Source organism: Solanum dulcamara, chromosome 4 (genome assembly GCF_947179165.1).
Source record: "Solanum dulcamara chromosome 4, daSolDulc1.2, whole genome shotgun sequence".
Lineage (NCBI taxonomy): Eukaryota > Viridiplantae > Streptophyta > Magnoliopsida > Solanales > Solanaceae > Solanum > Solanum dulcamara.
In genome coordinates, this window is record NC_077240.1 from 39,322,585 (window position 1) to 39,394,673 (window position 72,089).

A 72,089-nucleotide genomic window follows, 5' to 3' on the forward strand; every position below is an offset into this window, starting at 1 on the left:
TTGTGTAGTTGATACATACATAAGTACTGATACATATATGTAAAGTTTAATTATTATATATATGTGATACAAAAGTATATGTATCAGATTCATTAAAAATGGTAAATGTTATTGTGATACATAAGCAAGATGCCCCAGACAGTCAAGTTTGATATATTAGAATATGATACCTAAGCTTTAATTTTATAATCGAATTTGACAGATGAGAAAAACATATAAATCTTTTCAATTGATATATGGAAAGATTATTACATTTCAGTTGCTTACTGATTCTGATACATTACAGTTAATGTATCAGATACATTAAAACAGCAGATACATCTAAAATGTTTACTATTACAAAAAAATGGTTATAATCTTCTTGATGACGTACTTCATTCCCTGCATTGACATGAAAAATGGTTAAATACAACTTGAACTTTATACATAAATACGATATATCAGATGCATTAAAATATTTGATACATGAGAATCTAATACATAGAGAAGATGTATCAGAAGTAGTAAGGCTTCCTAAATTATAATCTAATACATAAATGTAGATGTATCAGAATCATTAAAACTTGATACAATAGAAACTGACATTTAAACACGATGTATCAGAAGTAGTGTAGATAAGGAAAAACTTAAATATACCTTAGTTAGAACCTTGAAATTGAGTAACAGATGTACTCATAAATTCAAAATCTCAAAAACTGATAAAGAGGAGCGAATTTAGGCGAGGATTTAGGGAGGAAGAGTGATGTATCAGTGAGAGAGAGAAAGATAAAGAAAAAAGAGGGATTTTGGATATTTTTTAATATAATGAGGAATACAAGTAAATAGGTATTAGAATATGTGTAAAATAGTAATTTTTTCTTTTTTTTTGTTCGTAGCATCACAATGCTTTTAACTTCTTGAAGTTATCAACATTGATATGATTCACTATAATTAATTGACATATTTTCCTAATTTTATGTATAGATTTTGCAAGAAATAAAGATATGCACATGCTCATCAAAATTCACAAAAGTGTGTACAAGGATCGTTTCTTTTTTTCTTCAAAGGTGAATTTAAGTTAGTAAATACTCCCTCCGTCTATTTTTACTTATTCATTATACTATTTTGGGATATTTAATAATATTTATTCAGTTTATAAAATCAATAAACAATTTATCATGATGTGTCTATTTTACTATTACTATTAAATACTATTCATTTTCAATGTTTAGATGACTTGTATTTTATAAAGATAATTTGAAAAAAGGGAATTTTCGCATATAACCACTTAAAAATATCTTAATTATGCTCTATAGCTATAGTTTGCTAATTACAATTCGTAGCTATAGTTATAGCAGCATTTGTATAATTCATGCAATATTTGTATAATTCGTTATACAATTCACAATTTTTGTATAACGTTTGTATATTTCACTATATAATTCATGCACAACAAGTATAATTCGCTATACAATTTGTAGTGTTTATATAATTCGCTATACAATTCGATCTGTGCATAGCGTTTGTATAAATCGCACGAATTATACTAAACTCAACTGTATAATCGCGCGAATTATACAAAACTCAAACTGTAATTACTACTAGATGTTTGCCGCGAGCTATAATTAATTCAAACTATATCTATGTTAGCTAATTAACTAATATATATTTTCTTATCCGCGTAATTTTTTCAGAAAAAATTACCTCTATTATTTACTATTTCTTAATCCATGTGTCAAGTCAATAGTGAACAACTATTACTGGATAGAGAAAGTAGCTTAAAGTCCCGGAGTGAGAGTCTATTTGAATGAGCTTATAATTTATTACTGTTAGCTTATTTTTGTTATTAATTAGGCTTAAAAGTAAGTTGTTAATTAAAGTACTTTTTTATTTATCAAATACTATTTAATTATTTAAAAATTATTTTAATTTTAAAATACCTAAAACAAGTCAATTCCAACCCGCTCTGAGCATCCTATTCTGTACAAAGGATCTGCTTTCTTTTATTTAAATAATTTTCTATCTTCTATTATATATACTAGAACATGCAGGTGGATAAGACATGAAATATGTCAATTCACTATTTAGGGGATTACAAAGAAATTTCGCGAGAAGAATGTCGAGAATATCATGCCTACTTATTACTCTCACTTTTCCAGATCCATTGAAGCATGTTTCGGTTGAAAGAAATACTTTTCAGGAAACTAACATGTTGAATTAAAGTACTTGGTATGCAAGAAAAAATCCGAAAACTATTTCTCAAAAATAATAAAATTTATTACAAAAGTTTAAAGTAATAAGCTAATAAAAATCAATATTAACAATCTAATAATTTTAAATAGTGAACAATGTAATAAAAAAATATAGCACGCTAAAAATTCTAATTCAGATCAGATCAGGAAAGCCCAAAAAAGAAGTAAAGTCTGCAGAAAACATGAATTTTACAGACATCATTTATGACTCGTAAAAGTAACCACAGACCGTTGATGGGCTCGTGGAATCAGACTTCTGAGAATTTGAGTTGACTTGAGTTTCACGGATCGAATTACGAGTTGAAAATATCTTTATGGACCGTAAAACGAACCATGAAACAAAGTACTGAAAGTTGATTTTTTAAATTTTGAATTCACGGATCATTCTACGACCCGTATAAATATTTACAGTCCGTAGATCGCTTCGTGAAAGTGAAGTCTTGAAACTTGATTTTTGCCAGATTTCCACAATTGACCAGTATGACCCTAAAAGGGTTTACAGGCTATAAAAGGTCCTGCAAATCCAAAATCTCAGAAACCTCGAAATCTAGCATGCTTTCTATGAGAGGCTTCAACAGCAAGTAGAAGTTTTTACGGATCGTAGAAGGTCCCGTAGACGGTCCAAATCAGTTTTAAAAAGGGGTATTTCAGTCTTTTTCTACCCTTCTAAAAATCCTAAACCCCGATGGTTTTACACCTCGTTAAGGTCATTATCAGTTTAGTTCGATCATTGTACTATCATAAACATTCCCAGGGCTTAAAGCAAGAATCAAGAGGAGAAACTTAGGGTTCCAAGCACCTTCTTCAAGTTTCTTCAAAACCTTGTTCTTCCATATATGTAAGGCTATTCATAGTGATGGACTAGGTTCGTTCTCACCTTACATCTAAATTCAGTCAGTAAGATTTAAACCTAGAGTTTCTACCCCAAGATTCCGAAATTTCAAATAGGTCTTGATTTCTTATCGTTGAATTCTAAATATTATCATTGAGATTATATTTCTTCATGTATTTGTAATTCTAAAACTGTTGTTCATGCTAATTTTATCACATGAACCCTGTTTATTCGAGAATTGTTGAAAGCTTTTGCATAAGCATTTTCATGCATTGTTTTCAGAATCAAAGAAAGTTTCAAGTATTTGAATTACCATTTTAGAAGAGTTTTAGGAGAACACTAAATATTCCAAATGCATTATTTTCATAGTAAAAGCATGGATAGTTTTAAAGGAAGCATTATCAGTTTGAAAATGCAGTTTCAGTTAGTTAAAGTAAAGTCAATATATTATAAAGAAGTACTTTTGAGTATTAGCTCAACACAAATATTATTATGTGCGTCAATGCATGTTTTGAGAATCGTATTGAGCATCGATGTAGATAACAATAACAACAACAATCCAGTGAAATCCCACAATGTGGAGTCTGGGGAGGGTAAAGTGTATGCAGACCTTACTCCTACAAAGGTAGGACGGCTGTTTTCGAGAGACCCTCGGCTCAAAAGAAGCATAAGATTTCAAATAACTAAAACCCTATAAATTGCATCTCTATCGTAGATAGGATCATCCGTTTTGTTCGGACGACTCTTCACCCAACCCCTAATAAGGGCTTAGATATGGATCCATAAATTCAATTGTTGTTGTCCTTTACTCTGGAAATGTATTGAATGGATCTAAAAATGTGGGCTAGACATTGTATCATCACGAGGCTCATAGTGCTAGTTGTTGGTTAGAGAAACTCTCTAAGAAAAATAAAGTAACTATTTTAGAAATTGATATAGTGCACTATCTTAGTTGTAAAGCCTTAATATTTTATTACACTTCATTTTTTACTTTCAGTCAAGTTACTTTCAGTATTTTTTAGCATGTGTATTTAGTTTAGTTCAGTTATTTTTTTTATTCAACTTTATTACATACGGTACATTTCATGTACTGACGTCTTTTGACGTTGCATCATCCTTTGGTTCGGGCGACTCTTCCTCCAGCCCCTGATAAGGGCTTAGATATGGATCCATAAATTCAATTATTGTTGTCCTTTACTCTGAAAAAGTATTGGATGGATCTAAAAATGTGGGCTAGACGTTGTATCATCAAGAGGCTCATAGTGGGAGTTGTTGGTTAGACAAACTCACCAAGAAAAATAAAGTAACTATTTTAGAAATTGATATAGTGCATTATCTAAGTTGTAAAGCCTTAATGTTTTATTACACTTCATGTTTTACTTTCAGTCAAGTTACTTTCAACATTCTTTTTAGCATGTGTATTTAGTTCAGTTCAGTTATTTTTTAATTCATCTTTATCACATACAATACATTCCATGTACTGACGTCTTTCAATGTTGCATCATTTTATGATATAGATAGAGTTGTTCAGGATCATCAACATGCGCTTCGTTAAAATCACTGCTTCGCCAACCTTTGGTGAGACCTTTTTGCTTTCAGAGGGCTCCATTTACTTATCCTTTTCAGTATTAGTAATCAGTTAGTCTTTTATTTAGGTAACCATGGATCTTGTCCTGCCACTTATTTTCAGTTAGTAGAGGCTTCATTGACAAATTAATGAGTAAGTTAAGTCTTCAAATTTCAGATGTTCTAAACATTCTTACTATTTATATTAAGAGTATTTTAAGACAGTTGTATGAGATTTATTTAAATATTTTAAATGTTCATTTATTAAAGCTTCCATGAATATATTTTGTGTTCCGCTCAACAGCCAGCCAAACCAAGGGTCACTTGGGACCAATAATGATTTTCGAGTGTCAGTCACACCTAGGGTGTAGACTCGGGGTGTGACAAACTTGATATTAGAGCATAGATTTCAAGTATCCTAAGATCTCTATGAAGCGCACCACATCTATAATAGGGAGGCTATAGTACATTAAAAAATATCATCTTTCTCTCATACTCTAGTATGAACGATAAAGTTTAACTCTATAAAAGTCTCTTCTAACTTGTGTGTTCGTATATTTTAGATCATGCCTCCAAAGTGTACCTCTATCGTTCTCTCACTTCAGAGGCAGAGTTTAGGGGATCTATTCAATGCTCACTCAGTTGGTTGTTACTCAGCCAGGCCTTCAGGCTACTGCAGTTACTAGCTCTAGTTCTCAAGTGTCATCACCTGCGAAAAAGATCAAGGATTTTCTTAGGATGAACCCCTCTAGTGTTCATAGGGTCAAAGGTAGAAGAGGATCCTTATAATTTCATTGATAAGACGTGGAAAATTCCGAAGTCAATGTAGGGTAACAAGATCGAGAGAGTTGAACTTGTTGCGTATCAACTTAAAGATGTAACAAATATTTGGTACAATCAGTAGGAAGAAAGTTGTGGTAAGGATGTTGAACTGATTGTTTGGGATGAGTTCAAAGAAACATTCTTAAACCACTTCTTTCCCTAAGAGCTAAGGAGGCAAAGGTGGAAGAGTTTGTGAACTTGAAATGGAAATGGTTAAGTGTGAAGGAGTACAATCTCATTTTCATATAGCTGTCTCGTTATGCTCTAGAGATGGTCCCATATATGAGATATAGGATAAGAAAGTTTATCTCTGAGTTGGGAAGATATGTGAAGAAGAAATGCAAGGCTACACTATTAATTATTAACATGGACATCTCTAGTCTCGTGGTGTATGCACAACAGGCTGAAGAAGATAAAAAGAGGGATAGAGAAGAGCATCAGAATAAGAAGGAGAAGTTGGTGGTCATTAGCCCAGTTAGTAGAGGAGTGCTAATGGAAATAGGTCCTTCTTTCGAGAGGTCATCTGGATATGCACCATCCTCAGCGAGTTCAATTGCACCTGCAAGCATTAATGATCAGAAGTTTTAGGGTAGCCAGAATTTTAAAGCTCAAAGTTATTGGTCATAAGGTAGTGTGTCTCAAGGATATACTTGGAACCCGCCTTATAGAAAGTATGGTAGGCCCTATCTGGCAGAGTGTCGTGATGGAACTAGTGGTGATATTAGTATGAGAAGATGGGTCACTCTCTGAGAGACTGCTCGATGTAGAATCAAGGTAATAGGGGTAATAAGGCCCAATCTTCATCAATAACTCTATCAGGCAAGGTTGCCCAAATGGATGCTACTTCAGGGACAAACGGATGCTCAAACTGTCTGTATGCTATGTCTAATTTCTAGGATCAGGAAAATTTACCATGCTTCATCACTGATATGCTAAAAGTCTTCTCCCTTGTTGTGTATGCCTTACTTGATCCAGGTGCTAGTTTGCCTTTTGTGACTCACTATTAGCCATGGATTTTGAGATTGATCATGAATGCCTTCTAGAGACTTTCAGTGTTTCTAGTTCTGTTAGTGAGTTTATTCTTGCTAAGAGAGTCAATAAAAGTTACATCGTCTTAATCTATCATAAAGACACCAAAAATAGATTAGTTGAATTAGATATGGTGGATTTTGATATCATTCTAGCTATGGACTGACTGTATGCTTGTTATGCATCAGACAATTGTAGAACTCAAGTAGTCAAGTTTCAGTTTCCAAAATGAGTCAGTATTAGAGTAGAAAGGTAGTCCTGCAGTGCCTAAGGATCATTTCATCTCGTACCTTAAGGTCAGAAAGTTAGTTTTCAAAGGCGTGTATCTATCATATAATCAGATTTAAAGACAATAGCATTGAGATTCCATCGCTTTAGTTAGTTCATATTGTGAATGAGTTTCTTAAAGTCTTTCCCTATGATCTTCCTAGTGTCCCTCATAATAGGGAGATAGACTTTGGGATGGATGTCCTTCTCGATACTCAACCCATCTATATTCCGTCATATATAATGGCTCCAATTGAGTTGAAAGAGTTAAAAGAGTAGTTTACAGATCTCCTTGATAAGAGTTTCATCAGACCGAGTGTCTCATCTTGGGGTTCTCATATCCTTTTTGTGCGAAAGAAAGATGGTTACCTTAGAATGTGTATCGCCTATCGCTAGTTGAACAAGTGTGACCCAGAAGAAGACTGGGGAGATGGTGTGTTTCGTTACTAGGACCGGTTATATGTCCCAGATGTGGATAGTTTAAGGCAATAGATACCAACAGAAGTTCACAGTTCTCGATATTCTATTTAACCAGGAGCCACTGAGATGTACCATGATCTATGGGAAGTCTATTGGTGGAATGGTATGAAAAAGGATATTGTGGAACTTGTGTCTAAGTATCCAAATTGCCAAAAAAGTTAAGGTTGAACATCAGAAACCAGGAGGTATAACTCAGGATAGCAGTATTCCTACTTGAAAGTAAGAAGATTTAAATATGAACTTCATCACAGGTTTGCCTTGCACACGTTGACAACATAATTTTAAATGGGTGGTTGTAGAAAAAATGACTAAGTCAACATATTCTTTGCCAGTTAGGACATCTTAATCAGCCGAGGATTAATGCTAGACTTTACATTCGAGAGTTAGTGAAATTACATGGGATTCCCTTATCCATCATCTCATATAGAGGTACTCAATTCATATCTCAGTTTTGGAAATTATTTCAGAAAGGCCTTGGTACTCAGGTTAAGCTTAGCACAACTTTTCATCCACAGACAGATGGTCAAGCCAAACAGACTATTCAGACCTTGTAGTATATGTTTAGAGCTTGTGTACTTGACTTTAAAGGTAATTGGGATGATCATTTTCCTCTTATTGAATTTTATTATCATAATAACTATCACTCTAGTATTTAGATTACTTTGTTTGAGGCACTTTATGGTAGGAGGTTTAGGTCTCTTATAGGGTAGTTTGAGATTGGTGAAATGGACTTGATAGGGCCTAAATCAGTTTATGAAGCCATGAAGAAAGTTCAGCTTATTAGAGATAGGTTGAGGACAACTCAGAGTAGATAGAAGTCATATGCTGATTTGATAAGAAGAAAACTCAAGTTTTCTATTTAAAACTTTCTCCCATGAAAAACGTGATGAGGTTTGGTAAGAAAGAAAAGCTCAGACCCTGTTATGTTGGTCCTTATAGAATTCTAAGGCATTTTGATAAGGTGGCCTATGATTTGGATTGACCTACAGAGTTGGCATTGGTGCATCCAGTGGTTCAGTTTTCCTTGTTGAAGAAATGCATTGGTGATCTGACTTCAGTCGTTCCCTTAGAAAGTGTTGGCGTGAAGGATAGTCTCTATTATAAAGAGGTCCCAATTGAGATTTTTGAATGTCATGTTCGTAAGTTGAGGAACAAGGAAGTCACTTCAGTGAAGGTTCTTTGGAGGAATCAGTTAGTTGAGGGAGATACATGGGAAGTAGAATCAAATATAATGGCCAAATATCCCCACCTTTTTTCCTTCTAGTTCAGTCCCAATGTGAGGTAGTAGTTCCTCCATAGCACTCTATTTGCTTTTCATTCATTCTCATGTCCCAGTATGAATGAATGTTGATGAAATCAGCAGAGTCCTCATGTCTTAGTTCGAGGTCAGCCACTTTATCAATTTTTCAGTGTTTAGCTTTAAGTTTTGACTTTGTAGATCTTTTCCTACTCTTTGCAGTTTGTTTAGACTCCACTCAAGGATAAATAATCCCAAGAGAGAAATATTGTAACGCCTCAGAAGTCCTAAGTCTAGGTCAGATCATGAAAATATTAGAAGTTGGAAATTCCTACAGAAAATTGGGAATAGCGAGAAGCATCTACGGACCGCAGATGGAGCCACAGTTCATAGATGAGGGTCATAGATTAATTTTAGAAATAAGAAATTTTCTTGATTTTTACGGATGGTGTTTATGGCTCGTGAAATAAACCACAAAACGTAGATGATGTCCGTAAACCAAGTACAAAGGCTGGGAAATCAAGCTAAGTTTCACAAACCCAAACCACAGCTCGTAAATCCTTTTATGGTTTATAGATGGGTCTCATAAATCAAATTTCAGAAACCTATATTTTTGCTTGATTCTTACGGACCACATTTAAGATTCATAGATAAAATTATAGATTGTAGATGGATCTCGTAGATGAAAATCACATACTCAGTGTTGCCTGAATTCCACAAGAGGTATATACATCCTATAGATCAATCCACGGACCGCAGATGGCCTTGTGAAACCTGCCAATGATAGTGTTTCTTTAGGGTTATTTTGATCTTTTTCCACTCTTTTAATTTCTTTACTATGTCGTTTGGCCTATCCTAAGTGGGATTAAGGAGGAGTTAGTCGACTAAACCTCCACATTCACGCCTAATACTACGAAAAACATAATTCTCACATTCTAAGTTCTCTCAAGGAAGTTGGTTCTTTACCTTCAAGTCTCAGTTCAAGGTTCCAAGCTAGGGCTTCCATTCTAGGAATGTGGGATTTCATCAATGGGCATCATTTCACCTATCGAGTCCTAATTTTTCAATTACTCATTTCTACAAGTTAGAGTTCATATGTAAGGCATGATTTTGCGTTACTTTTACCATTCTTCTTTATGGATAGTTTGATTATATGTTTTTGCCTATAAAATAAGTACGTTTAAATAGTATTTTTCATGAATCCTCAATATATGGATATATCATGTCGCAGAACCATATTATTTTAGACTGTATGTCTCAGATTATCAGTTTTTTATGATTATAATGCTTTCAGATAAAGTATCTATCAATTATTGCCAATTTACCAATATCCATGAGCTACTCATATTATCAGTCTTATCGGTATAATTCAATATTATCAGTTTATTTATATTATTAGTTAATCAACATATTTTCGTTGGAAGTATTACTTAGCATCAAATGGACCTAGGGGTGAAGGCTCACCCATCAGTTAGGATTGAGACCTTTAGTAGCAATCTCCAAGTCCCAAAACTATATGCCATCGTAGAATTATAAGGGTCACCCGTCAGACCAGGACTGACTCCTTAGTACTTTATGGACATTAGTTTAGTGGTACCATATTAGCTCAGCTCAACCTTTATAGCTTGGCAAGGTATATTGAGTCATTTTCGATGGGAATTATACATCAAACTCCATATTAGCTCACATGGTTATATGTCGCTTATTATTTATTCCCACAGTCCAGTCTCAAACGTTGCATGACCTTGTAGTCAGTTATTTTAATTTTCAGTATTTATCAGTTACATGTTTACTACTTAGTCATTGCATCAGTTCATGTTATTCAATGCAACATTTAAGATTTATCATGTTCAGATATTAGTTTTATCATGCATATCTCAGATACTCAGTACATTCAAAGTACCGACTACATTCTCTCTACGCTATATTGTTTGATAATATAAGTTCGAACATTCAACATTCACTGTGCGATTAGTATGACTTTATATCAGCTCAGTAGTAGTATTGGTGTGTCCTCATCTTTCGAGGATAACCCTTATATTTATTTTAGTAAATTGTTATTTCAATTTTCAGACAGTTAGAATTAGATGGAGTTTTGTCCTAGTAACTCATCTTAGTAGACACTTTCAAACAAAAAGTCATAACATTTTAATTCTTTTTCAAGCAAGTTAAGATTTATAGTGAATTTTAACGTTTGCAATTATTACAAAGCAATCAAAGCAGAGAGATTAACAATACATGCAGTTTCACCATTCAAGAATCTCTAGTTTGTTGTAACCTACATTCGTTAGTCCATCATAGTTTTCACAACCTTGATTATGGAGTTTAGCTACTCATGCTTGCAAGATTCATATCACAAGACTTAGAAAAATTCATGATAAAAACCTGAAAGGGATGAGTAGAAGAAGCAAACTTGTATTAATCATAAAACAATTCCAAAATAGTAGAAAAAGTATCCACAGGGTCAGAATCAAGAACAATAATCAATGTCTTTTTCTTGACTCTAATGTACATAACAACATCTAATAGCCTGGGTAACGTGTAAAAGAAACCCTTTGAAAAGTATTTCCAGGCATAAAATTTAATTTGACTCCTTAACAAAATGAAAAACAAGGCTGAGACGCGTCCCTCAGCTCGTCTCACGACTTGTTAACGGGCCCATAAATCGTCATTGTGAACCATGAATCTCGTTCACCCTTTTCTTCAGCCTTCACTGCCTCGACCTCATGACTTGAAATGACAAGTCTTGATACAACCCACGATTTGCGGGATGCATCCGCTGTCTAAGGCCTGTAATTCAACCTTCTCTGGAGCAATCTCATGGCTTGGCGATTGGGTGACAACTTGTCATTCACTCCACGTCCACAGTTCGATACTTTGTTTTCATAAGAATTCTAATTTTTTCATCTACAACTAATTTCCTCGCACATGTAACAAAAGAACATTATATCTAAAAAAACCACACCCAAGAACTACAACAACCTTCGTTAAAAAGCAACAGAAGTGTCGTGAAATTCCGACACATCACAATCTCATGAAGGACATTATCTATAACGCTCATGAAAATCATACTCAAAATCTTATCCTTCAAGTTTGCCTTCTCGAGTTCTTTCATCACTTCAAAAAAGTTCATCAATTGTCTTTCATAACCCTTGTAACACATAGAGATCTCATTTTAATCTTCTATAGACTGAAATTAGACTCCACATCATTTTTTTCTACTTTGTACTTAGTTGAAGATGAAGAAGCCAACTTAATCCTAAATTATATGTAGAAAACCCTAAGAAAAACTCTGAGAACAATTGTTGTGTAAGATCATGAGTTAACTAGAACAAAATAACACACAAAGCAAATAAACAAGAAAAATAATAAAAATTAAATGAGGTTAAAGCTACGCCTAATCCTCAAAACAAAAGCAAAGAGTTCTCGACTATGAATGGGAAAAAATTATACAATACAAAGCTACTACAACCACTTTACATAGATCCTAAATATGTCTTAAATCCTACAAAAGAACAATGGTTTTTCCCAAACCTAAAATCCCTTGGTGTGTTTCCAATTGTTAATATGTTTCACTAAGCTAAGTTATTGAAGGTAGTATCCTCCAATTATTCTCCCAATTCATCGGGCTAAGTACATCACAGTAAAGAAAATCATAATGAGGTAATTTCATAAATGGTACGTGGGTAAATAATAAATTATTGAGAAATTTACATAAATGTATTACATTAAGAAAATATTTATCATTTATACCAATAATATTTTTTTTCACTAAACACTTATAATACAATTTTAATACATATTAGCGATAATAATTTATAAAACTCATATAATACAAGTTTTATTCATGGATAATATATTTATTACATACTTTAATATACTTATAATACATTGTGTCAATTTCTTACCAAACAAGTATAATATATTTTAAAACACTTATAATACATTTATATTGCATGCATAATTCACTTTTAATACATGACAGATATATCATAATATTGCTATATATTGCTATAAATGGTAATAAATAAAAAGTATCATTAAAATCAATAATTATTTATTAAAAAGTATTTTTTCTAGTAATTTTTCCTAGATTATTTCATTAGCAGCATCAGAAAAGATAACAAGATAATTTCAGTCCAATATGCATAAATAATTAATATGATATAATTCCATGGTTGATACTTCAGAAAATAACTGGATAATTTCATGAGGTGATACTTATATAAAAGTACAACTCTAAGATAATTAATTTGACCTTATACAAGTTAAATATATAAAGATTATTTTGGAGGTCAGACTTGTACAAGTTTTGTTAAGAAGGTTGTTAGAAATTCGAACTTAAATAAGTGATACTCCACACACTATCATGGAGTTCGGACTAATACAAATTAAACAATGAGAAAGTATCATGAAGTTCAAATTTCATGATTGAGAAGCTCAACAAACTCTTTCGTGCACTTCTATCGACCAATAGGAAAGTAGAGAAGCAACCCATTTATATTTTTGGTTCAGAAAATGAGAAGAGTTTTAAACTAACCACTCTTTGCAAGTATGATGGAGGCTATTTCGAGAAAATTTCACAGACTGACTATTTTTTCAACTACATTTCAAACGTTAATGTATGCCCAAAATCTGACCAGCCCATGCCATTTCAACTAGAATATGACTATAGGCCCAAACAGAAGAGTACGACAAAATCAGGAATGAACACTAATAGAGGTATTCAAACTCTTGCCAATATCGGTCTAATCATCTGCTTAGACAGAAATCATCTTTCAGCTGATTACCAATGCTCTTGCATAGCCACTTTTTCCAATCAGATATCTACTAATGCAAGCAAAAGCAATATTGGCCAAGATGTAACTAAGTCTGTCTAAATCCCAAAGAAAGACGGAGATAAACAACAGTACATCCTTGTCCTGTCTCAACAACAAATCAATCCCAAAGAAAGACGGAGATCAACAACAGTATATCCTTGTCCTGTCTTAACAACAATCAATCCCAAATAAAAACAGAGAACAACAGTATATCCTTGTCCTAACGACAAAAGAAAGAACAGAACACTCTGAAGAAACATAGAGAAAACCTAGTATGCTTTTGAACAGTCGTGTAGCCCAGACCATATAACATTTTTATTTGTTCGCCAGTGCCTGATTAATAGCGGAGAGTTTATCCTATTTGTTCGGTATTATCTCAATTTTTTATTAGAGTCGACTGTCACAATCAAAATTTCACAAATTTAGAGAACAAGAAAAAGGTCGACAAAGATGAGAGATGAGTCGGAGAAGCAATCCTTCAGCACAACCAGAACATCCACCCCCTACGTGATAAAAAAAGCTTATCATTTTCCTAAGTAGCTCAACACTAAAAGGAGAATGAAAAGCAGCAAAAGAGATGGAACCACATAAGCTTTCACTGTTTGTCTTACCACCAGTGCTGTTTATCTCAAATATATATACTAGACAACGTCTTCACAGGAATTAGGATAATGTACAATTCCGTAAAAGTTACACAAACATGAGTAGGAAACTTGGCCTCAAGCAGGATTCATTAACCTCCCACAGTAACTGTTGATCACCATGACCATTAAACACAAGAACACCTCCCTAGGTCAAAAATTGATGCCCCACTACATATGGTTCACATAACTAAGGAAAATGGGAAAAAGATGGAAGTAAAGAATAGAAGAAAACTCTCTAGCTATGAAGCATTTGGGGAAGCCACTAATCTCTCCCCATGCTTGTAACAGCACTGTACAAACTCCTCTCCACCAATACTCATAAAATCTCACAATCGTCAACTAACCGAATTCTTGCTCTGGAACTTGTACAGATTAGCTTATCTGCACAAGCACATCCTCAAAGATAGTTGATCATGACAGGAGTCAAAATGGTATCACGAATCTTGAAATATTACGATCCATTTACAGCCATTTCAGGAGATGACTTTGGTTGTATCAATGGACAGTCTTCTTCATGCTTCCTCTACTATCTGGAGATAGTAGCAAGCTTTCAGAATTTTTTTTAGGAGAAGTTGCTTGTTTGTTGGCATGATTTTCAAAATCAGCACTACCATTATCAGAAAGACTCCCTTCCTCATCATGGTTGGCCTCAACAGATCTCTTTTTTTCATCAGATCGAGGGCTACCTGGTGCAGCACTACCATTATCAGCAGGACTTTCTGTATTTTTGGAGGGCAACACGGCTTGACTTAAGGTTGAGCATAAAGCAGCAAAAACATTGTCCATTGATTTAGAACCCTTAGCAACATGCTGCAACCTTTTTGGCTCAGGGTCTTCTTTGGGAGCCACCTTCCGTTTCAATGGCAAAGAGTCTCTTCCATCTTCATCAAAAATATCTGACTGCTTCTTAGGTGGTGGCTTATAATCTTCATCGTTGTCGTCATCCCCAGAATCAACTACTCCCCCGGATCTTCAGTAACAGATGAGAAGTCATAATATGTCACTTAATTTAGCAAATACATTCTAAAAATCACAAAATACCTAACAGATGTGTAGCTCGGAGCTGATCCATTTGGCACTGCCAGTTGAGACTTCACTCTGCTTGCATTGGCCACAGAGGCTGATGTGGAATCTTCCTCATCACTGACAGATTGCTTGTTCGGTGGGTATCAAAACAAAAACAATTCTACATAATAATAGGTAAAGGGATACCTGTCTTCGTTGAGATAATCTTCTTCTTCTTTCTCTAAACTACGCTCATCAACTCGTTTCCTCGGGTCTAATAAATTGCCAACACTTCTCATCCCTGAATCCTCTAGGGACTGCAATAACACAAAACAGCCATAACAAGCTCAAGTATCCAACAAGAACTCGTGACAGGAACAGGCATAACTATGCAGATACCTGCTCATATTTAACTTTCAGAGAATTGATGGATGAAAACTTTTCAAATTTGACCAACTCATCCCAGAATGAGTCCACCAAATACTTGAGCAATATTTTTAAGTTGTCCTGCATAATGTCACATCAAGACCAAGAATGCATGAACAAACAAATATAAAGGACAGAGAGAGCAGGGAGGCAACAGCCTGACCTGGTGAAGGAAGGTATGCTTACCTTACGGATGTACTCAAAAAGCTCTAGAACAGCCGAGTTCAGAAGATTGTAGCGATCTCCATTAGAAACAAAAGCATTAATAATTGGTTTTAATAAATTCTTCTTGGCGATATGATTCATCAAATACTCATCCTGCGGAATATACCCAGAATTTAATAAAATATTATACATATACAGAAGCATAACTCACTGGGTATGTGGTGGTGGTTGTTGTATACAGAAGCACAACACCTAAGAAGTCTTCATGGAAGTAAATGCAAATATTAGGACCCCTAGAACACAGCTAATCTTATAGAAAAACATTGGTCAGTGATATTTAATAAGCAATGACAACTTGAAAGCAAGAATCTTCTGAATACGCAGATTTTTTTTAAGGGGACATTCTATCACATTGTATCACATTTTGTTCTGCGAGATCAGAAAAACACCATCAATACCTTGGTCTAGGTCCGAGATAATCTTTTGTTACATAGCCCCGGGGCTATTTACAACTAGCCAATTAAGAAGTCTTAGATGTAATAGCATTACATTTCTTGTTCTACGTCCACTGGGTTGGATTGAACTAGTTAGTATGGCAGGGAGATAATGGCATAAAAGAAGCATAACACTTTTGGAAAGAGTGCAGTGTTACAGGTCCATCCAGAGTGCATCTAGTAGTTTTATCCTCTAGAACCAAGAAAATGATCATTCTCTACAAACCCTATATTACACAAATTCAGATCCTGCATCTGTTGATGGTTCACCCTAATCCATTTCACCTCCACGGGACACCATATAAAAGTTAATACACTTACAGTGTCCCTCAGGCTAAAATTGAGCTAGGAATATCATTTACCAAGCTGTCTTTCTGACTATTTCAATGAAAAAGATTGAAGGGCTTGTCAAAGAACAGAAATACCACATTCCATTCGGAGATGCTTTTGCATTAATTTGCGTGCTCACAGAGTACCAACCAACAAGCCCTTAGGCACGGTCATACATAACACAGAAATCACACTTGGAAAGTGTTGGAATAGGAATGGTAAAAGTATATAGAATCTTACTTGGAAAAAGATTGTAATATAGTGTCTATAAATAGGGTCTGAGTTTAATAATGTAGATACACGATTCAATAATATTTTTTTCTTATATTTCTCACATGGTATCAGAGCAGAACTCATCTTACCCAACACCCAATGTTAGGCACCTACATTAAAAATTGCCCATGCACCAAATGTCCAGGCCTGGGCGTGAGGTGGGGTGTTGAAAAATGAAAAAACAATCTCACATTGGTGGTTAATAAGATGGGTGATCTCCTTATAAGACTTGGGCAATCCTCCTGCTTTTGAACTAGCTTTAAAGGTGTGAATTAGGCCCAAGATCTAATCTTACATGGTCTGAAACAGCCTCCTCAAGCCAGGTTTGGGAAGTTCAGGATAATAATTCAGGAATTTGGCATGACTTGTAGTGGAGCTAACCACTATGTTTTATTGTCATTCTAAACCAATTTTCTGTATTTATTTGGTGGTTTACGTTGACAATATTGTTATCACCGGCAATGATCAAGATGATATCACTAATTTGAAGAAATATCTTTTCCAACAACCATTGACACTTCTATGGATCCAAATGCTAAACTTTTGTCATGACATGGGGAGCCACTCAATGATCCTCGAAGGTATGGGCGACTAGTTGAAAGGTTAAATTATCTTGCAATAACTAAACTTGACATCTCTTTTCCTGTGAGTGTGGTAAGTCAGTTTATTACTCCCCTTGTGATAGTCATTAGGTGCAGTTGTTTATATTCTACGATATATAAAGTCAGCTTTAGATAAAGGACTGCTCTTCGAGGATCAAGGCCAGGAGCATATCATTGGATATACGGATATCGATTGGGCAAGATCACCCTCGAATAGACGTTCTACATTCGAATAGTGTGTTTTAGTAGGAAGTAATTTAGTGTCCTAGAAGAGTAAGAAACAGGGTGTGGTTGTTGGATCCAATGTAGAACCAAAATCTCGAGCATTGGCTGTAGCAACATGTGAGCTAATGTGGATCAAGCAGTTGCTGAGAGAACCAAAATTTGAAGAAATTGGTTACATGAAACTTGTGTATGATAATCAAGCAGCCCTTCATATCGCATCAAATCCATGAAATTGAAAGAAATAAACACATTGATATTGACTACACTTTGTCAGAGAAAAGATAGTATGATACTCTCAAGAGATATTGTTACAAAATTTGTGAAGTCAAGTGATCAACTTGCAGATATCTTCACCAAATCCCTCACCGGTCCTCGTATTAACATCTGTAACAAGCTTGGTACATATGACTTGTATGCCCCAGATTGAGGGGGAGTGTTAGAATAGAAACAAAAACAAGAATAATATATAGAATCTTTCTTGGAAAAGGATTGTAATATAGTGTCTATAACTAGGGTCTTAGTGTAATAATGCGGTTATAACACATTTCCAAATTAGATCATTGGGAAATATTTGGAAAAAGGTACTCTAGCTCTTAGGGTTCTTTTTTGTTTATCTTGTTCACATGTTTCCTCCTTTAGGCCAATAGAATCACATTTTACCTTATATATAAGAATTTGAAAAAAATAATATTGAAAACATATTGAAATATCCCAACCAGTACAAGTAATCATTGGCCAAGTCTATTTTGCATCCAAAGACAAAAATACAAGACAATTAAATAGGAACACATATGAGGAACATAACAGGTGCATGCTTCTTACAAAAGAGGATTGACCAGATTAGTCAACAAGAGCAAAAGTATCTGAGATCGTGGCAAAGACAAAGTGGTCATTATGAAGGACAAATTAATCAAAACTTGATGCAGTTCAATCACACTGACAAACGATCCTCTTGGTTAATAGAAGTCAACAACTCACATTGCGGGAAATAAGAGTTCTCACGAATCTAACAGCAGCAACTACTAGGTACTTTTCTCTTCTTCGCGTCAACAACAGAACTTTATCCACCACATTATTAAGAAGAAAGCTGCACCTGCATCAAAGAAAAGAAACCACATTATACCGAAGAGTTGAAATAGCACTTTGGTACCAAACAAATTGCATTAGAGATGAGAAAATTACTTTATTCTATAAGGATGGTGCATGGCACAAAAACATAAGAGATCACATATATTTAGTAGTATTTCAGGCTTCACATAACTTTGCTTCACATTTCCTCCATCAGAGTTTGCAGACTCACTGACTGATGGTGAATCCTCATTTGGAGGGCAGGATAATGTTATAGCTTGAACCAATCCGGTTAGGTGCTTCTCATAGAAAATTTCAACAATAGTGTCTCTCTGCAAAAAATTGAAAATGTTAGAAAGTAAGACAAATGAAAAGAAGATTGAAAGAAATCTTGCTTATTTCCTCAAGCATTGGGGTTTAAAAGGCTAAAGTGTACATATTCTAAGAAAGGAAAAGAGAATCAAAATACATCATTACACGAGTAAATCAAGCTATAGTATATGTACAAGATCCTAAAATATCCACAAGATTCTAACACACTCTCAAGCTGGTGCATATAAATTGTTAAAATATTAATGTATAGAGTGTTCCACATGGAAAAGAATTGTAATTGTAATGTATTGTTTATAAATAGGGCTCAGTGTGATTATGTAGTTTATGCATCTTAGTATTTTTCCCTTCTTTTACATCTCACATGGTATCAGAGCAACCATGAGAAACATCCAGGATATAAAAGTCAGTTGTCATCCATTTGTTGTCGTGCCTTCTTTTCTGTGACTTTCAGATCTGATAAGCATCACCTTTCTTTCCGTCAAGATTTTGAGAGAACTAACACCACCACAAGGTACAACAACCTCTGGCAACCAAACCCCCGTGATAACTATTGGATTAACCCTCATGCTAAGGAGGGTTTCCATGTCGATATCAAATCCTTAAAGAGTGCTACAAAAGATCATAGAAACCAAGCTTTCAAGTCAAACAAGACAAAGGGAGAAGAAGAAACGCGAAGCTGCCAAAAATGTGAACCAAAACCGTCTCCATGTTTCTATTTCATGGAGCTAGACAAAATACTAAGGGTCTTGTATGGAAAGCCACCTGGTAATTGGAATCCTAGTAATTACTAGCCTCGTAATTACACAGTCTAGTAATTACAATGACCTGTTTGTTTGCCACAGTGTAATTACAAGGCTATATTAAATTTTAAATATAAAAATTAATTTTCCTAATTTAAAATTTATATTAGACAAATAAGGATCTTTATAAATGATATTAAATTAAATATTAATTAAGAAACATATGTTCTTAACTAATATTATAAAAAAAAATTATTTATATTTTTTAAATTAGTATATTTAAATAATTTAGTCAAATAAACTAAAAGTATAAGATTTTTATGAGCATCATTAAATGTATGTTTGACAAAAATGTTAATATTATAAATATAATGTCATAAAATTATTAAAACATTTGACAAAAAAATAATCTATCAAGTTTAACTAAAAAATAAATGCTTTGCAATGTAAAATATCAAGTCAATAGTACTAAAACAAATGAAATTGAAAATATGACATACATCCTAAATTCAAAACAGAAAATTTAACATAATGCCCTTATATCAAATTTTAACACAACGTACATAAATATGATTTTAAAAATTAGAATACTAACAAAATTATTTTTAAAAAGAAATAGAATAATAAATAAATAATATGAAAAATTGCATGGAATGAAAAAGTAAAGGTTGAGAATGAGAATGAAATGAAATATAAATAAAAAAGTAAAAACTATATATTTAGAAAATATTACAATAATAAAAATATTTTTTAAAAAAATAGTAGAAATAAAAAATAAATTAAAATGAAAAAATATAAATATAAAATAAAAAAAGAATTTTAAAAAGCTTCATATAATTACATGATGTAATTACACCAATTTCGTACCCTCCCTTGGGAATTGAAGAGTGTAATTACTCCTCTTCAATTACACCCAATTCCTCTCTTACCAAGTAATTACTTGGTCTACCAAGTATGCCAAAGAGTGTAATTCCACCCAATTACACCAAATCTCAATTACATTGTGGCTTTCCAAACATGCTCTAAGCAGTTGGAGACATGAAGGAAATGTTTCCACGAATTTAAATCATGTAGAAGATTTTGGTTGAAGCCTCAGGAAACATCTCCACAAGTTACAAACATCGAGACGAATTGGAGGAGAAGATGGCCAAACACCTAGATGTTCAGCCTTGGATTCTATAGGTGTTGAATACATTTTAAGCTTACCCTAGGGTTATTATGGGTAATGTGATGTAATAATTTGCCTAGTATAAATACCCCCACTATCCCTCTTTTGTAGGGAATTAGACTTTTATGAGTGATGAGATATTCTCTTGGAGCATATAACACTTGTTAGCTTAGTTCTCTTCTACAACCTCTCTTGGATTACACCATAGCTAGGTGATTCATGTATTACTTTTTTCTTTGACAAGGGATTCATGTATTACTTCTCTTCCTCTCTTTTGTGAATTGTTTCTTTGATTGAATGTTATTTTAATTAGTCTCAAGTTCTCTTTTGATTGTTCTTGATGCTAATTGTTTGCAACACAACTATATACTCAGCATAGTCCTATAAAGTGGGGTCTGAGGAGGGTAGAGTGTACCCAAACCTTACATCTACCTCAGGGGTAGAAAGCTTGTTTCCGATAGACCCTCGGCTCAAGAAATACAGTCTGAAGCAGTAAAAAAAAGGAATAATGAAAGTACAAGAAACAACATATAGTAACATAACAGTACTACAACAAAAAAAACGATAGTCGAAGTATAAAAACAACAAATAGTAACAAAATTCGAAGGACAAGAAACTACAAGAGTAATACTACAACTACTAGTATGGACAAACATCAGGACAATGCTTTTCCACTTGCAAACTTTCTACCTTAATTCATGTCCTCCACAACCTCATATCTAAGGTCATGTACTCGATAAGCTAAAACTGAAATTGATGTAAATTGTTTGCATCTTAATTATTTGATCCATCCCTTCTTTGCTAGCAATCTTGGGTAGTGATTATTGCTAACTCATCAATATCTTCAACTAGTTCTTAGAAGGGTGCTTGATAGGTCTAGCTCTAATCTCTATTCTACTTATCTCTAATTGTTTTCCATCAATCTTCTCTATTCTACTTATCTCTAATTGTTTTCCATCAATCTTCGATAGTGTTCTTAAGGTGGGTCATTACATATAGGGAAAAGGTTCAAAAATGCCCTTAACATATTAGAAATGGCTCAAAAATGTCCTCCTTCCATCTATTGGATCAAATTTGTCCTTTCTTCCACCTATTGGGTCACAAATGCCCTTAACGTATTAGAAATAGTTCAAAAATGTCCTCCTTCCACCTATTGGATCAAAAATACCCTTAACCTATTAGAAATGGTTCAAATTTGCCCTTCTCTCTACCTATAAGATAAAAAAAATTCTCTTAACATATTAGAAATAACACAAAAATTTACTAATTCTAACTATATATGTCTATAATTTTTTTAATAATATTTGACAATTATTTAAATTTTTTTATTTGTATTTTTTTTGAAATTTTTTTGTTTGTCTTACCTAATAGAAGTATTTGCTTTAAATAAAATATATGAACTAACGTGTAAATTAACCCGAATGTATGTTGTATAAAAATATTGTCTTAGTCACGGAGAAGAGGAATCTCATGAGAGATAGAATTAAAAGAGACCTTTGAGTTATGTATTTGAGAATTTAGGACACAAGTTTTAAAAATTAGGTAAAAGGGACTCTAGTATAATTAGAGATTAATGGGTTATGCTAATTTTTAAAAAAAATATTTGTATACACCCCAAAGTTTTGCTATTTACAAACAGACCCAACATATAAGAGTTTTAGCCAAAAGGGCAACAATCAATTTCCAGCAAATCTGCTCATTTTTTTAGCGGGAGCAGCAGCAGCCCTTTCCAATTATCTTCATCTTCTTCCATATCTTCTTCTTTTTCTCTTTTTTTCAATCTCAACACATTTCAGCATTCCAAACTCCTTGCTCTCTTCAAACTAGGGTTAGATTTATCTTCATTGAACAAAAATGAAATTTGCATTTTCCTTCTTCTTCATCACTAAACCAAAGATTTTTTAATTTGTGTTACTTCTCTGTTCTTGATAGTAATTTGTTAATACATTGTTTGGGAAGTTGCTTCAAAGGGGATAAACATTTCATCTGTTCTTCTATATTGTTAATAAACTACACGTTGTTTATAAACAACTGCATGTTGTTTAAACAACTGGATTATGTTTACACAAATGACCTGCGTTGCACAGCATGGTATTTATGCTAAGAGTTTGCATTGTACATGCAGGCTCCATGTAAACAACCAAACTTTGTTTAAACAATCAAAAGTTGTTTGCACTGCGAACCTGCAAATAAATTATCTATGTATAAATACTGTACTGACTATAATACTGTCACAAATTATAATATGTATCTATGTAATATCCACAGGTGTTGTGACAATTAATGGGGGACACAACTATAACATCACATAATACAATATTTCACTGATTCAAGTGGAGGAAAACATGAAGAGGAAAAAAAATGATGCTGATCTACCTTCGATTTTTGAATAAAGGAGAAAGAATTAGGGAAAAGAAAAGAGAAGAGAGGAGAATAGAGAAAATCAAAAATTGAATAAAAGAGCCCCGAATTGGAGAAAAGAAAAGAAAACAGAAGAGAAGAGAGGAGAGAAAACAGAACAGAGCGTTTGAAGATAATGAAGAAAATGAAGAGAATGAAGAAAATTTAGAATTTTATTAAAAGTTTTGATATTTTAATTTTTTTACCCTAAATTTACAAATATTTCAAATCAACCCCATTTTTTATAATTAACTCCTAATTATATATTTATAACAAAAGAAAAGAAAAAAAAATACAAATCTCCTATCCTTCATTCCACTCTCAAACATCCCTTTTAGCTTATTTTCCCGAATCTCATTATGTATGCCCATAAAAAGATAATTTTTGTTGAATTTTTTCCTGAGTGTAAATATAGTATCAGTTAACATAATTTATACAAAAAATTCAGTAGTTTTAAAAGACTAAAATTGTTAGATAATGAAAAAATATATAACTAAAATGCTAATAGAAGTAAAATGAATTAAAAAGTTGGGTTTTAATTTATTCAAATTTGAAGGCTAAAAAGAATTTTTAGAAACATTTTGATGTTATGAAAATATTATATTTATTGATAAAATATATTCAGATTGCACGAAATGCAGGCATATTAAATAGTATTTAATAGTTGATAAACATACTTTTAGGTAGAAGGAGGGCAAATTTGAATCATTTCTAATAGGTTAAGGGCATTTTTGATCCAATAGGTGAAAGGAGAGCATTTTTGAACCATTTCTAATACGCTAAGGGCATTTTTGAACCTTTTCCGTTCCATATATAACCCGTTAGCTAAATCTTCACGGGTTGAGAGTTATCACCCAGTCAACATCTCTAGCAGCATGCCGCACACGCGCCGCTAGAGTTTAGGGCTCTGGTTGGTGCATTTGTTACACACGCCAGCGCATGTGAGAGATTCTGACTAGATGCCAACCACTTCAGGACACTTCCAACGGCAACAACAGCTTTTCCAACAATTTTTAGCAATTCCGGCAACCTATTTTTCTGAAATTTTATATTAAGGTTCATCTTAAGTTGATAATTAGTTACATCCTCTCTTTCAGGTCTTCTTTTGTATTCTGGATCTCGACAGACTTTTTACAACTCTATCAGTATTCTCATATCTTCTTTGCATTTTTTGGCAACTATTTGCTTAGAACTCTCCTCAATCCAACCATGTCTCTCAAATTTGATGCTTCTAGTTCCAAAAAGATTGGAGTTGAAAATTGAAGTCATAAATTAATTCAGAACCCTTAATAGGAAGTTCTGACTATCTAACTTAGGTTTTATCAGTTGAGTTGTGGGGCAAAGGTCAAGCTGTTCAAGATCACTTAATCATAGGCTAGTGAGGTATAAAAAGGCCTGAACATAGTGAAAGGAAGTTAATGCTCAACTATATAGTCTCCTATGGTGATCTATTTCCAAATTGATGCCCTGGTTTCGTCCATTCTAGATATGTTATTTAATTTGGGAAAAGGCTCACACTTTATACACTAATGAGTTGTTTCTTCTTCAAACTTGAGGTAAGCCGCCTTCTTTCTCTTTCTTTTTTCTTGTTCTTCTTATTCTATCTTCTTCTACGATGCTTTTCTATTTGGATATTATCGCTTCTTCTTTTTTTCATTTTCTTCTTGATGTTGCAGCTGCAGCTGCATCTTTTTCACCGACTACCACAATTGATGTTGGGTCTTATATAAAGAATTTAGTTTTCTTTCAGTTTGTAAATAGTAAAAAAATCAGTTTATTTAATATTTCTTTAATAGTATTTATATAAGTACTTTTTCAGTTTGTTTAAGAGTAAAGATCAATTTATTTAATACTTTTTTAATATATTAAATACTTCTCAGTTTGATTAACAGTAAAAATCAGCTTATTTAAAACTCTCTTTAGTCCTTATTAAGTGAATTCTTGGGGGTATAGCACACTCCTCTAGAAAAACATTTAAGGAAAAAAAGGGGTATTCCACCATTAGCCTTTTGATTATTCCTAAACTATTCTTCTACAAAATGTAAAGAAGTTAAAAACCTCATTTAAAGGAAAGGTATATATGCAAAAAAGTTCCAACGATTCCCTTGAACTTTGAAAAATTCCCTTATCAATCACTTATTTATGCAAAAAAGTTCCAACGAAAAAAGTCCCAACAATTCACTTAATATGGACTAGATGGAGTAATTTATAATAGTATTTATATAATATTTGTTTCAGTTTGTTTAATAGTACAAAATCAGTTCAGTTATAAATACTTTATAAGAATTGTTTAAATAAATACTTTTTTTCAAATAGTTTAATAGTACAAAATCAGTTTATGTAAATGCTTTTCAATAGTATTTTATTAATACTTTTAATAGTACTTTTTTCTCTTTTTTTCCTGTTATTTGTTTAGGTTTCAGACTTAATTTTGAGGCTCTAAACAATTTGGTTTCAATTTAGCCCCTCGTATGGAAAATTATTTAGCTACTTGTTAGATTGAAAGATTTTCTAATATATATTATTTTTGTTGAGTTTTTGTTTACTTAGTTATTTGATTTATTTGTGCAAAGTTACTTGAAATTTTTGATAGATTATGCTTCACTTCAATGAGGCAAGCGCTTTGCTTATCGCTTTCAGCGAGGTAGACCCTTGTCACTTTTTTCCAATTCGCACTTCCAAAAACACTGCTTAAAACAAGAAAGAGTGTACCAGAGAAGCACAAGAGAAAAATTCAAGAAGGTTGAGAGTCCGGAGTTCTTAGGTTCAAATTTCAATGGTGGAAAAAAACTACCCAATTTCTTCCAATATGTTTTTAAGCCTTAGAGGACAGATTTTACCCGGTAACTGTGTTGGTGGTAGATAAAAGATACCCTGTGAAATTAGTCAAGGTGCATGCAAGTTGGCCAGGAAATAGCAGTTATTCAAAAAGTACTAGAAGAAGACCAAGTATTGAAAGGTCAGAACTTCATTAGGGTTCGAATCCTATTGAGAGGTCCACTAGAGATCAAAACTTGTTGAAGGAGTCATTCGAAACCGAAGAAGAGGAAGAAAAAGATTGATGAGGAGAAACTGTAACATCCAGATAACAAAAAGCCATGTTCTACCTTTTTACTCGCCTTTTATATAGGTAAGCTCGTAGGGTAAACCTTATAGATAGCACGTTTGCACTAAGAAAGTGCAAAGCTTTATTCATCTTTTAGCCTTCGTCGGGCTTTCGTCCCTTCGCCTATAGACGGCGGCTTGGCAAGTCAAATTCAAAGAACAAAGAGATTCCGAAAAGCTTGTTCCGAAAAGCTTGTGCCTCACTGTACGAATCACACGTTCTTTGAAGTTACTTCGCTTCAACCGATGTCTGTTTCGCATCACTTCCTCGCATTAAGCAACACAATGATCACTTCATTTTATTTCCCTTCCCTTACCTCCCCTACTTTCTGACCAAGTTGTAGACATGATACAAGTTGAATGCAACACAGTTTTCTCATCTATCCAGGTCAGTTATTAAGCTTGGAAATAACTAATAAGGAACCAAAGTAAATGCATAGAAGAAAAGGAAGACTGTACAAGTACGTGCCTAGAACTTAGAACCTAGTGCCAGCTCAATGCTTATAAAAATAAAGCATATGCCTTAGGCCCCCAATTTTAGGGGGCCTCAAATTTTTACAAAGAATAAATTATGTGTTAATTTTTTTCATAGTTAAAATTAATTATTTATGATAAAAGTCTATTTTAAAAACAATTATATTATTTTATTCTCCTTAACCTCATTCAAATAGAAGATATCAAGAAAACATTGTTTTGTCTTCTTACATTCTCTTCACAATATTATTTTTTAAACTTCTTTTATACTTTATGATAAGTTAGAGTCTTTTTTATTTCTTCTTTTTCTTTTGGATGATCGTGGTGGTCAGCCCAACTTTCGCGCACCTCGATTAATTCAATGGGATACCTGCTACCTCCCATCAGCAATAGATACCAAGCAATAGATACCAGGCAACTCTTTCCACCAAGGATAAGACAGATGAGAAGAATCACCTAGTATTTTTTTCCTCCACTGAGTTTTGAATCTGAGACCTTAGGGTTCTCAACCGCTTCATTGACCACTAGGTCACACCCGTAGGTGCTTATTTCTTCTTAAATTTTCAAGCATTACAACAAACAAACATATTAATTATTTTAACTTCTTGAATCAGATTCTATGGTTCTAAATCTAATCCTTATTTAAATTAGTCAACTTATTACCTATAGAATAATGCTAACAATTCATATAATAATTGCCTCAGTTAAAAGATTTTAGGTCTCTAATTGAGCCTCCAATTAAATTGAGCCGCTCCTGTTAGAACCTTCACTCAACTTTTAACTCCCCAGTACAAGCAACTTTAAGGGGTGCCACAACCTGTGATACAACACAAAATTATCAATCATTGGGGAACCATAAAGTTACTGACAAGGCACCTGTAGTCCTGATGCATATGAATCTAATAGACTGCGAAGAATTTCAATAAACTGGCAGTGCATGTCATCCCCAAAATCTGTTAGCATACCTCTAACCTGAAAATTCAAAACAAAGCCATTATTCACTGCTTCCACTACATAGAAAGCACTCCATAGCATCAAGTCCTGAAACAATCTTCTAAAAATACATACACCAAGCTGGAAAAAAAGAGTAATAAAAACTGGAAAAGAAACTGAACAAGTATACTTGTCAAAAAAATTAAATACTACATAAAGAAACAAATAGTAGTGTCCTAGTTTAGAAAGATCATGAGTTTCTTAACCTTAAAATATTTTGATGAGGGTGTCTGTAATCTTTCAATATAATGATTTGTTTACACATGTCATGCTTTTACTTAATATAATGGAAGTTCAATTCAGCAGAGTAAACTATCATATGAAATCAAACTCCGAGAACTGAGTGGGATGCCCAAAAAGTAATGGCAGGAAATATAACCAGCATAAAAAAAACAACGGACATGCAGAACACTACAAACAAAGAGAAGGAAAGGAGAGACCACCCAACAGCTATCTCAAACTACAGAAAAGAAGAGGTTAAGAATAGGAGGGGCACAAAAGAAGGTGCACTACAGGAAACCAACAACCATGACAAATTGATCAACCAATCAACTTTTGGGGTTGACTATACAAGTCCTCTATATCTATTACGCATTATTCAGGATTTTATCGAATACCAAATATATTTTTTTCAAGAAAAGAAGGTATTTTATATACCACTTATCTCTGCACACATAAGTAGCTTAATTGCAACTAGTATTGCCTAAACGAATCCTTTTCTACCATTATATTGCCACTCCTACAGACCGATGCATCAATACATCTATGTAGAGCATGGATAAACCATTTCAAGTGACCTCTTAATTTATCCTCAATTTGTTCTACTTTCACACTTCGTCAGATTTGATCATTCTAAACCTTGTCAAATCTTGCACAACACACCTATTCTAACACACTCATTTCCACAATATTCATCTTGGAGACATGTTGAGCCTCTTCTCTTCTATATAACATCGCTAGTCACAAACTCGTTTCAAAGAATTTGCAATTCACCTTATTTAAGAATCTTCTAATCAATTAACACTCTTGAAGCACATTATTCAGTCATTCTATTTTTATATAATGTGTTGCATCTTCATCTAATATCATGTTATTTTCTCTAACACACTCTCTTTCCCGACACAACTTCCATTTTATTCTCAAGTGTGCATCATTTTGTTTTATTGGACTTATATAAGCTTAAACATTGGACAGTGAGGATTCATAAAACGAACCCTAGATTGCTTGAGATTGAGATACAATTATTGTTGTTGTACCCGAACAAACTTGCGCACCTCGTCTAATTCTCGAAGCATCTGCTACTTACCATAAAACCCTTATGAATTGTTTGGATCCAAAAAAAGTTTCTTGAGAAAAATCAACCCCCCCCCTCCAAAAAAAAATTCATTTTACTTGTCTAATATGCTAAAAATATATTTTTATTTTACTTATTTAATAATTAAGAGAGAATTATTATTTTTTTCAATTTTACCCTTATCAGTAAGTAACCATTTCCCAAACTTATTCAATTAATAGTAGTCAAATTTAGATTTTTAATGCATAGTAATTGCAATGGACAACTACAACAATCCCCATTTTCCAAGCTTAGAAAGAAATACTATGTAGTAGTACATTTCTCACTATATAAATTACTTTCACTCAAGGTATTTGTTCTATGAATTAGTAGTACTTATTTTTTAACCCTTTTAATCTAAAAACTATTTTTCATTAGGCAAGTATTTCTTTAAGAAATAGAAACATGTGTGAAAGAAAACGATAGTTTAAGATTCAATGAAAATACTTGAAGATTCAACATAAGTTGAAGTTAAAAATTAATTGAGAAAGTTGAAGATCCAAGGAATATTAAATTTGATGATTCAATAAAATGAGTCAAAAACCCAATAAAAATAGTTGAAGATGAAGATTCAAAGATAAAAGTTGTAAAGAAATTATGACTTGAATGTTGCAGATAGCAGGTTTAATTTGAACAAGTTTCTTGGAAAGAGAAGAAGCATTAGAAAACAAAGAATTACAAAAGACAAATAGGAAATTTTTGGTCCTTTAAGTGATGTAGTAGTGGATTTCTTGAAGTGAAATATTTTTCCCTTAAACAAATCCAAAATAAAAAATTGTTCTTATTTGTATTATCTAAAATTCGATGAGATTTTATCAAAATTGTTTTGAACATCATTTTATTAAGAAGCATTATTTCTTAACATTACTTTATTAGAAACAATAGTGTCGCATATAAGACAATAAACAAGTACAAGAAGAAAAATGGACTACTTGTTGGAATTGAATAATTGAATGAACTAGTTATAAGCAAGTCACGAACAATTTTTAATCCCGAAATGACTTATAATTCTAGAATTAATAACGAAAAAGAAAGAGTTATTCATGCATTCACTGTTTTCTTTGTTAGAAAATTTAATTAAAATCTACACCAAAAAGAGTAATATGTTTATCTCAACAAAATTTTGGGAAATAATATTTTCAACATTTTCCCATATGTTTTTTGTAATTCATCATTGTCAATCTCTTCGCAGAAATCTCTGATTATTGAAGACGAATAAAAAATTCTTATCAAGTATGTCCCTCAACATTTTAAGAAACTTGATAAAATTAACCCGCAATCCGTAACATTTAAGTCATAATCTCATACAACTTTATCTTTATATCATCAACTATTTACATTGGTTCTTCAACTCTCTTTTGAAGCAACTCTTTCTAAGGAACTCGGCAAAATAATCCCATAACCTCAGGAGAAGGGGTGCCTCCTCACAAAGGGGGTCACAATGTAAGACCCCGGAAGTTGGAAAGTCGGAAAAATGAGAAACAAAAGATGAAATTCCAGAAAACTCAGCTTTTGGGCATCAGGTGGTCTTCACGAGACTCAATACGAGCCGTGAAAAGGACCACAAGCCTTGAAAGGCTACCATGGTCCATGTCCTGCTAAATGGTTACAGAGGTGAGGGCCACGAGAGGCCACCATGACCCATGGTGCGGTCCATGGACCGTTATGGCTTCTGTGGACACCTCTGCAGACCCCTCTTAGAATTCCTCTCACGCCTCAAGTCCACAGACCGTGAAGGTCTCCGTGGAGGAACTTTTGAAACTTCCCTGCAAACTCCAATAATTTGAAGTTCAAGGCAACCACCACGGAGGACCAGTATGGACCGTGGTGCTCATGACAGGCCGTGGTGGATCTTGTGGTGGGCAGCCCTTTCAGAACCCTTTTTAGGAAATTCCAAGTCCCTCACCACGGAGGGGACCATGGACCATGGTCCCCTTCACGATCCGTGGTGATGGCCCGTTATGGGTCCCGAATTCAGCTTTAATGAAGGTTAATTAAGTCTTTTCCCTTTATGTCATTAATGATTGTGGACGATTTTTGGGACTAAGTTCATACCTATTAACTACCCTAAAACATTCGAACCCCAAAGTCTTTTCTCCCAAGTCTTCTCTCAAGATTTTCTTCTCTCTCAAGCAAATTCAATAGGGTTCTTCAAGGTCAAGCTTTCAATCTCTACAATCTAGGGCTAATCAGGGTTAAGGTATGTGGGACTTCATCCATGGGTACCTTTCACCCATGGAATCCCAAAGATTTCTTCTCAATTCCTATTGTGATCTCTTCAATTAAAAGCCCTAATTGTATGATTTTCATTGGGTCTTCTCAATTATGATATTCTTCAATGTTATTTGTCTAATTATGCATAATTCATATCATATTGCATGATTTCAAGTTGAATTTCAATGACCCATGATATATGCTGGTTTCAAGTATGATTTTTGAGATGTAAACATGATTTTCAAGTTATATTTTATGAAAGCTTTATGCTATAAATTATAGATGCGTTATGCAAAGAAGTTCATGAATGATGATTCTATGATGTTTCAAGCAATGTTAAAGATAGGGCTAAGTCCCTAAAGATGTTTATGATCAAAGATATGTAATGATGGAAGGCCTACACCCACATTGCATGAGTTATATGATAGATGAGCTCATCCTATGATTTTACTATGATGATGCTAAATAAGCTATTTTATGATGTTTGTAAAGATGGATTGATAGGTAGTTACTATATTTCCCTATGATGTCTATGATCATGTTTGATGAGTTCCGTTGGGATGTTGACTAAGAGCCCGTTTGGATTGGCTTTAAGTTGGTCAAAACCAACTTAAAGCCCCTTTTCAGCTTTTGAACGTGTTTGCCTAATGCTAACTTTAAGTCAGAAAGTTCTTAAAGTCAGTCAAAAATGAAAAGTTAGGATTCCTAACTTTTTTTTTATAAGTGCTTAAAGTCATTTTCTTTGACCATGAAAATTACTTTTATATTCCTTATATTTTAATTAAATTCCCAAACTACCCCTTTTATTCTTTTAACCCTAAAATTCACATAATTTTCTTCATTTAAGCATTTTTATCTCAACACTCAACTGCTTATTTATAAAAATAACTTTCAGCACTTTAAAGTTCTAAAAGCACTTCATACATAAAAGTTACTTTTTTTAAGCTCATCCAAACGGGCTCTAAGTACCGAGAGGACTTATAGGTGGGGTTCGGTCCAGTAACACAGTTAGTTACCCAAGGAAATCCTAGAAGCAACTTTTAGTCCTAAACTACGTTGCCCACATAGGTTTACATATGCCAATATAGCGAAGCTAGTGGATCCACATAGCCCAGTTAAATGAATTACATACAGAGTATGTCCTGGCAAGGTAGCTTCCCCTGTCTCGATGCAGGAGTCATCGAATTCCATGTATTAGTTCACATGATCTTATATGTCGGTTAATGGTCATATCCCACACAATTTTAGTTGAGATATGAGTTCTTAAGATGATTATGAGATTCTTTTGATGCATTGACCAATGAGATAAATGTTTTAACTGTTTTCATGACTTTATTCATGTTTTAAAGATATTGGTCTTGCATCTTATGATTCATATTGATGTCCCATGTTTATTGTTCATGCATATTCTCACATACTTAGTGCATTTCATGTACTAATGCATACTTTTTGCCTACATTGTAGCATAATGTAGGGATTGACGATCATGCTCATCCCCCTCCCGCTCGTGGCTAGAGGCTACTATTATCTTCTTATTGGCGAGTCCTCACAGTTTGAGGACATGACATTTATTATTTTTCATTTGACAGTCATACATCATTACTCTATGTTGTCTATTGGGTGTACTGGGAGATCGTCTCATGCTCCCATCTGGTATTAGATGCATGTTAGATAGTACGAGTCTATATTGTCGCTTTCCTATTTTGAGACTTACGTTTTATCTGAGATTTTACTTTCGTATCATGAGTTAGCCTTATCGCCTAATTTCCTTATGTATGCTCATGAATGATATGTTAAAAGACTTGGTTGGAGTCCTTTGAGATTTTAATCGTCGTGTTACAACTAGGCCCTAGGTTGGGTCGTGACACGCAATGACCAAGTCAGGACGACTGTTTACCAAAATCATAAGTGGTACAAAATGCATCGCTAAATATTCAATAAGATTGCACAAGATCTAGTTGCGTTTAAGTAACAGTCTAGCCAACTGAAAGGATCTTCTGATTAATATAGAGATCATTTGAAAATTTCAACTTTCAATATCCCTCGAGTTTTTCACTTTCTCAACCGAGTCTTCAACTTCAACATTTGTTGAATCTTTAAGTACCTCCTTTGAATCTTTAACTATCAATATCTTTTTCATATCTTTTTACATTCCTACTCACAAAATAACTTCACTAAACTAGACAATTTTTTTAGAGAAGCATTTTTAAAAGTGAAGAGTAATACAACTACTACTAATTTTCAGTTTCAAAGAAAAAATAGTACTAATTCATAGAACTCCAGAGCATAGAACGAATATCCAGAGTAAAAGTAAATTTATATAGCAGAGATAAGTACTGCTCCATAATATTTTTGTGTAAGCTTTGGAAAAAAAGGGTTGCTTTAGTTACTCATTGTAATAAGTAATACCTATACTTAATTAGACTACTAGTATTCCAATAAATCTGGAAAATAGTTGCTTATAACTATACTTTGAAAAACAAAATTTGACTGCTACTATCCCAATAAATCTGGAGAATGGTTACTTCATCATAAGGTAAAATTGGAAAAATAGTCAATTCTCTCTTGATTTGCTAAAGTAGACAAGTAAAATGGAAATTAATTTTCAATATACTGAACAAATAAAAAAAAGTACTAGTTTCAAGTTGAAACTTTTGCTGTCAAGCATTGCTACCATTGATAGAATTGAGATTAAAGGTGATAGTATTATAGAGATTATTTACTATTAATAAGATAATTTAATAAAACAAACAATTAATTAATACTTTCAGGGGATTGCAACAACATATCCAGTGAAATCCCACAAGTGAGATCTAGGAAGCGTAGAGTGTATGCATACCTTACTACTACCTCGTAGAGGTAGATAAGCTGTTTTCAAAAGACCCTCAACTCAAGAGCAGCAAATCCTTTTTGGGGATTGCAAAGTGAATATTGGACGTGTAAAATAAGAGGGAAGTAGAAAAGGAATGTGTACAAAGAGAAAAGGTGTTTGGATATTTATACTCTTGTAGAGTTCTTCATAGTTCTAACTTTGGTTCGTTTCCTCACTGCTTTCATCAATTAGAACAATATTATCAGCAAATGTCATACACCAAGGACCTCCTCTCATATACTATTAGTTAGTTATTCTTTAATGCACACATATAATTGAAGGTAGTTCAAATTTGACAAAAGGAGTGTCGAACAGATAGTAATTGTGGAACAGCCTTAATGCCCCCAACCCCACACCCGAAGAAGGGAAAAAATAATCAACAGTAATCAACCACTAAGCAGCATAAGTTACAGCAAGATAAACTGCAAAACTGGCCAGAATTTGGATAACTAAAACCTACCACCACTAAATTTGATATTGCATTCAACAATCAGTTGTTTTCCCTCCGAGTGGCAACAAACCCCACCCTCTCCTCCTTTCAATGCCATCAAACAACCCAGTTAATACACAAGTCTTTTTTGGAGGGATAGTCTTACTATTCTTTAATGCAGTACAAGAAACTCAGAAAGTTAGTCTGCTAAACTACATTCAGCAACAACACCCGAATTAGTTTAGATGAATCTTGGCAATCTTAAGACACAGAAAATCACCTCTTTGAGACAATGGAATGTTCACTTAAGGGGACAGAATCATTAAATGACACAGTTATATTGAGATAATCTGAGGCAAACTCACTATCATAAAGAAAATTTGGTCGAAGGGTGCGGGGAATATAACAAAGAGATAGGAGTACTTAGTAGGATCTTTGCAAAGAGCCCTAAAAACTAATTTGACAATATTTTCTAATAATATCTCTTGTATCAAACACTCCTTTTCTTTTCTATTTTTTGAAACTAGTAACATTGTATAGGTAGGGGTGGCAATTGGGCGGAGTGGGTCAAGTTTGGACGGGTCATAATGGGTTAAGACAACAATTGGGTCAAGACTCGACCCAACCCAACCTAAATTTGTTTGGGCCAAAACGGGTTGGGTCAAAATGGGTTAGGTAACTGGTCTAGACCCAACCCAACTCAATTTTTACTAAGCTTAATTATTTTTTTGTTCTTTTAAACTATTTTAGTACCTAATAAAATTATTTGTTTTCTTTATTATGACTATATATAACATATCAAATTAAAAAAAAAGTTTTTTAAAAATATTTTAACAAAATTTCTCATGAATCAATTCGGGTAACATATCAACCCAATTTTTAATGGGTTGAGCTAATGAATGTGCGGGTCAATAACCAGCCCAAACTTAAAGGGATTGGGTGGGTTGGGTTTGATTTTGCCACCCCTATGTATGGGTATGTTGGCCACCTCCAAGACACGCGAACGTAAAGTAATAACAGTAATCATATAAAGTCAACTAACTGTACTTAATCTTCTATACATTACTCTTTACACCAAATACATAAAGAAGTGATGACATTCCATTTTATTTTAGGTATGAGCTCACTTTGCCTTTAAAAATTCTATCATTTCTTTCCTTCCAAGTGTTCCACCAGAAGCAGGCTGGCACTGTTCTCATTGATATTTTCTGACTCTTGCTACCTCCCCTCCTAATTCAACAGCTTAAAAGGTCAGCAGAATAAGGCCCACACCTGTGTTGTAACTTCAAAAGGTAGTAAAAGGTGATTGTTAGTCTCTACTGCCTCCTTACATAGTGAGCATCTTGAAGCTATGAAGATATCCCTAAACATTTCACCTTAGTTGGTACCATATTCCATATGGTTTTCCAGGGGGCCTATTGACCTACCTGTCAACTCAGACGCCTTTGAACCTTGTTCACTGAGAACACTCCATCTTTGTGGTGTCTCCATATGATGTTATCAGATTCCAGAGTAGTTCCTTGGAAACCACCAGCTAGAGTCAACAATTTTGCTACTCTTTATATTTCCCAATCATTTAACAGCCTTCTGAATGCTAAATTCCAGCCTTGAGGAGACCTATCTCCTCTACTTTGACCTCAGGATTGGTGCAAATGGGAGAATAGCTGGGGAAATAGATCCTGCAAAGCCCCCTATCCACTCCAATTCTTCCAGAAGAAAATCTTGTCTTCCCTGCCAATCATGTAGTTTGAGTTCACCTTCAAAGCTAACCACAAAGATGTGATTTGATGGTCCTCCATACACCCTCCCCAAAAGTATTTGAGACGGTGTTTGTGCACCACTATTCAATTTGGCCATATTTATGTTGGGTCACCTCTCTCCACAGGACCTGCTCTTCTTGATTATACCTCCATAACCATTTTATGAGTATGCTTTTGTTCTGTAGCTTTAAATTTTTCACCCCAAACCCTCATGTCCTCTGCTTTGTTGAACTGACTCCCACTTGACCAAGTTAAAGCCTCTGCCCACTTTATTTCCCTGCCACAGAAAATTCATTCTCAAAAAAGAAGTGTCTAGTCTCTAGTGCCTTGATCACCTTGCTAGGGATAGGAAATAAAGACATCACATATGTAGGCAAAGCATCAACATAGAACTGAGCAAAATAAGTCTTCCCCCCAAAGAGAGTTATTGAGACTTCCGTAAAGCTAAAAAAAATTCTCAGCCTTCTCTATATTGCCATCCCAAGTTTCCAAAGCTTTATGCTTTGAGCCCAAACGCATTCCAACATAGACAGTGGGCAAGTTCTCAACCCTACAGTCCACACTGCTTGCTAACACCTGAATTTGTTGAACCTCTTGAACTTGGAAAAGGCTAATTTCCCTCCAATTGACTTCCAATACAGAACAAGTTTCAAAGACAAGTAAAATCACCCTTAATTCAGTTGCACCCACCTTCTTAGGAATCAAAGGCACAAAGGTGGCATTGAAACTTTTCTCAAACTTCTGTTGAGAATGAAAGTTCAGGAAGGTTTGCACCAAGTCATCCTTAAATACAACCCAAAAAGCCTAAAATAGATCATTGTGTATCCATGTGGACCAGGTGACTTATCAATAGCACACAGTCTGATCCCTTCAAGTATGTCATCCTCCTCAAACTGTCTTGTTAGCCAATCTTGCTCCTCTGTTGTAATACTTGAGACACCTTGAATGTTGAGGCTTGACCTCCACCTGTCTGTTTTTTCCCTGTATAGATTCTGGTAGAATTCCAAATTGAATTCTTTATGGTCAAAGGCTCGGTGGTACCAACTCCGTCAATCTGCAAAGAATCAATTGTACTGAATCTTTTGTGAGTTGTCGCCACCCTATGGAAGTACTTTGTGTTTTTGACCCCACTCTTAATCCATTGGACCCTTGATCTTTGTCTTCAAGCAATCTCTTCATTCCTAGACACTTCTTCATATTCCATAGCCAAATGAGCCTTCTGAAACTGTTCATCTTCCGTTACTGGTCTCTGCTGTTGTATAAGATCCAAACTACCAGTTTGTGGCAATATTTGTGTTTTTGATTCCTTCCACTCTTTGATTTTCCTTTTAGAAGACTCGGCTTGGAAGCTAGCTTGAAGTCTGTTCTTCATGATACATTTAAAGAAGCCCACCACTCATGCACTTAACTCCTGAAAACCCCCACATTCAGCCACCATTTTTGAAACTTTAAGTATGTCTTCTTAAAATTCCATTCCCCACAAGACAACATAATTGGATTATGATCAGTTACCAAATTTGGCAATACCCTTAGGTTGATCTGTTGAAACATTTCATCCCATAGCAACGAGTAAGGGAATCTATCAATCCTGGAAGCACATCTGCTATTTTCACACCCTTTCCAAGTATAGGATCCCCCAAATAAACGAGGATCCACAAGAATAACCCATATTCAAGTGTCTTTTTAGTGTGCTTCAAAATTCTGTGAAAATAGGTTTCAACATGGATCTTTGCATGTTATGACTTGGATTATTCCATGTGTCTCAAGTGTTAGGTAACCTCAACTATAGCAACAGTGATATAGCCTCATATCAGCATCGAATGCTGCTGCGTATTGAAATGAAAAAAAAAACAAAGAGAAGTCCAATACTACTCACCAGAAGTCCAAAAAGGGTAAGACCTTCCTGACGAATAACATGAGACCGCAGAAGATTTGGGTCCTGATTCAAAAGAATCAGAATGTCTGTCCTGCATCCATTAGAAGTTTTTGTAACAAGAACTTCAGAGGGGAACACAAGGTGCATGCACAAAGAACAAGAAAAGAAAAAGAATCTACTTGCTGAAGTTTAATGTTATGGTCCATTACCCCATCAACACAAGCTTTTTGTCAGGGCTCTGCAAAACATCAACTATAATATCGAATATGCCCTCATTAACAAGATCCCTGCAACCATTAACATATTTCCAGTTCTATCACCCACAAACCATAATTCAAGAAAAGTTCACTTGCCAGAGAGTAACAGATCTAAAATTAAAACAATCATCTTCATGCATACAGGACAACCATTTCTAGAATAAAGGAAAAGCCTGTGATGCATACCTGAGTAGCCGAACTTGCTGGACCATCTGCAAGCTCTTACTCAAGGAGCAAAACTCATGTAAAAAGTGTATCTAGTACAATAGGAAAAAGAAAAAGAAGAATCAAATAACCATATGATAATGAGACTACTACTGCTCAGAGGTTTCCTACCCAAACAACAAAAAGGAAGCAAAACAATAGGTACATATCCAAACTTGAAGAAGATACTAACATGTGCTACGTAAAGAGCAGCAAGTACATGATGCCATTATGATGTCCCTTTAAGGACATAATAAGTACAATGTCAAAGCAGTTACAATTTGCTTGTATACAGTATAATGTGAAATTTAATTGATTACAGCCAGCAATAAGGATAAGCTGGCTCAAAGTTACATCCGGAACAGATATTACAATGAGTATAACAAGCTAAAAAAATCAACCATCGCCCTGGTATCATATACATCATCATTAGCCATTTTGCACCAAAAGCGAAGCAACGATATACATCTAGACTTAATATTGACCATATTATCCTAGTGTTTCTTTCTTTCCAAGTTGTCCACCAGACTACAACTGGAATGTAGTCCAACAAAAGCAGTTGAAAATTGTAAGGGGGGAACATAACATAACAGTTGTCTTCTTGCATTTGACATAAAAAATACTAGATGGCATTCTAATCTATATTATTATAAAAGCAAGAATATAAATGTTGATTGATCAAAATATCCACTAAAAGTTGATTACTTATTTGCCCTTTTAAGTTAAAATTTCCTCCATCTAAAAAATTACTAATGGGTATAAATATAATTTTGTACTAGGACTATACAAAACATATTTCTATTAGGACTAAATTTATTGTAGGATACATATTTATCCTATTAATAATAGGAGCTTAACAATAAATCTATTTTAAGTAAATTATTAGTAAATTTCTACATGTTTTATAGTATTGATTGACCAAAATATTCATTAAATATTGAACAACTTTTATATCCTTAATGAATAAATATTTAATAGTTATAACTTTAATTAATTTCAAAGTGCTACATATTTGCATAATAATTAAATAACAATTATTTAAAAAAATAGTAAATGACAAATTTATCTATTGTAGAAAAATAGTAAACGATAATTTTTATCTATTATATAGTCTTTCAATAAAGGGAAAAATGTTCAATCAACAATTCAATGAGATACAACTTCACGTAATTAACCTTTTTTGTTAAATTCAAGATGATTCAAGACATAACTCATGGATCCTGGGTCTGATCAGGGTCGGATCTCAATTTGAGTGTCGGATCTCGAGTCAGAAATCGAGGTAAGATATCGGGTAAGGTGTCAGGGTTGGGTCCGAAGTTAGGTATTAGGGTGGGGTTTTGTGTTGGGAGTCAGAGTCGGGTTTCAGATAGAGAGTCGAGGTTGGATCTCAGGTCAAGTATCATAGTGGGTCCTTAATCGATCGTTGGAATAGAGTGCGGGGATCGAATCCCGATTCAAAAGTCAGATCTCGTGGTCAGGTCTTGATTCAGAAATTGGGTCTCGAATCAAGAGTTAAGAGTCGGATTCTATGTCAAAAATCGAGATCGGGTCTTAGGTCGGGAGGTTGGGTTGGGTGTCGAGGTCAGATCTCAATTCGCAAGTCAGGTCCAGTGTCGGGTCTCGAGTCGAAAGTCGAGCTGGGTCAAGAGTGGAAAGTCGGGTTCGGGTCTCCTATCGGATGTCAGGGTCGAGTAGGGTCAAATCTCGTTTCGTAAGTCGGGTACAGGATTGAATCTCGGGTCGAAAGTTGGGTCTTGATTCGAGATTCGGATCGAATCCTAGGTCGGGAGATGGTATCGAAAGTCAAGTCCTGGATCAGTGTAGGGTATCAAGTGTCGAAGTCGGATGTCGGGATCAAGTTTCGAGTTGGGTCCACGATCAAATGTCGGGATCGGATCTTGGGCTAGAAGTCAGGTCTTGGATCAAGTTCTGGGATGAGTGTTGGATCGGGTCCTGGGTCGGAAGTCAGGATCGAGTCTTGGTTAGAAAGTTGAGTCTAGATTCAAGTGTCGAATGTCGAATGTCGAATGTCGAATGTCGAATGTCGAGGTCGAATGTCGGAATCGAGTCTCGAGTTGGGTGTCGGAATGGGACTCTGAATTAATCATCGAGGTTGTTTTTTGTATGATAATTGACATGGAATAACATGCAAAGCACGTTCATAGACACTAGTTTCTAGATAAGTGGGTATAAATGTGTTCAACTGTGTGGCCACCTCATCTAAGAACATAAACTGCTGAATGGAGCATGCTTTGGTTACTTAATTATGCTTTCAGCCAATTTTTTTGTGCGGGCCTAACACTTTTTCTTGACCAAACATGTGGAAATTCTTTATGATGGTGAGACTTGAACTCAAACATCCGCCTACTCCAATACCATATTGTATTGTGTTACCACCTCATATCAAAGATTAAACCTTTAGAGAAGATATGATTGATTGTATTCACTTAACTATGTCTGCACACACACCCCTCCGCCTGGAGCTGGACATCTAGGGTGTGGACAATAAAACATGAGAGCCCAAGATTAGGTAAAATAGAATAGTAGTGTGTCATCCCCTAATATAGACCTTTGGCCTAACTCAACCCCAAAACCTAGTCCATGAAGTAAGGATTGCCAAAATTCTACAATTAAAAACACATTGAATTCTTGAAAGAAGAAAAGTTTCCAAATAGGTAAATGTTAAGTCCATTGTGTAGGTCACTGATATTCGAATGGAGGAATTATGTTCATCAATAGTTCTCAACTTATCTCACACCAAAAAAAAAAAATCAATGTTGATGCATGAATATCTCAAAGTGATACCTCAAGAAAAAACTGAATGCAACCACCAAAATGGTCTTTAATACAAGAAAGAGATGCACCATATTTTATTTTCTTGTTTTAATGAAAACCATATAGCATCCATTGCATGACCTTAACAGGCTTAAATAGCAGATTTAACTCAAATAAGAAAACATTTCAAAAGGCAACCCTTCGGGGTGGCCCGGTGGTTTGGACTTGGAACTTCCATGTTGGATATCTCAAGTTCAAAATTCCTTGCCAGCAAAAACAAGGGGTTTGCCTTCTGAGACGAGCTCGTTGCACCGCCTACTGCAGGTTACTTCTCTTCTGTGGTTTGCGAGCTATTGCATAGGAGCAAGGGTTTTAACCTGTATGCACCCAAAGGGTAGCGGTTGCGGGTTTCCTTGTCATCCAAAAAAAAGCATTTCAAAAGGCCAAAATCACATTGATGGTTTATTTTACCCCTTAAAAGAAAGAGTCAATTACATTGTCAGCATGTATGTATGTGTGCGAAGACTATTTTACAGTGGATAGTTCATAAATATTTTGTTATTAAAGCATAACCTACCAAGAAAAAAAAAGATCTTGGAAAATGTGAGTTCCACCATTTAATCCAAAACAAAAAAGATCTTGGAAAATGTGAGTTCTACTATCTAGTCCAGAACCAATAGAATCTGTGGGCTTTCAAATTGATCTTACCATGCTATGAGACTATGATTAATTCAGGGAGGAATTAACTAGTTAGGAAGTGCGAGCGGTTAGAGTTGGGGGTTATGCATAGGGGTAGGGGTAGACCGAAAAAGTATTGAGAAGATGTGATTAGACAAGATATGACGCTACTCTATATCACCAAGGACATGACCTTAGATAAAAATGAGTGGAGGTCGCGGATTAGGGTGGAAAGCTAGTTAGGATAGAATGGTGTCTTGACGTGTGTCGGTTTAGGGGGGTCATAGGTCTAGGCGTGTCTTTATAGTTGTGTTGTTATTGTCTTTGATTATCACATTACTTTACTATCGTTATTATTCTTGTCTTGTAAAATTTGCATCGCTTTTTTTGCCATTATACTATATATATTGTTTGTTTTTCTCTTACTTGGACCTGTGATTTTTGAGCTGAGGGTCTTTCAGAAACAGTCTCTCTATCTCTATGAGGTAATGGTAAAGTCTACGTACATCTTACCCTCCCCAGACCCCACTTGTGGGATTTCACTGGGTATGCTGCTGTTGTTGTTGATTTTTGAATTCATTCGATAAACTAATACTTAAGGACTGAAAACAAGGATTCTACTTCTGATTACAAACATGATATTTTAGCAAGTCCAGCAATAACAGATATGACTTCTGTAATAAAGAATACTTCCATACCAGTATGAAAGCACAAACTCTACAGTAAGTATGCTCGAGGGTCCAAAGAAAAAGACTAGTTTAGGTTTTACAACTAAAAAGTAATATTTCACCTATTAGTTCTCTATACACTTATAAGAGAACAGAAATTAAGACTACAATGTTGCCTTCCCTTCTTTTGTTAACTGATAAATCATTTAGTGTCAATGGTGCACAGTTCGAAACTATGTAGATAATGGATTCGTCCCTCTATCCTTCTTCACTTAAATATCACTCCCTCTGTCCCAATATTATGTGACATATTTTGCTTTTCAAGATTGAAACTTCTTAATTTTGTAGACATGAATCTTTAAATTTTTTGATTTTTTTTACATATTTAGGAAGTAAAAATTAAGGCAAGTCAAACATAACTAATATTTAAAAAATTTAAAAGGCATATGAAAAAATTACGGTCAAAAGTAACCCGTTGGACTCTCGAAAGCTAAACATTGTCACAGTAAATGGGACGAAAGGGAGCAGGCTTTTGATTGTGGCAAGATTCGAACCAGTGAATTGAGCATATCCAACACATCACACACTACGCTCTTACCACTAAACCAAAGCCCTGTGAGCTTGGCTTCCTTGTTTTTCAACCTCAACAAACAAAGAACCTTCACTTTCACATATTTCAGTAGAGAAAACAATGTGTAGCCAATATTTCATGCATGAAGAAACAATTAAATATTCACCCCTTCTATTTCGAGCAATAGCTTTTCTAGTGTGTAGAACGAGGGAAAAAATAGATTGACCGCAAAGGGTAACACCTAAGTCCATTCTCACCCACATCACTACACAGAAAGTATAGAATTTAACGAAAGAATGACATACCGACATACAATAGCACATAGTGCTAAATGTCCATGCCCTCTAAAACAGGTAAAAGCAACTATTGGGAACTAACAGGACAATGAAACTAGATGCTCATTCTTATAGAAGAGTTCGTAAAAATGAATAATATCCAAATCTGATAGAATCATGTTTCAAAGGAGATGGAAAAAAAAATGTCTCCACTAAGATTCTTTACCAAATTTTTCTTTGATTCTGCAGAAGTAGTAGGTGACCTCAACTTTGCAAATAATTCCTGAATAAACGTGTTATCATCTTTCAGGCGAGATACAACCTGTATCAAAATCAAAGGGTTAGTGGACTATAAGCAGGAGATTGAGCTTAAATTACTAATATCTTACCATTGCATTGTTCGAACTGATTATGGAATTGAGATTTGCTATTGTTGCCTCATCCAACATTTGAGACAACATGACATCCTAAAATTAGTTACAAAAACAATAAGTTCCATTCTTGTTACATGCCTATGCTTCTAAGAGTACAAGATCATATTATACCTTTAGATAGCCAACTCTATAAGTTTGACATATCTTTGAAAGGACTACCGAATCTTTGATAGGTATAGCCTATCCCAAGCATCCAAAAAAGGGAAAAAGATTATCAGTAAATTCAAAAAAAACATGCATTTAAACACCTCTGTCCATATTCCTCAGATATTCTCAGCTGGAAACACTAAGGGATTGGAAAGCTTCATAAGATACCTCCTTATATACGACGTGCTCCTTCAGAAAACTGCGATGATGGATATGTGGTGCCTCTGGGTCATCTGTAGAGCAAATTTCAGGTCAAGTATTCCAGAAACAATCTCAAGAAGCAGCCGGATAAAAACTTGAAAATTACTTAAGGGACATGGCAACAATCCCTATTTTACAAATTACATGCATATCAAGGATCCTACTCGCGTGAAACTTGAATTTTTTCACCAAATAACAATGAAAACCCGAGGTCTCTAATACCAACACAATTAAGAATTCACACATTCAAAAGAAGAAGAAGAAAATGGTAGCGAAGATGAGGATGCTTAAGTAGATGTGTGAGCACACTAGGAGAGATAAGGTTAGGAACGAAGATATATGAAGCAAGGTGGGAGGGGCCTATGTGGTGGACAAAATGCGGAAAGCAAGGCTAAGATGATTCGTACATGCAAAGAGGAGCACAGATGCCCTATTGAGGAGGTGCGAGAAGCAGACAGTGATAGGTTTAAGGAAAGGTAGAGGTAGAAACTGGAAGAGTTGCAAAGAGGTGATTAGACATGACATGGAATATTTTTAGTTCGCCAAGGACATGACCCTAGATAGGAAAATATGAAGGTCGAGAATTAGCATAAAGGGTTAGTAGGTAGTCGAGCAATTTGTCTTTTTCCTGCTGGAGAGCATGGTTCTAGCTTAGAGCACCTTGTCTACTCCCTCTTCTACTTATCAATATCATTATTATTATTTTATTATTATCTTATTCTTCGACTGCATTACTATTGTTGTTGTTTTTACTTAGGTTATCTTTACTATTTTTGTTTGTACTTTTCTTTTCTACAATATTTCCTCCATAGCTTTTACTCTTGTATTTGTCAAACCTATTTTTGAAAACATTTTTGTTGAATTGAGGGTCTACTGAAAACAACTTTTCAACCTCACACAAGGTAAGAGTAAGGTACTCGTAAATCCTATTCTCCCCAGATTCCACTTGTAGGGTCACACTGAGTATGTTGTAATCTTATGTTGTTGTTGTTGGATATTCTAAAGCATCACGCAGAACAGACAAGGAAACAACCTATCAATTGTGTATGGAGCACCAATAAACTTGATCGCTCATTTTTTTAGAATGAAACTTGATAATTCATTTACTCTGGTAGATAATGTCATCAAAGATCATCACTTTGTTTCACAAATTTCAACATTCCATGACTGCAACTTACAGCGAATGAAGCCACTTCACAGCAAAATGCATGTAATTTGTGACTCAACTCCCAAAAAGCAAATGCAATGCTTTTATCCTATTCTGAGTATTATATACATTTATCCGCTTCAATAAAGACAACATGAAGTTATACAGGGCAAGGTGGTGTGGCCTCCATGGAGAACAAGATGAGAAAACCGAGGTTGAGATGATTCGGGTATGTGAAAAGGTGTGTGGATGCACTAGTAACGAGTTGTGCGAGGTTGGTTGTAGGCTTGTAGCAAGAATTTAGCGAGGCAGAGTAGGCCAAATAAGAACTGGGGGGAGGTGATTAGACAAGATATGGCACAACTTACGTTTACCGAGGGCATTACAGTAGATAGGAAGATATGGAAGTTGAGGATTAAGTTAGAAAGTAAATAGCCGAGTATTGTTGCACCTTAGGAGGGAGAAGGAGGAGCTAGCCTCCTCTTTACTTCTAAGTAATAGTAGAGTATTATTTAGTAGTCGCGTATTCTCTTGTTCGATGTATATTATTATGAGTTGCTTCCTTGCTTTGTGTCTAGCTCTTTTGCTGCCACATTTGTCTAGCGAACCTGCTTCAAAAACTTATCTTTTGAGGCAAAGGTCTATCAAAAACTGCCTCTTTACCCCACAAAAGTAGGTAAGGTCTGTACTTCTTACCCTCTCTATACCCCATTTGTGGGATTAGAATGGGTATGTTTTTGTTGTTGTAATCAAGACAACATGAGTTACACCATAAGAGTTGGAACCCAATCTCAACAAGATTTAATCCGAAGTGAAACCAAAACATAGAGTTTCCACGGGGAAATCTAAGCTGCCCCACATTTTTTTGATAAGGTCTAAATTGCCACATTCTAGCTACAACAATCCTTAAAGAGAAAGGAGAACTCTATCAAGATCTAATAGATCATTTCAACTGGAAACAGAAAGTAATAGATGATAAACTTACATTCAAGGCATCCAACAATATCCAAAATCAACTCATCACTAAATATTTTTTCAAAGATCTGGGAACTATTGAGCAAAACTGCAAGAAACCATAAGATCATAAAACTACTGAAATTAAGTATTAAACATATATTGATAAAAAGCAGGCAATACTAACTAATTCCTCTAACTATTTCGAAAATGATGTGAAGACTGTCGACATTCTCAAGGTCTTCACAGATCCTGAATAAATCCATCAGCTTTCCGAAAAATTCTTGCTGCACAGACAATAAATATCAACTCAGATGATTCAATTGTAGAAACTGAAAACAAGAAAAAAGAAAAATGGAAGAAACAAGTAGCTTTTACTATGGAGAAATACTATGCAACTGACTTCTCTTTGATTCCGTGTTCCTTTTTTCTTTTTTGGAAAGGGAGGGTGTTTGCCTTGCATATAGTGAAATAACTTCTTGGGTGCAGGTAAAACAAACTTGTGTTTTCCTTGAAGATTTTTCCACAATAAAAAGAACTAACATATCCTAAGCATCATTATTGTCAAAGGCACACTTAAACCCAAAGCAAAGCTCAAGACATGTTGAGCGGCGAACGCATTCAATGGCGTCATCAAGGCTCTAAGACAAGCTTTTCCTTGTGAATGAGCATTTCCGCAAGAGGGGACACTAGACAATTGATATTTCACTTAATCGTAAAGAAAATCAACTTCTTTGTCCATATATTTGTTATTCATGCTTATAGTTATTAGTTTTGGACTAAAAATATATGTGCATTTTTTCTCCATTTGCACCTTTTTGCATTAAAGCCCACCCTTTATTTGTGCTTAAAGCTTCAATGGACCTTAAAAGTGTTTTTGGCTCCTCTTTTGAAAGCACTGCTAAACATTTGAATCTACAAAATCTGAAAACAGTTCGGATTCTAGAATGTTGAAATGATAGTCACAAATATCTTTAAAAATCGAGGAAGTAAAATCCAGATTAATTCCTCGAATGAATTTCTTTTTATACCCGAGAAATCTCTAAAATCCAGTGGCGCACAGTTCGAAACTCGAGTGTATAATGGGCCCACCCTCTACCCTTATCCACTTGAATATCATGCTTTTGGCTGCAACAGGGTCTGAAACAGTGACATGCACCTAACCCACAAAACACACGTTACACTCTACCACTAGACCAAAGCCCTAGGCCTTGTCAAATGAAAATTTTGTGTAGTGGAAACAGCTGATGATTGCATGAGCCCTTTTTCAAGCTGTGCCTAAAGGTGGGATTACATGAATACAGGATAGACGGAGAGTACTGAATAGCTTTTCTTACCCAGAATTTTACCACCACACAGCATGACCAATTTAAATAGACTCTAAGAATCAACTAGCAGCCATATTTTAATATCCCAACTTCTCAAATGAGACAATTCTATTATGACCCATCATCATAAGAAAGTACTTTGCACAAAGTCAAACATGATATGATAAATAATTGATTCTAACAAAAAGAAGATGCATTTCACATGTCTTCTGATAGACGTGAAACTGCTGTTATACCAGAGCCAACACTCTTAAGAGCATTTTGGAAGCGAGTCTTAGCTCTTGTTCATAGTTAGTATAGTGAATTATAATGAATGGCAATTGCAGGTAATGGAAACCTTCACCCTTAATGAAGATTCAGTGATCCAGCAACAAATTAGCATGCACACAACTGACAACTGACCGATTGACAAAGCTTACATCATGCAATATTAGCTCCGTCACATGCAACTGATCAGCAACACCACTCTCTACAATTATCTGCAAAGAAACAATTGAACAGCACACTCTCAGAGATCAGGGATATGATTTGAAATATATATTCAGGGGTATCTTTCACAACAAAAGCAAACACTGTTGGCACTCAGAAAATATTAGAGGAAATCAGAACTTCTATGAGATGAAAGATGCACAAAGCAGGAAAATGGCAAAACCTTTAGTATCAAGGGAAGCGTAGATAGCTCTACAAGAGGCAGTTCTCTCATATCACTGTTGGCACTATGAAATGTCTCATCTGGAAATAACATCAAAAAGAAAAAGAACAGTAAACATATGTATTGAACCATTTCAAAAAAACTATTTAGAAGATACTAACTTGAAAGCACAAGAAATCCCAAGCAGCAGTAGTCCAGGAATGGAACCTTATTTACAAGTATTGAATAAGGTTTCCAGGAATGAAAAGATGGGCCAGTTAGCAATACTTTCTATTCTTTTCTTCTTCTTTTTTTAAGAATTTACTTTCTATTCTTTTCTGTTCCTTACTTCCCCGGAAAGATCCAGATTCTACTATGCAATTTTCTGGTTTCTTTATGTAAGGATGTCTAGGTGAACAAAGGGCACAGGGGTAAGAATTTGTCCATGTGTTCAATAACAACAATTATGCCTCAGTCCCGAACAAATTGGGTTGGCTAAATGAATCTTCACTGATCATGTTTCTCCATTTAAAATCATCTCTGAAAACTGCCTGTCCATGTGTTCTAAGGGGTCGTTTGGTTATGGGATAAGCCCAACGCTAACACATGAATACTTAGGTTATTCATGTATTAATTTTATACCATGTTTGGTTTGCAAATACGATAAAAGTTATTCATGTACTACTTTTATACAATGTTTGGTTGGTAGGTTTTCAAATGTTGTATAAAAGTTATTCATGTATTGATTTTATACGGTGTTTGGTTGCGTTTTTTTCTAATCCTACATAATTAATACTTACATAACTTATGATGGAATCTTATGTATAATTTATGCGGGATCGAACATACTTGATACAGTCATGTTCCATAGTATCCCATTCTTTATGGAGAAGATCATTTGGCCTTTCAGTTGTTCGAAATCCTACATAATTAATACTTACATAACTTATGATGGAATTTATGTATAATTTATGCGGGATAGAAGGAGGAATAAGTTATGTTGGTATTAGTTATACATGTATAAAAAATGGTAAATTAATACATGTAAAAAAAACACTACCAATTTTTTTCTAAAGTAATCTTCCCTCCAGTTTTCTTAATAGGGGATTATAGCTTCTTCTAGTAATCTTTCCTCCATGATTAAATTTTTAATAGTGAATTTACTTGAGCCTACTCAAGGAAACTGTAATTATAAGTACTGATTTAGATATCATTGTTGTTATCCCTTGCACAGCCTGATCCAATAGCTCTCCTATTTATGCATATTTTAACTCTGAGATATGAATCTGTGCACTATGAATATCTTCTTTACAAATTAAAATCATGCAACTAATAATTCGATTAGATATAGGGTGTGTTTGGTACAAATGAAAATGTTTCTTAGAAAAACAAATGGGTTTTCTTACTTATTTTTTAGTGTTTGGAATATAAGAAAAAATATTATTCTTAAAGTGTACGAATAATATGGAGGTAGGGTGTGAAGTGGTGGGGTTAGGGGCTGCGGGAGTGGGTGAAGATGAAGTGTATTATTATTTACTTCATTGTTTTTAGCTATTGGTATTTATTTAATTTCAATGTGTTATTTAGATAATTGTTTATGTTAATGGGTATAATAATTAATATATATTAGCTCACTAAACATTTTGGAATTAAGAAATAAGAATTAGCTCACTAATTTCTTTTAAACTCCATATAACTAAACCCTGCATAACTAATACCTACATAATTAAACCCTACATAAATAATACTTGCATAACTAAACCCTACATAACTAATACATGCATAACTCTAACATGCATAACTCTAACCAGTAACCAAACGGCCCCTAACAGTTTAAATTTATAAGGATACTCACTTTCCCAGAGGCATAACACAACCAAAAAGAAGTCTAATAGTCTAATAATACTATCCACATATTCCAGTTCACATGACAAATCAGTGTTTTCATTTGGTTATCTCGGCCTCAGACGGAAGTTTGCCTAATGCCCAACTACGCCAGAGTATTAACTTGAATTGCCCAATCTTTAGCATAAGGTATCAGGTAAACTTGCTGTGGTGCCTAGCACCATTGATTTATTCAAGACAAGAACAACAGCAACTGAAACTATTTTTCAGACAACCCTTGGTAATATTTATTTTTTAATTAAGCAGCCAACCCTTGGTAATATGAAATTCCAAATTTAGTGTTTGATTTTGAGTTGTGAACTGAAGCCTTGGTGACTTGATGCTACAACTCCAGAAAACAATCTTGTTCCAATTCTAAACCAGAAACATATTGTGAAAGTCTGGTGTAGCTAGTTCATTTGTTCAACTGAAAAGTATGAATAAACATCTATGCATGACAAACACAGGTATGGCTGTCCCCAGGTAAGTATAATCTATTACTAATGGCCAAAATAACTAAGCATCAAAATGAAAAGATGTTCTGTTATACAAATGGATACGAAATCTTTTTAATATTAGTAGGATGTAGAGACTTACAATTAAGGCTACTGAATTGCATATTTCTCTGCACACTACAGATGCTGTCCCTACAGAGAGAGAGAAGAAAAAACAGATGTTATTTTAGATGATCATTTGTATCACCTCCTGAAAATACGGAAAATAAACCTCAAGAAAATAGATTACAACCAAGAAAAAGTGGGTGAGACGATAGAAAATTATTTCAAGACTTGCCATATGTATGAGCAACCAGTGGTCTCCTGAAAACTAAGAGCTAGTTCAGTTGAATACTCCGGATCCCTCCAAGAAATAATTGTATCTGAGGAAAAGAAAATACTTCCCATTAAGAAGCTGCATAACTAGACAAAAAAAAAATCATGAAAAGGAATAATGACAACTAACTACACTTGAGAATACCTTCTTGCTTACGGTAGATATCGTCTGCACTGATGCGGTGCAGAAGCAATGTTTCATGCTCGTCTTCATCAGTTACAAGCAAACCTGGTTCTTCCGATCTCTGCATCATAGAGTCCAAGTTCCAAATATGGGGGTATTCATATATAAGATTTTTGCCAAGAGAAAGCAAAAGGTACCAAGTTCTGGCAAGTCTTTTTTTAATTGTTACCTCTAGATAATCTACAGTTACATGCCCTGTTCCCTGGTCATCCCACTTCCCATCATCATTCAGACGATAGACCTTTACACGCTGCAACAAGAATGATACGAAGTGTAAATTACAAAATAAGCTTATCCCACAAAGGAAGATAGAAACTATTTACATAAAACTTGGTACAGACAACTAAAGAAAATTCTTTATAATTCAATTAATCAACTACACTTCAAATCCCAAACTAGTTGCAGCCTGCTGTATGAATCTTCTTGAACCAATCCATTCAAACACTAATTGATTAATCGAGTTATAAATAATTTCGAGGAAAACAGATGCTTTGACATCTCTCATAGACGATCAGAAATATTTTTTTTGAAAAGACAATAATATTGTTTTAAATGCTCAGATGAAAAGCAGACAAACTCAGTGCACACTACAATTTATTTGCACATTTGTTTAGCAGAAAGCCAAATACAGTTACAAACAGTCTTCTGGGAAGCAAAAAGTGCAAGGGAAAGACAAGGCCCAAAGACTTTAAGTGAGAATCAAATAACAAACTTAATAAAATGAAGTGCCCAACTAAAAGAAAACACAAGATAACTGGCATACATGTGAACATCCTCATCTCCGTAGACCAACACTCTACTCCATACAATAAAGTTGGTCTAACCACCAGTCTAAATGACTTACCTTTAAGCCTTGCTGACACATTCTTATCCCAGAGTACCTCCGAGACGAGTCTCCATTTAACCCACTCCGATCCGATACGATGTGCAAAAACCACCGAAAAAAGGATACTAAAACCCCATAGGGATCTTCCAGTGATTACCTTGAGGCAGGAATAAGATTGCCTCTCTTTTATAAACTGTAAGAAAGCTTTAAAAGAGAGAGAAGCTCAGATGAGATTTTGGGTGGCTGGAAAAAACCTCTAGGTCAAATCAGAGAAAAGGAAGGTTAGAGAAGGTTTTGAGTTGTCCGAAATAAAATCCGATTAATATTGGAGGAGAGAGAAGGTCGAAAAAGGATTCAAGCAGGTTGGAGAAGGTGCAGGGTCATACCAAAACAATGAAAGAGATGGGTGATCAAAGAGAGGTTAGAGGAGAGAGAAAGCCAAAAAGGGGGTTTTGGAGCTTACCTCGAGATTTGGGCCTAGGAGCATAGTGGATGCATTTCAATTGCAATGTACAGCTTTCAATGTGGTGACAACCTTCAAAACATCTCTTATTTCTTTCTTTCCATGTAGTTTCAAGCTATACACAAAAAAAAAGAGGAATAGCTTTCCAGATACTTCTGGACATACAATTTTTCCACTCTCTAAATCATTTCTCAACTTTTTAGTACTTGCCCATTGGATGCTAAAATTAACCATGAACATGATCCATAATTGCCGAGTAAACTCACATTGCACACAGATATGATCCATGGAAGACCCAACCCTTTTTCTTCAAAATTTCTTGTGTCAGACATGCTCAAGAAACATTAGCCAATCAAAACTAGTAACTTTTTTGGGATTGAAATCTTTCATATCATCTTCCAAGGTCATTTTTGTATTTGTATTGATTAATCAGCATTGATTATTTTATACCATGAACTGACATTAGAAAAACACTTTTTATTAGCTTTCGAAAATAAGTCATCTTCTTTTTCTGGCATTTAACTCTACTGATTGCATCTTCTAAAGAAATACATCGCCTTCTTGCAATTTTTGTTAAAGAGGTTCCTTCTGAATTGAAAGGTCTCATCCTATATCAGAAAACATGTTTGCTAAACAAACTATAAAATTGTAAGACAATCTGTATAGGTTAGAAAATGGATCTTTGAGCAACCCAGAACACCCTCAATTACCTTTTCAAAATCTAATCTTAGTCTCATTGTCACCATCAATCCAACATACCTATTGAATTCTTCCCAAAAGTTACAAATCTACCTCCAAACAGCTACTTCATATGGCGTTTTAACTGTCTTAGGTGCAGGAACCCTCGATTCATATTTAACCTCTACCATAACTCCCCCGTAGGCTTTTTCCCCATCGTGTAACCTCCATATCCATTTGCATAACAAAACTTTGATTGTGAGTTCTAAGATTTCTAACTCCCAGCCCCCCGTCCTTCGTCAGCTTACTAAATGACACTTCCTCTTCTCTGCATAATCTTTCCATAGGTATAACCTTCTAATTTTATTAATTTTCTTCTCCAAACTAGTTAACATAGAAATCAAAGACATTAGATGGGTTAGGTGTTGGGATGTCATCAAGAACACTATTGATTAATGTTAATTTGCCCCCAAATGACAAGTATTATTGCTTTTAAGGAGCCATTTTTTTCGTATTCGTGATTACTTCATTCAACATATATATTTATCTTTAAATCTTACACCTAAAGGCAGTCCCATATATGTGGAAGGGAACTTTTTGATCATGCAACCCATGATAAGTATTAATGCTTCCAAACATATGACTGTCATTGATGGTTTAGTTCACCAAATCAATTTCAAGGGCCAATTGTTGATCAAATTATTCCGAACATAGAAGTGAGTATAACCTGTCTTCACTAAATAAATCCCTTCACTTGAGTTCTCCCATTTCAGTTTGCTCACTAATTGTGCATCCATTGTGCAATCCTCTGACTTCAATTCAATAAATGATGTCTACTTCGTAAATGTTAAGGCAAAATATATCACTAAAAGGAAAGGTGATAGGATATCCTAGCCACTTCACTCTAGTTAAGAAATAAAGTAGAAACTCCACTCACGATCAATTAAAAAGAAAGTTGAACTAGAGTCAAACTCCATAGGGTCTTCTTTCTCAGCTAATTCTGCATAGCATATTCCCTTGGATATGGTTTCGTTGGATAGTAGATAGGGATAATGGTAAGGAGATTCAACATTTCTTCAAGCTCCTAGTCATTGACACTCCTTCTGAAAAGAGAGTTCCAGTTGTCACCTTACACTGTGAGATGGTAGATTCAGTATCATTGCTAAAGCCTAAAGAGACTAGGGTATTCATTTATTAAAACATAGCTTCCAGGCCATTTATCCCTCCAGAATTTGATATGGAGGTCATTACCCACTCTAAAAGGAATGTTATGAGATAATATTTCCATAGACAGCTAATGTTCATCCAAGGACCAACACCATGAGAGGCTCTTGATACTTAAGTGCACCAATTATTTAGGAAACCATGCTTAGCTCGGACTAACTTTCCCCACTAGTTTAAACTTTCTCAGTGTCTTGACCATACCTCTATAAGAATTTCATTAACACGCACTTGTTGTGGGCAGCAAGTTCTAATTCCTAAACCTCTTGAGATTTAGTCTCTCACTTTGGCCCATTTGGCAAGGTGGAACTTTGGTGCAATGATGTTACCTTACCAAAAGAAGTCCTTCCTTAGTTTGGCAAGTTGTTTGAGAACTTTACAGGGTATAAAGAAGTGTGTCTAAGTGGGATTGGCTATCAAGGACATTTTTATTGAGTCAGGATGCATAAAAAGATATTGACTTTGCCTGATAGCTAGCCTTTTCTCAAAGTTTTCCATAACCCATTCCAAACTTCAATTGACTAAAGTTTTCACATAAGGGCAACCCCAATTAAGTAGTTGGTAGTGACTAGTGAGAAATATCTTCCAACTCCATCGGGTTAAGGATGCATTAGCTGGGTATACCATATTTTTGACGTGTTGATATGGAGACCAAATAAAGCCTCAAAGATTAATAGGGTGAGGTTCAAGTATTGCACTTGGAATGTAATGTTTTCGCACCATAGAAAATTAATATATCATTTGAATAAAGCAGACGTGGGATGGAGATTGAATTTTATGGTCCTCTTCCTATATCAAAATCTTCAGATTTTGCCATTGATTTGTCTTGTCGATCATTTTATAAGTCCTTCCCTAGCAATTATCAAAGATGAAGAGGAAGGTTTGAAAAATGATCACCCTACTATAAGTCTCTTGAGGAGAGAAAAATCCTACTAAAGACATGTTAATCAAAATTGAAAATTTGACTATGGAGATACTATATATGATCCACCTATTCTTGTATCCCATCTTTCTTAGCATGGATATAAAATATGACCAACTTGGTTGGTCAAAAGTTTTTTGAATGTCCAACTTGCAAAAATGCCTACTTCACCACTTTTAAGTCTCCTGTTTAGAACTATATTGGCAGGGGGGATGCATTAGTAAATTGTATATTTTGAAAAAAAATAATCTAATAGTTGGAAACAAGCTTGTCAATACTTTTTAGAGTCTTTTTTATAGAAGCTTTGTTGCAATCTAATACACTTTGCTAATGAGGCTAATTGGTTAATAATCACTAACCTCAATAACTCCTTTATTTTCTTAGGGACCAATGCTATAAAAGAAACATAACAAAATCTGACCAAATGGAAATTTTGGTGAAAACAAGATAGGGCACCCATAATGTCACGACCCAACCCCGTAGGCCGCGACTAGGGTCCGACTTGGACCCCCTTATGTGTATCTATCAGCTACCCTTAAGTTGAATCGTGTGTGATGTGATATCATATACAAACCCCAATGGGTCAAAAACTTTTTTTCATAAACCTATAGCCTCATTCACCTGTATCATAACAAGAAAGGGCATGCGAGCCGATGAGGCTGCCACACCATGAAAACATTTACAATACGTCGAATGAGCGCAACTGAAAAAACTTACAAATAACCCACATACATATATCTACAAACCTCTAAGAATAATAACTGCATCATATGGCGGGACAGGCCCCGCCGTACCCCTGAATAAATAAATATATATATTAAATGACCAGTATAAAAAATTAGGCTCTAAGACAGTGAAGCACTTCCGACATAGCTGAGAGGAACTCCTAAGCTGACCGATCTCCAAAATGAACATCTGTACCTGCAGGCATAAAATACAGCCCCTCGGAGAACGGAGGGTCAGTACGACATATGTACTGAGTATATAAAGCATAACATATCATAACTGAAACAACAACTGAAATAGGGATACAAAAAATATGTATAACAGTTGACAGATTACTGTACCTGCAGCTTAGGACATGTAGTCATATACCTTATCATACCCTGTACCCGGCCCTCTAGTGAACTCGGTATCATAATCGTTTCATCATAATTATGCCCGGCCCTTCATGGGACACGGTGAATGATCATTGCATCATATATCATGCCCGACCCTTTATGGGATGCGGTAAATAATCATTTCATTATATATCATGCCCGACCCTTCATGGGATGCGGTGAATTTATTATGCCCGACCCTTCATAGGATGCGGTGAATTTATCATGCCCGACCCTTCATGGGACGCGGTGAATAATCATTTCATCATATATCATGCCCGACCCTTCATGGGATACGGTGAATTTATCATTCCCGGCCCTTCATGGGACGCAGTGAATTTATCAAGCCTGGCCCTTTATGGGATGCGGTGAATTTATCATGCCCGGCCCTTTATGGGACGCGGTGAGTGACGTATTAACAGCCTGCATGAGTAAAGTAATGAGGAACCATATGCAATTAGTTCATCCTTTGAGATTCGGTATAACAATAGTCATGGATTATCATTTGAGGATCAAAACTATCATCATCTCACGTATCCTCTAATTTCCATTAGGGGCCACATCGACGGAGTCTCAAGATTCCTAGGCTTCTATTAAGGTAATATCAAACGGCTTATGCAATCAGAGACACTTGTCATTATAGAGTTGTTAGGCATGAGAGCTCATACATTCAGTTAGTATTCATCATATAGGGACTCGAGGGTAGTAGTTCAACTACTTTAAGAACTTCGATATTAAGAAATAAATAGGAGTTATAGTTCATGCTTCCCATGCATCCGGTTACTATTTCCTGTATAGAAAGCTTGAGGGTGATAGCTCAGCTACCTTAAGAGCCTTAGCATTTAGAAGTGAACACGAGTCAATAGGCTCTACATATATTACCTTTTATCTTATAGAAGCCTTAAAAAGGCAATAGCTCAACTATTACAAGAGTTCTACCATTTCGAAGTGGATAAGAATTATGGACCATACTCAGAGCTTTACGAATGAAACTATCCCCAAGTTCCATATACAAACCATTCATAACTTATATCTAAGACATGCCAAAATAAAGAAGAATAGCTTTACCTACTTATGCCAAAAGAAAGCTTCACATACCTGTTATGGGTTAGTCTTTGTCCCGGTCGCCTTGTCGTCCCGTGAACCTAGGTAACATGAAATTAATACGAACATCAACCTCTTAATACCTTTCAGCTTCTTACATTACTTAAGTGTATTCATAAATCCCATTCACTCGCTCGCTTTCTCGATTAGTTCCTTAACTAGTTAAGGCGTTAAAGAAAATCGGACAGCACCTCCCCTATAATGTGCCCTATCCGAATTCCCAATCACATCCCTAATATCTAGAGTCAACCAACAACATAACCAGCAGCTCGTATATATAGAAAACTTTGCAACATTATACATTACAACCTCCGAACGACTCGCTCAAAATTACGATATCCAAAATAGGGTTTCTAGTTTCTATTTTACGAAACCTTTAATCGTACGAAGCATGGAATTGTGTGGATGCAACCCACAACTTCCACACCTATTTTAGAATACATTTAGACCCTGCAACACACACCACCCAACCAGTAGCAGCCTCCAAACACACCACGCCTCACTTCGACTACAATTTAACTACGACGACTTCAATTTAGACTGTTTCTTTTGCTGAGCATCCCCACGATTTTTCCATACTTCCAGCAGTATAAAAGATACATAATACACTCCATAACAACCCCATAAAGTCCAAATTTAAAGGAGAAACCTTACCTTACCCGAAATTGGCCAAACTAGCCAAAATCGCGCCTCGGAACCCTTCTTAGCGTGCTGAAACTGTGTGGACTGGTTGCTGTCCATTTTGGCTGCACCAAGCCATTATTTTATACTTCTAATACCTCCATATCATCATGGTATATGCTAGATAATTAATTTATGGAACGAAATCAGGACTTACCTCTTTTTTTTCCTCCTAGTCGTTGCTAGTTTCTCTCTAAACTAGGGTTTTGTTCTTGAGTTTTTGCTGAAGTTTAATGGATCAGAACTGAAGTATAAGACACATATACATGTATATATGTGGTCCTAAAAGGTGACACGTGTCATCCCCATATGGTGACACATGTCCAGCCCCTATTGGGCCACAGATCCATGCCTTACCCCTAGGCTGCCATGTGTCCTTGTGGGCCCCACCTCCCAAGTAGGTGGGTCACCTACTTGAACCTAAGTAGGTGGGTCACCTACTTGCTTGAGGTGCTTCCACGTGTCGCTCCTCCATTGCTTCTACGTGTCATCTTTTCCCCTTCCTCGTGGGTTCATAATCTCGTCTTATTTTAGATGCCTATGTAATCCATGCTACGTAAGTTTAGTATGTACTCAAGTATCTCAAGTATGTAAGACCTCTAAGTTGGTAGCTTACGTGGGTAAATTGCATCCTACGACTCATCATTTGGCCTCCAATTCCTTCCGGATTCATATGACTCTATTTTCAACCTTTTCTACTATGGGGTAACATATTCTCCTTTCCTTAGAGTCATTTGATAGTGTCGTAGCTTATTCAGCTCACATGATAATGTCTAAAGAACTTAAGAGACATTCCGAGCTCGAGAGTGTGGGGTGTAACATCCTTCCCCCCTTTAGAACATTTGTCCCTGAATGTTGAATAAAACTTCCCTTAAGACTTTATACAAACTGTAGGGAGATTCCTTTCTATTGTAATCACATATATTTTCATCTAAGTAATTAATATATGAGTTCCAGGAGTGGGGGTTTACCCGTAGACATTTGGAAATAGGTACGGATACCTGTGTTTCATATCCTCTTCAGCTTCCCAAGTTATTTCTTCATGATTCTTATTCCGCCACGACACCTTGACAAAAGCTACGTCCTTAGTTCGCACCCCTTTTAATCTGCCGATCTAGGATGACAATAAGTTGCCCCTCGTAGGATAACTCCCTGTTACATAGACCTCCTCCCCGGGAAATATTCTAGGAGGGTCGTTTATATACTTGCGGAGCATTAATCTGCGAAAACTGAATGTATTGCTTCAAATCGGATAGTAGGTCTCACTCATAGGTAGCTTTATCCATCATAACCCATATAAACTTATACTTCCGTAGAGTGTGAGGTCAGCTTGGACTATAACCTACCTTAATTGCCTTCCATTTCCGAGTCGGGATTCCCATCCCCCGTAACAAGCTATCAAGCCTCTGATGCTTCACTTAGTTTAAGCTATTATACAATTCCTCTTAATTCAACCTGTAACACCTTAGGTATGCTATCTTGCTCTTTTACTCCGATCTTCTTTCCAGTTTTATTACCAAACATTATGTTGTAATTCTTACACAAACGTGTGTAGGTACTTAGAGAAATTCAGAAAATGTCTTAGCGTCACTATACTAGCGGCTTACCTCCTTCAGTCGAGGTCAGGGCTCCACTATGGCTTTTGTCCTTAATATCGATTATATCTTACTAGTTCTGCCTCGAACCATCTTACTCTTTTCCTTAATCGATTCTAAATATGGCCATCACATTGCTATTACCTACTTCTTTTTATCTAGTAATCCCTTGATCTTACTCTTAATATGCCAATGCTCGTAGGCCGCACAACTATTCCTATGCTATTTGCATGAAGTGCGTTCCATTTTAGTTTTAATCTTTCTTACTCTTGGCTTACTCTGCTCTACATGTGTCATTGTACTACCGCGCACTTACAGTCTCTTTTGTCATACTTGTTTCATTTCCTTTTTCATTTCCCAAGGGGTCACCCATCCCAGTGCTACTCTCACCCAAGCACACTTAACTTCGGAGTTTTGACAAAATTCGATGCATTAGTGAGGGTATGATCGTGTCCATCCCTTATGGGGTCTCGTTTAAATTTTAAGCGTTCCCATTTACATACGATAGCGTTGGTTAATTTTCTCTTACGCTTGTACTTCTCTTATCCACTTCCCCCCTTTTAGGGTGTACCGATGTCATCCTCCATTTATTTTCAGCTATTCACATGCGAATGATTCTACTCCAACCTATTTAACGTGCTGCACCATATCTACATTTTCTGTTAAATCATCTATACATTATGTTGCCTTTATAGGAAACCCTAGCACAACCATAAGGTGCTTTGGTCTTCGGAATATATCCTATAAAATCTCATCTAATGGTTGATACTCGAGTAATATCCGTCATGTAGCAGTGCATTCAAAGCCACATTCTATTCATCCCAATCAGTAATTAGCTCGTGCTTATAATTGGTTCAAATTCTCCACTCAGGAGTACTCATACTTTGATGATCCGTGTTTCCAGCTCCGCCATTATACTAACCTTATTCCAGTGGATACCACTTATCCTTCTAATAACCTCATAATGCAGCAGTTGTTCTGCAAATCTTTCAACTATAACTTTATCATAGTTTATCCCTATGTATCAATTCAGGCGATGCCTTACTATATTGTTTTATCCCGATCGATCAGTCTTCTCTAAGTCGTCTTTTTTGGTCTATAGGTCCTTTCCAACTTCGTTCTATTATACCCATATCGACCTCCTAGTTTTTATTGCCATTAATTCAATAATTAACTCATTTCTCGAGGTCAACCATACTCGTTTAGTCAAATCTCATCATTGTTGTGAGTACAACCTTTCAAGACATACTACAGCCCTGTATCTTATTCTTTTTTTATTTCTACAAAAATTTGGGCAGAGTTTCCTTTGTATTTTTCCCTATCTCAACACCTACACGCAGGAAATACCAACAATGCCACACAGGGCCAGCATATATATTCATATCTTATCATATTGTAGCCACACAGGGAGCTCTATATCAACCGTATGAAAATGGACTTACCTCGTATGTCTACTCGAACTACACCTGTTGCACTTTCCTGTATATTTTTTTTCCTTTCCATTTTAACTTTACATGTCAATCATACTTCAATACCTTACCTGCCATATATCTTTCGTGCCTTTGCTTACCTGCGTGCTTTGTAACTTCCAATACCATTAGTTACTTTTTTTATTGATATTGTCCTTCCGCTAAAAGCACAGGTTAGTATGAGGAATTTCATTTCCTATGACTTGGCTCTATTGCACGATCTTAGATATGAAAGAAAGGTAACATCCTAAATGTCCCATAGCCTCTTGTTTATAGATGTGGTGCACAACCCAATGATAAATAAGACTTTACTAGACACGGACTGTAGACATTCCAAGGACGAACTGCTCTGATACCACTTTTGTCATGACCCAACCCCGTAGGCCGCGACTAGGGTCCGACCTGGACCCCCTTATGCGTATCTATCAACTACCCTTAAGTTGAACCGTGTGTGATGTGATACCATACACAAACCCCAATGGGTCAAAAACTTTTTTTCATAAACCTGTAGCCTCATTCACCTGTATCATAACAGGAAAGGGCATGCGAGCCAACGAGGCTGCCACACCATGAAAACATTTATAATACGTCGTATGAGCGCAACTGAAACAAACTTACAAATAACCCACATACACATGTCTACAAACCTCTAAGAGTAATAACTGCATCATATGGCGGGACAAGGCCTCCGCCGTACCCCTGATTAAATAAATATGTATATTAAATGACCAGTATAAAAAATTAGGCTCTAGGACAGTGAAGCACTTCCAACATAGCTGAGAGGAACTCCTAAGCTGACCGATCTCCAAAATGAACATCTGTACCTATGGGCATGAAACACAGCCCCCCGGAGAATGGAGGGTCAGTACGACATATGTACTGAGTATATAAAGCATAACATGTCATAACTGAAACAACAACTGAAATGGGGATATAAAAAATATGTATAACAGTTAATAGATTATTGTACCTGCAGCTTAGGACATGCAGTCATATACCTTACCATACCCTGTACCCGACCATCTAGTGAACTCGGTATCATAATCGTTTCATCATAATCATGCTCGGCTCTTCATGGGACGCGGTGAATGATTATTGCATCATATATCATTCCCGGCCCTTTATGGGACGTGGTGAATAATTATTTCATCATATATCATGCCCGACCCTTTATGGGATGCGGTGAATTTATCATGCCCATCCCTTCATGGGACACAGTGAATTTATCATGCCCGGCTCTTCATCGGACGCGGTGAATAATCATTTCATCATATATCATGCCCGACCTTTCATGGGACGCGGTGAATTTATCATGCCCGGCCCTTCATGGGATTCGGTGAATTTATCAAAATGCATAAAACCAAGAAGTAATCAGCCCCAAGCAAAAACATGACTTAAAAAACTCATTTAATGAACATGCATGCATACGAATCGACCTCGTCCTCCCATGTAGCACCTTCAAACTCTTGGTTCCTCTACAACACTTTAACGGATGCCACTTCCTTGTTCCTCAACTTTTGAATTTACTAGTCTAGAATTTCAACTAGAACCTCTTTATAGTATAAACTCTCCTTCACACCAATGTTGTTCAAAGGCACTATAGAGCTAGGATCACCAACCCACTTCTTCAACAATGAAATATGAAACACTGATGCACCAATGCCAACTCTGAAGGCAAATCCAACTCATATACCACCTTACCAAAAAGCCTCTGAATCTAATATGGGCCTGTATAGAGGGGACTAAGCTTCTCCTTTTTGCTAAAATGCATCACGCCCTTCATTGGTGAGATTGTCAAGTAAACCCAATCATCTACCTCAAATTCGAGCTCCCTTCTCCTCACATCTGAATAGGACTTTTATCGGCTTTGGGAAGTCTTCAACCTCTCTCTAATGAGTCTAATTTTCTCCATGACCTCACAAACCAACTCAGGTCCTTTCAAGGCAATTTCACCAACTTCAAACCACCTAATAGAAGACACTTTCTACCATATAGAGCCTCAAACAGAGCCATTTGAATACTCAAATGGTAACTGTTATTATAAGCAAACTCGATCAATGACAAGTGATTATCCTAATTACCCTTGTCAATTACACATGCTCTCAACATATCTTCCAAGATCTGAATAGCACGTTCGGCTTGACCATCTGTCAGAGAGTGAAAAGTTGTATTAAGCTTAACTTGATTACCAATACCCTTTTGGAAAGACCTCCAAAATTGAGATGTGAATTGAGTACCTTTGTCCGAAATAATATTTAATGGAACACCGTGAAGCTTAAAAAACTCTCAAATGTAAAGTATAGCATAATTCTTGGCTGAATAAGAAGTCTTAATAAGAAGAAAATGAGCTGACTTAGTCATTTAGTCAACAACAACCCAAATCGAATCATGTTGCCTCTAGATACGAGGCAAACATATAATGAAATCCATATTCAAGTCTTCCCACTTCCAAGTTGGAATCTTAATGTCTTGAGTAAGCCTCCCAATTTTGATGCTCAACCTTCACTTGTTGACAATTAAGACATTTAACCATAAACTCCACAATGTCTTTCTTCATGCTATTCCACTAATATACTTCTCTCAAATCTCGATAAATCTTTGTGGAACCCTGATGAATAAAATACTGTGAATTATGAGCTTTGGATAATATCATTTCTCTCAAGACATCAACATCGGAAACACACAATCGACTTTGATATCTAAGCATACCATCTCCCCCTAGGGAGAAAGCCCCAATGGTTTTTTGGCAACCGCTTTATTCAACTCAACCAAAGTGGGATCATTGTCTTGATTTGCCTTCACATCTGCCATAAGAGACGATTTAGAACCATTTTGGACAACAACACCACCATCCTCCAAATCAACCAAGTGAACACCCAAATGAGCTAGTATATGAACATCACGAACTAACTCCTTCTTTTCTTCCTTAATGTGGGCAAAACTATTTATGGACAACCTACTAATAATATCAGCAACCACATTTGCTTTACTTGGATAGTATAACACACTCATATCATAATCCTTCAACAACTCAAGCCATCTTCTTTATCGAAGGTTCAAATCCTTTTAGTTGAACACATATTGCAAACTCTTATGGTCAGTGAATACAGAGACATGGACACCATAAAGACAGTGTTCCAGATCTTCAAAGCAAACATAACCACCGCTAACTCCACATCATGAGTCAAATAGTTCTTTTCATGCATCTTAAGTTCCCTCAAAGCAAAGTCTATCCCCTTGCCATTTTGTATCAAAACATAACCAAGACTAAACCTTGAAGCATCACAATATACAACAAACCCATCAGACCCTCCAGGTAAAGTCAACACCGAAGTAGAGGTAAGTTTATCTTTCAACTCTTGGAAGCTTTTCTCACATGGCTTAGACCATTAGAATTTCACCTTATTTTTAGTCAAAGTAGTCAAGGGCGATGCAACAGAAGGGAATACTTCTACTAACCATTCATAATAACTGGCTAAGCCTAAGAAACTTTGAATATCAAAAGGAGACAAATGTCTAGGACAATTATTTACCACCTCGATTTTCTTGGGATCCACCATAATTCCTTCACCAAAGACAATATGACCAAGAAAAGCAACTGGTCTCAACCAAAACTCACACTTGCTAAACTTAGCAAATAACTGATGATCCTTGAGAATTAATAAGTCAATCCTTAAATGATCGGCATGCTCATCCTCATTCTGAGAATATATATTAATATATCATTAATGAACACAATAATGAATATTTCCAAGTATTTCTTGAACACTCTGTTCATCAAATCTATAAAAGTTTAGGAGCATTCATTAGTCCAAAAAGACATAACTAAAAATTCAAAGTGACCATATCGAGTTCTGAAGGCCATTTTCAAAATGTCATATTTACTCAAAGTTGATGATAACTCGATCAAAGATCGATCCTTGAGAAGTAACTTGCTCCTTGAAGTTGATCGAACAAGTCATCAATCTTTGGAATGGGACACTAATTCTTGATTGTGATTTTATTCAATTACTGATAGTCAATACACATTCGAAGAGAACCATTCTTCTTTCTAATAAAGAGAACCGGAGCACCTATAAAGAGATATTCGGTCTAATGAAATCCTTATCCAACAAATCTTTCTACTGATACTTTAACTCTTTAAGTTCTGTCGAAGACATTCAGCAAGGAGGAATATAGATAGGTTGGGTATCAAGAAGAAGATCAATAACGAAGTCTATCTCCCTTTTGGGATGTATACCGATAAAATCATCAAGCAACACCTCCAAAAACTTATTAACAATTGAAACTGATTCAAGAGTAGGGGCTTCAGAATTCGTATCCCTAACACGTACTATTTATTAAATGCAACCTTTGGAAATTATTTTTCTATTAAGGCATGAGATGAATTGAATCTTAAACACAAATTTACTACCTTTCCATTTAGGATCGTCTAATTGGGAAATTGAAACTTAACCACATGGAATATAGAACATATGGAAGAATAATATGTATGAAGCCAATCTATACCAAGAATAACATCGAAATCGGTCATATCAAGTTATACTAGGTCAATTGAGATGATTTTATGAAAAACTAAAACTAGATAATTTCTATAGACTCTTCTAGCCAAATCACCAACAACAGTGCTAACATCCAATTTCATAGTAAGTTAAGGAGTAAAAAATGATAGAGTAGCACCTGCATCTAACAATGCATAAACATCAAACTCAGAGACCTTTAGCATGCCATTCATAACACCGGGTGAATTCTTTAAATCCTGACGAGTCTATAAGGCATAAAATCCATTTTAGTGCTAACCGCCACCTGAATCTGAAGTAGTACTATGTTGAGCCAGAAGATCGGAAGTAGTCTGAGTATGGGGTCGACCACCTACACCTCTAGTAGCACTTAGAGGATAATCCTTCACTTTGTGACTTATCTTGCCACAACCAAAAAATCGCCCGATCCCGCCAAACACTCTTCTTGATGCCTTTTCCCATACTTTTTGCATGATGGGATAGTTTGACCATTCGGTGCTCTTTCTTGAGGCTTAGGGTTAGGCATCCTATCCTTGTTGAACTTTGGAGCCAGAGAATTTTTGGCAAAATTGTGAACGACCACCATTTTCAGATATATCATGAGAACACACCATCATTTAACCGAGCTCTCTTGAACTCCCTAGCTCTCTCCTTGAGGTTCTCTTCCTCAATCTGTTTGGAATATGTCATAAGTCTTGAGATATCCATCTCCTTGAACAATATGATGATTCTACATTCTTTGTCCACCAAGTCCGACACACCCGAGATAAACTTTCTCATATGAGCTCTAGAATTGGCAACCATGAAAGGAACATATTTTGATAATTGACTGAACTTTAGTGCATACTCCCTCAAGCTCATGTTACCTTACCTCTAGTTGATAAATTCTTGGACCTTAGCTTCCCTGCACTCCAATGGAAAGAAACAGTCAAGGAAAAAAATATTGAATACCTACCAATCAATGGGACCATTATCTCTAGCCCTTTCACCCTTCTACTGTTCATACCAAATCTGAGAAACTCTCTTTAGTTGATACACCACCAAGTCCGCTTTCTCCAATGGACCAACCCCTATGATGTTCACGATCTTGTAGATACCCTTAAAAAACACTTATGGATCCTTATCCACCTTAGAACCATGAAACTCAAGAGGGTTCATGAGAGTGAAATTACTAACTCTACTAGCTATCGTACCTACATTTGAGTTCACTGGAGCAACCACTTCCTAATTAGCTAGTGCTGCCTCAACTTAGGCAAGCACTTGGAAAGCCGCTCGAAATTTAGCATGTGAAACTTGCTTGGATAGAGGGTCATTAGAAACTTGGGGAACTTGTTGTTCCTCATTCACATCAGTAATAACATTCCTTCAGACATAAGCTCTTCGTGAAGGCATGATTCTGTAATTGAAAAGAAAGATCATTAAAGAAAAAAACCTTAGAGTTCAACTCTATCGCACAACTAAAGAATGATGAAAAAAATGGAATTTCCTAACATGTTGTTACCAAAGTACACGCAAGTGTATGCGGTCTCACAAGTAGTAAAATGACTCTTTTTAGAGACGAATTGTCGAACCAAAAGGAATTTAATGAGGCTCTTGCTAACTTCTCAATGAACTAAATTACTCGTGTGTTGTAAAGAGTTGATATTTTTTTCTTCTACTTTTAAACTATTGTCACTACTACAAAAAACAATTCAAAGGTTTCACTGAGATTTAATCAAATTAAAATAAATTTCAGGGATGTAGCAATTATAGACGCCAAGCATAATAATCTTTACTTTGGTATCCAATGGGTTATTTAATTACTGATTTATAGGGTTGAATACAATCATGGTCTTTCGACCTCTAATTGCCTACCACTCTTGATAGCCTAACTACATCGTTGAGCGGGGATATGCATGAAATAAAAAAAATGCATTAATCCTATCATCCAGTTTAATAATCAAACATGGTATATATGTATGTGTCATGGGCATCCTATACGTAAATTATCCTAGCTAAACCTAGATCAAACATGTTCCCTACATTCCACGTTCTATCTCCTATCCTTCTTTCGAGCTCAAGATAGAAAACACATTCATCCTAATGTTGGCCAGACATTAAACTGGTAAAATTGAGAATATAGGGGTAATCATAACAAAGATCCATTATCAACCAAAACGAATTAACATTATACCATAGTCTTGTGGATACAACCCTAGATTAGAAAAACTTAGCCACTCATAGTTTGAATCAAAATAATTAAAACAATTAATGACATTCAAGAGTAGAAAGAAAGAGCAGGAGAAAAGTAATCCTAGAGTAGTTCTTCCGTGCTTCCTATTTGTAATCTCCAAAAATAAAATATTTCATGTCTAATAAAAATTATAAGTGTTCTATTTATAGCCTCAAAAAATGCAAAAAATCCATAGTTGTATTGATGCGGACGTGTTTCATCTCTTCACAATTTTTAAACCTTATCTTCCTCGGGGAAATTGCACTTTGTATCAGCTAGGTGGACCTGGCGCGAACTCTACTATATAGCTAGGTTTCCCATATAAAATTTGGTCCTTCATTCCTGGAGCAAAAATGCGATGCGGTGGTGTTTCCATCGAGTATAGATTCTGCACTTTTGCTTCCCAACTTCACACTTATGCTCCAACTTTCATCAAGAAGACTTTTTAAGGTCCATTTCTATTTGTTTTGCCCTGAAAATGTCTAATCACATTGGTTAGATTAAATAACACACAAATAACTCTAAAAATAAAATTAACCTAGGGATTCATTCTCAAACTCGACTACAAATATGTGTTATGTTGGCTATTGAGCGCATAAATACGTCAAAGATCAGCATCCCACACTTATAATTTTATTTGTCCTCGAATAAACTCCTGAATTCATCCATGCAACACTAAACAAATTGTACCTAATGTATTCCTACTAAGACACAAATGATTGCATAAAAAGCCTACATAACAACAAGCATGTTCGACCTTCTTCGCAAGATTGACTAATCCAACACAACCTAACCTCAAGAGTTGACTCTATAGTGCAGTAAACTCATATGAGTTGTTACGTCAAAAATCATGCACAATTACCACTCCTTCACTGAACATGTGCCCTCACCACAAAGAATTTACCATATTCACTCATAGTTATAGTCAATTCAAACAACAATGGGTATTAAAATGAAGTTCGATTACTCTCCCAAATGAATTCACTAATTACTCAAGATGAACCATAGACTTGCCCTTAGTGTAATGCGCATCTCATTTAAGGAAGTTAAGAGTTAAGGATCACTTAGGACTTTCTGGGTTGTAATGTAGACTAGGGGACAGGTAGGTACTATTTTTGGATATGAATAGTGACCATGTTCCCAAGTGCTTTAATACACTACATCTTACATTTCAAGCACATTCTCCACAACCTCATTTTTTACCCCTTTTTCTTTGGAGTTCACCCCTTTATTTTTAAGCACTTAACACTTGTGTTCAAGAGTTTTTCTCCTTTTCATTCATTTTTTTCAAAACACCAAGTGTTTAGTTTTTGAACTCCTTAAAAACAAGATTTCATCTATCACGCACCAATGATTATCACTTAGTAGCACAAGCTTGTAAATTTTCCTATTCTTTCACTTACTTTTTCCTAAAACGCTTTGGATCTTTGGATCAAATTTAAGGTCTCAAGAAAAAATGGGGATAAGCTTCAAGAAAGGATACCAACAAACAAGTCAAAGGCTCAAAAGGGTTTAACTATGGATTTGCATTAAGGTGGGTATAACAACGTGGACTAAAACGAGGCTACCAAAGAAATGCCTAGCTCACCTGCTAAACTCTAAACTTCTTTTGTTTTCACTTTACAAACACCGGGAAAGTTCTAGTAATTAAGAAGAAACAAGGATTATCAAACCAACCTCATACAGATGGCACATGCCCAATTTAAGAATGACAACTATTATGAACTTTCAACCCAACACTCACATGAATTCAAAATTAAGCATGCATACCTTAAGTCTAACAAAAGAGCTTAGGTGTCTTAGACTAGCCATTTCAATTAAATTTCATGCTTTTGACCAATCACTTGCCATTTATACAACCTTGTAGCCTAGCAAAATACCTTACATACATACTTACACAATGATATCGAATACCCTTAGGGATGGTCATTATCCATCCATCATCGAGCAACGTTACTCAACTATGACTTTACTTATTTCTATGACACTTTTTTTTATAGTTCAAAGGGACTATCCACGGCCAAAGAACCGAAAACAAATGTCATGAAACCCAAAACAAACAAAAAAATAAAATAACCTAATAATAAAAAATAAGATAAAGTATTTACAACTTTAAACAAGCATTAAACAAGCATCCCCCACCCAACACTTAGAACATAAGCATTTTCCTTAGTGCAACAAAATAACAGCATAAATTAAAAGTGAGGTAGGAGACTGCCCTGTTTACTCATCCACCCCCTCTACATTGCCTAGATCCTCAAGGTCCGAGGGTGGGACTTCCTTTTCTTCGAAATCAGATTCAACATTAGACCATGTTCTCTTTTTGTCCTACTCTGTAAGGACATCATCATGGAAGGGCTCACAGAATTTGGACCCGATGCCAAGAAAAACTTTTGCATGATCTTTGAGGGGATATTAATTTTCCACCTCCCTCAGTTCAGCCATGGTGGATTGTCGGCAGCCTGTCCTATGCTAGAGAATTTCCAACCTATATATATGGACCATTATCATCTCATCTCGCTTAGCCCGCTCCATGAAAGTGAAGGTAGGCCCATATGTGGTGTCTGTCCCTTTAGTCTTGGTGACATCAAAGTGCTCTGAAATGAGGGGGACCATATAGTCTAAGGTCTCTTCAGGTACCCTGGCTCATCGGTACAGTAAAGTAATTGAGCCTCCAAAGGCATATCCTCTGCCTTTATGCACCCTGGAATTCCTTATGGTTGACTTTATAATAGCCCCCACATTGATTTCCATGCCCTTCATGATGGTGTAAACCAGGCAAAAGCTGTCCCTTGTGCAACAACTTAGTGTCTTGTTTTCTTCGCTGCTTTTTTTTTACATAAGGTCCGCTCTGTAAAGTGTAGCTCGGGTATAAGACAGTGCATCATTATTTTTATCCAGATTCGTGCTTGTATATTCATATGAGTATAGGGGTAGAAGAGATGGAAGCCTCTATACCCATGGCACACCTATTTAGCTGTTGAACTTGGCTGGCATAGAGTGTGTCGAATGTCTTGATAAGAAGGGCGAATGTTCAGTCCTATTAATATTGCTGGAGGTAACTCAGTCTCCAAAATCTCATTGATGGCCATGGGATATAGTGGGACATATACTCCCCACACAGTGATGTAATGGGTGTGGGTATTCGGTTAGAAGTTCGTATAGAACTCCCTCTCCATGTGCAGGTTGCAAGGCTGTAGGTCTGTAAATAAAAAAATCATGTTGAGATCCATTAGCCTTATCATGATCTGGGAAACTCTCTGGACAAGATTTCATTGTCAAGTGGCATGTCCGAAGAGTATCTAGACTCAGCATGGCGCTTCTACTAGTTTTTCCTTGCCTGGTGTACAACCTTCAAGTAGCACTTACGGGCCTGTCCTTTTGGGACTGCAGGAGCGGGTGGTATTGATAGTACACCTCTTTTGGCTACTAATGGCTGGCTACTTTCCATGTCTACTGCTCGAAGACATAATGACCTGCAATCTATTACTAAACCACATATAAATATCTTCAAATTATGACTGAAAACAAAAGACATACACCACCAGCCAACTACCCCACACTTGAACATTATCGTTGAAGGCATAACAATTAAAGGTAAAACTTCTTTTTTTCACATAATTTAATCAACATTAAATCTCAAACATCTAGAAAAAGCACATTAGGTGAGTATATGTGAACCTCAACTCAATAATCAAGGCACAAACATATTTCATGCTTTAATATCCCTACAGCTAATCTCGCATGCTACTCAATATTTCACATGGCTAATCAAATTTAGCACATCCCAAACAATTAGCCACAATTTAGCATTCATGTTATTCAAGAATTCACAATGTAATACTAAAAGAGTACAATTTCCACAAATTCCCACAAATACACATGCATGTTACTCAAGAATTCATAATACATGTTC

The 72,089-nt window shown here is 35.5% G+C and overlaps 1 pseudogene; it reads right to left on the reverse strand.

Moving 5' to 3' along the window:
• Positions 1 to 13,760: 13,760 nt before the first annotated feature.
• On the reverse strand, positions 13,761 to 52,672 carry LOC129887345 (uncharacterized; annotated as a pseudogene).
• Between the last annotated feature and the right edge of the window lie 19,417 nt (positions 52,673 to 72,089).